Here is a 72,089-nt window from a genome sequence, read left to right as displayed (position 1 = left end):
TCAAAACACTCTGCACGATGAGGGAACTTGCCACGAGCAAGCACATTCACATTTTCTTTAGGAAATGTACCGTTCTAGTTTGTTTTATTCCTCTTATACCTCAGCAAATTTCAGAAAATTTCAACAATCAACAATGAAACATTTATAAAATCTAATTATGAAGAACACAAAAGTTTAACAATAAACAATCAGTGTCATAAATTTTGTCTCCTTTTGTCAGTGAGACTCAAACAAGGTTCTGTGACCGAAAAGACCCTCGACAAGGTAAATATTCAACATTTGGGAGAACGTTGCTTTTTAAATGGACATGCAATTTGTTTTGAGACAAAAAGTCTAATAATTCAGATTTCTCTCATTGGTAATCGCCTGTCTGTTCCTACAGGACTGTGACACTGTGGAGCTGAATTACGCTGCCTTACATTTTAAAGAGCGGAGAGACAAAAGAGGAAGAGTCAAGAAACAACAAGCTAATACAGATATTATCTATTCTGATGTCCGACATCTTTCTGTAACTTAGAGTTTAGTTATCAAAATCCATAGAATGTAAGGGATGACGTGACATAAGTGTACTTTTACCACAAACGTGGTTATTTTTCTATAACATCTGATGATAAAGTATTTAATGGCTTGTATAATACAGCAATTTGCAAATGTTTAAAGTTTTTGCTGTTGTAGCTTGGCATCCTTTCCTACTTTAACTATTAAAAGTCAAGATACTCACGAGAAACACACTGATGAAAAATGAATATATTTGCTAGGTAATAATAATAATAATAATAATAATAATAATAATAATAATAATAATAATAATAAGAGAGAGAGAGAGAGAGAGAGAGAGATAGCAAGAAATGGATATATATATACATAGATAGATAGATAGATAGATAGATAGATAGATAGATAGATAGATAGATAGATAGATAGATAGATAGATAGATAGATAGATAGATAGATAGATAGATAGTGTGAGAGAGAGAGAGAGAGAGAGAGAGAGAGGGAGGGAGGGAGGGAGGGAGGGAGGGAGAGATACATAGAAGAGAGAGAGAAAGAGAGAGATAGCGAGAAAGGGATAGAGAGAGAGAGACACAGACAGATAGAGAGACACAGACAGATAGAGAGACACAGAGAAATAGAAAGACAGACAGAGAGAGAAAGAGACAGACAGAGAGTGACAATGACAGAGTGAGACATTGAGAGAGAGAGAGAGAGAGAGAGAGAGAGAGAGAGAGAGAGAGAGAGAGAGAGAGAGAGAGAGAGAGAGAGAGAGAGAGAGAGAAGCACATGAGATGTGCAGTACATTCTTTTAATCTGATAATCACAGAGAAGTGGAACAGATATTATGTGACTGTGTGTGAGAGATTGCATGAATAAAGGGAAAATACAACTTTATACTATTTACATAATCTAATAATACGTCATTGTACCCATCATATTGTATGTGGTTGAGTTGAAGGTTTTTTCTTCCTATAATGTATTTTGAGATGTGAACTTTACATTGTTGAACCTGATGGTGGTCCAGTGGCAGGATCCTGGGCTCTAACCCAGCCACTGGTCTCAAACCTGTGAAAAATGGGAGGGTTGCATCAGTAAGGGCATCAGGAGGAAAACCTGCACCAAATCTGCCATGTGGACCAGATGCTCCTCTGTGGTGACCCTGAACAGGAAGCAGCCACTACAACAAGAGCAACTTTACACCATTAAACTATTCAAAATGATGGAAATTATACTGAAGCAGTGGGAGTTTATTATCAGTGAGAGTGACCTGAGGACACGGGGTCTGTCTTACGTCTTGAGGAAACAAAAGTTTAACTAAACAAAGTCTCTTAAAACCTCCTAACTCAGTTGTGTTCGCTTCATGAGGATTTCAGACACTCAGTGAGTAGACGCCGGCTCCATGTGGTGTTTGAGGACAACAACCTCCTCATCATTACACAATTATCAGACAGTATCTGACTGTAGAAAGGACATTATTCATAATAACACTGTCTGGTGTTTATAACAGTTTATAATCACACCCTCCAGTGTCACCCAAATGAGGATGAGGTTCACTTTTGTGTCTGGTTCCTCTCAAGGTTTCTTCCTCTTCCAACTAAGGGAGTTTTTCCTTGCTTTCCTCACGTTATGTACTATACATTTTACATTCTGTAAAGCTGTTTTGAGACAATGTTAAGTTAAATAAAACTGAATTGAATAAAAAAAAAAAATAAATTCCAAAGGTCTTCCTCCAACATTTACATGACAGTGGAATGAATTTTTTTTGACATAACAGGATTTATATTTTTATTTCTATCCCACTATTTATTATTTATTTTAATATGTACTTTATTTATGCTTGTATGTCATTTAAGTCATGTGACCTCACCTTTTTTCCCCCCTATTTCCTTTCTTTTTTTTCTGTGTTGGCCTTTTTTTTGTTGCTGTTATAATTCCAATAAAAATATAATTGAAAAAAAAGAGATGTGAAGGATATTATTTACTTTTCAAACATTGACCTGGAGTTCAGGGATCATGTTGGTAAGGAGCAAGTTTAAAAAAAAAACAAATGCAGCAGTAAAAACAGAACATTTTTTTATTCTAAAGAAATATGTTTAAAACACGATGCCTCGAAAGAGACGTAAATGAAAACGTTTAAAAACGTCGGTTTTAATCCTCAGTTGTTTGTTGTTCAGTTTTCCAGCCTAATGAAAACACCTTTACCTCCAACATAAGGACGTGAACCAAACAAGTAACAGTGAACACTGAATGTCCTGAGCCAACTGGGTGAAATGTGGATTTAATAAATACATAAATAAATAAATAAATAAATAAATAAATAAATAAATAAATAAATAAATAAATAAATAAATAAATAAATAACATAGAAAATGTTCTTTATTAATTTTCTTTATTACCGATTTGAGTGGAATGATGATAAGAACTTCTGCTTAAAGTTACATTTTGCTGTGAGGGTTAAATGGATCTGGACCTCTGCATGAAGATATACATTTTCCTCATAGACATAAAAATAGCTAGTGAAGGTAATAAGGAGAAAAAATCTAAAATATCATATTCCAAAAAAATAAAAAAAAAATCTATTTTAACGTTCCTTTAATTTTTCTTAATATTTTTTGTTTTTTTGTCCTTTTATAGTTACATCTCGTAGAACAGGCATAAGCGGTACTACAAGTAATTAACAGAAAAGCAAAAACTTAGCGTGCTTCCTTTTTTTGCCCCAGACATGTGGTTAACAAAACCGTTGTACAAAAATAGAATCATAGCAGAAAAGGAAATTTAACTCATGACTTGAAGCAGCCAATCAGATAAAAGCTTCTGGAACAGAAAACTCAGTGCTTTCATCATCAGGTCACTTTTCAGCAGCTCCACCTTGAGGGTGCTTCCCTGTCTAAAGATGATGCCTCTGTGGATTCTTGTCTTATCTCTTAACATAAGAAGTAAGTTTTAAAGAGTTTTTAAGAAAACAAATTATACATATTATTTAATTCTGATTTCATTTTATTGATTTTAATTAATTCTTCATTGCAGCCCAAGCTGTGGATTTTTCCAGACCATCGTTTCTCTCGGCCAAACCTGGAGAACATGTTACTCTAAACTTCTCATTTGGACATTTTAATCCTACTGAAAGTGTTTTCTGGTACAAACAAAAATTTGGAGAAATGCCTCAAGAAATAGGAAAAATATTATCGTATAAGGACATCGACATTTCGACTGAGTTTAAGACGTCAGGATTTGTATTGGAGGAAAAAGATAAGAACGTTTCTCTTATAATTCCACATATAAAAGACAAAGACGAAGGACTTTACTTCTGTGCAAAAAGTTACCTGGACAATACTTTTTTATCCAGTGGAACGTTCTTGGCTGTAAAAGGTAAATCTCCACTGTTTGTTCTGTTCAAACTGCCATATTTAATTAACTTATTAAAACTGCCATATTTAATTTACTAATTAATAAGTTAAGGTTTATGGTTTTTATTTACTTGCTGGTTTCTAGTCACTTTTTTGTAATAATGGTGAATAAACTATATTAAATCTAGAAATCAATTTTTTTCTTTAGGATTTATTTAACAATATTTAAACATTTGGAATCTGAACACAGAATTTCATGTTGTTGTTTTTTTTTCTTTCTTTTTTTCTTCATTTGCATATTCTGTTAATTCATGTCCAGTTTTAGTCATTTTGATCATTTCTACATAATATTCCACTTATATTTGAAAATAAATTAATAAAATTGACTACTGCACCTTTAAATCAATCTAAAACCAACGTAAACTAATAACTATAATATTGTCAGAAGAAGAAACAATTCTTATAAAATGTAAAATTACAAATTAAGTTTTATTTATTTTATGTCTATTCACTATTTAAATGAATTACAGGGGTTCAGTAGATGAACAAGGTTCAAACCGTCAGTGTAGACGGAGGCTCGGTTTTACTCAGCTACAGATTCTGAAGGAAAACAAACAAACAAACAACAACAACAACAACAACAACAACAACAACAACAACAACAACAACAACAATCCCCATAGTGATGTCCAGTCCTTGAGCATGTCCCATGTAGAATTCACTTATTTTTGTTTTAACATTTTTATACGAGCGTTTCCGCAGTTTTATTATTGCATCAGCAGAAGCTTAAAGGCATCAAATCAAATTTTTAATAGATAATCAGTGGAGCTAAATAGCTGAAACCACACTGAGAACAAATTTTGAACTGTTTTCAGTTTAAAAAGATAATCTTTAATGTGTTATGTAACACAAACTTGTGGGATGTGGTAGCTCAGTGCTTAAGGTGTTGGACGGTCATGAGTCTGAAGACCAGGTCCACCACGCTGCCACTGCTGGGCCCTTGAGTAAGGCCCTTAACCCTCAATTGCTCAGTTGTATAAATGGAAATAAAAATGTAAGTCACTCTGGATAAGGGCTTCTGCCGAATGCCATAAATGTGAATGAAAACATCTGAGATCTTACTGTCTTTATTACGCTAAACAGGTGACGGAGATGCAAAAGTCTCAGTGTTTCAGCGCGGCCTGTGGGACTCGGTCCGGTGTGAGAGCGGCTCTTCTACACACAGCTGTGTGTACAACTTCTCCAAGAACATCCTCAGCCTCAATGATACTGGAACTTATTACTGCGCTGTGGCACTGTGTGGGAAGATCATCTTCGGGAACGGGACACAAACACCGATAAAGAAAGATCCAGAAATGGGTTGGTAAAAAAATATCTGAAAGCTAAAAAAAATTAGCTAGGTTTTGTTAGACTTACAGCATTTAGCAGACTTTCTAATCCAGAGTGATTGATTTTTGTGCCATTTTTATATGGTAGAGCAATTAAGAGTTAAGGGCTTTGCTCATGGGCTCAGTAGCAGTAGCTTGGTGTACATGGGGTTTAAACTCACAAGCCTTTGAGCCGTAAGCCAACACCATTACCAATGAGCTACAGTACCACATCTCACACTCTCTTGTCTATTTCTTTGAAGTGATCTACCTCCCTGTAGTGGTGGTCCTGTGTGTGGTTGTGATCTTCGCTCAAGCTTTTATAATCTGTAAAATGAGATACTGGGAACAATTTAGAGGTGAGTCTCGGATCATACATATGTGTGGCTTTCATGATATATACTGTAATATATGATACCAACAATAAAACTTTTAGATTCAGCAAAAATAAAAGCAACTGTTGGCATTTTTTAAAATGTTTTTCCAAATCCAGAAATATTCACACCGAACAATGATGTACATCAGCCACATGAAAAACTTAGAAAGACGTAGAGATAGAGAGATAAATACAAATGATTTAAAAATACTGACTTTTTAAATGAACAAACAAACACAAAATACCCAAGTTAATATATTTCTTCTCTCTACAGTGAGATCTCAAAAATGTTCTGCAACAGAAAAAAACTCCAGTCAGGTAAATTGTTGTAAATTGATCCTAAATGCTATTTTAACAAAGCACTTTGGTTTTAAATAAAGTACCGTTTGTGTTCGTTGCCACAGGGTCACGATGCAGAGGAGTTGAATTACGCTGCTTTACATTTCAATAAGAAGAAGAAGAATACCAAGAGACTGAAAAGAAAGGGAAAAGATGCTGAAGATTTTTGTGCTTATTCTACAGTGAGATCTGCGACCTAGAAAAAAATCTGTTAAATTAATTATTTAATTTATTAATTCATTTTTTAATGTAATTTATTAATTGATATCTTATATCTTTAGCATTATATATATATATATATATATATATATATATATATATATATATATATATATATATATATATATATATATATATATTCCCAGGAATGATATCTGAGAGGTTAATTTTATAATTTTATGTCTATTTTTCTGTGTGAAGATCAAAGCCGTCAAACATTTTCTTCATGTAGTTATAATAGTGTTTAGTGACAAAATAATCTAAACATTTTCGATGTGTTAATTCTGTAATTGTGCACACGAGTAAAACTTACTCCAAGTGCATTTTTAGTTTTTCTATATTAAAGTGAACATTTCCTGCTCTCGTAGCTATCTGTTTATTTCACTGTCACTCTCATTCATTTTCTACCGCTTATCCGAACTTCTCGGGTCACAGGGAGCCTGTGCCTATCTTAGGCGTCATAGGGCATCGAGGCAGGATACACCCTGGACGGAGTGCCAACCCATCACAGGGCACACACACAAACATTCTCATTGACTCACACACTATGGACAATTTTCCAGAGATGCCCATCAACCTACCATGCATGTCTTTGGACCGGGGGAGGAAACCAGAGTCAGTAAGGGCATCAGGAGTAAAACCTACATCAAATCTGACATGTGGACCTCTGACATGTGGACCTCTGACATGTGGACCTCTGACATGTGGACCTCTGACATGTGGACCTCTGACATGTGGACCAGATGCTCCTCTGTGGTGACCCTGAACAGGAAGCAGCCACAACAACAAGAGCAACTTTACACCATTAAACTATTCAAAATGATGGAAATTATACTGAAGCAGTGGGAGTTTATTATCAGTGAGAGTGACCTGAGGACACGGGGTCTGTCTTACGTCTTGAGGAAACAAAAGTTTAACTAAACAAAGTCTCTTAAAACCTCCTAACTCAGTTGTGTTCGCTTCATGAGGATTTCAGACATTTAGCGAGTAGACGCCAGCTCAATGTGGTGTTTGAGGACAACAACCTCCTCATCAATTATCAGACTGTATCTGATTGTAGAAATTATATTATTCATAATAACACTGTCTGGTGTCTATAACAGTTTATAATCACACCCTCCAGTGTCACCCAAATGAGGATGAGGTTCACTTTTGTGTCTGGTTTCTCTCAAGGACAGCAAGTTTTCGAGCGATTTACACCGAACTCGGACAGGTTCGTTAGGACCTTACTCCGGACGAAGTTTTTATTTCGGAGTTCTGACAGAATTTTCGGTTTTCCCGTAGTCGATGATCGAACATCCCATAGACTTAAATAGGGAATTCCGAAAAGTCCTCTAAGCTCTCACATACACAATACATCCAACATTAAGAACTGCATGTACTGTTCTATGCAGTATAATAAGTAGAATCCCATAATGACTGCAGTATTGACATGAAATGTCCAAACCCTCAGTAGCCACTTTTTGCCAAAAGTATTGGCACCCCACCGGGTATTCTGGTGACGTCACTCGACACCACGTGATGTCACGTGTAGCCCAGCCCCCAAAGCAAGCGAAATTAAAAATTTGCACAACATGGACATGTGGCATATCAAAACACTCAGCACAATGAGGGGAACTGCTCCACGGGTATTCTGGTCACGTCACGTGACGACACGTGACGTCACGTGTCGTCACGTGAAAATAAAAAAATTGTACAACATGGACATGTGACATATCAAATCACTCAGCACAATGAAGGGAACTGCCCCACGAGTATTCTGGTAACGTCACGAGAAAATTTAAAATTTGCACAACATGGACATGTGACATATCAAAACACTCAGCACAATGAGGGAAACTGCGCCACGGGTATTTTGGTCATGTCACATACTCATGTCCGCTCACCTCCAAAAGTATTGGCACCCTAGCCGTCCAGTAGCTTTCACAATCTTTCTGTCCACCCGCCTCCAAAATGCACCGGCCTTTGCGAATACTTGCACCATCAAAGCCAACTTTAAAGTTTGTCATGACGAACTTTACAAATCTAGTAAAAACAGAATATTTCTTTATTTTAAAGAAAGATCTTTAAAACACAATGACTGGACAGAGACGTAAATGAAAACGTTTAAAAACGTAGGTTTTAATCCTCAGTTGTTTGTTGTTCAGTTTTCCAGCCTAATGAAAACACCTTTACCTCCAACATGAGGACGTGAACCAAACAGGTAACAGTAGTACTGAATGTCCTGAACCAACTGGGTGAAATGTGGATTTAAAAAAAACAAACAAACAAACAAACAAACAAACAAACAAACAAACAAATAAATAAATAAATAAATAAATAAATAAATAAATAAATAAATAACATAGAAAATGTTCTTTATTAATCTTCTTTATTACCGATTTGAGTGGAATGATGATAGGAACTTCTGCTTAAAGTTACATTTTGCTGTGAAGGTTAAATGGATCTGGACCTCTGCATGAAGATATACATTTTCCTCATAGACATAAAAATAGCTAGTGAAGGTAATGAGGAGAAAAAAATCTAAAATATCATATTCCAAAAATTAAAAATCTGTTTTAACGTTCCTTTAACTTTTCTTAGTAATTTTTTTTTGGCCTTTTATAGTTACATCTCATAGACCAGGCATAAGCGGTAGTACAAGTAATTAACAGAAAAGCAAAAACTTAGCGTGCTTCCTTTTTTTGCCCCAGACTTGTGGTTAACAAAACCGTTGTACAAAAATAGAATCATAGCAGAAAAGGAAATTTAACTCATGACTTGAAGCAGCCAATCAGATAAAAGCTTCTGGAACAGAAAACTCAGTGCTTTCATCATCAGGTCACTTTTCAGCAGCTCCACCTTGAGGGTGCTTCCCTGTCTAAAGATGATGCCTCTGTGGATTCTTGTCTTATCTCTTAACATAAGAAGTAAGTCTCAAAGAGTTTTTAAGAAAACAAATTATACCTATTATTTAATTCTTATTTCATTTTACTGATTTTAATTATTTCTTCATTGCAGCCCAAGCTGTGGATTTTTCCAGACCATCGTTTCTCTCGGCCAAACCTGGAGAACGTATTACTCTTAACTGCTCATTTGGACATTTTAATCCTAAAGAAAGTCTTTTCTGGTACAAACAAAAAATTGGAGAAATGCCTCAAGAAATAGGAAAAAGAATAACGTATAAGGACATCGACATTTCGACTGAGTTTAAGACGTCAGGATTTGTATTGGAGGTAAAAGATAAGAACTTTTCTCTGATAATTCCACATATAAAAGACAAAGACGAAGGACTTTACTTCTGTGCAAAAAGTTTCCTGGACGATATTTTTTTATCCAGTGGAACGTTCTTGGCTGTAAAAGGTAAATCTCCACTGTTTGTTCTGTTCAAACTGCCATATTTAATTGACTTAAATTAATAAGGTAAGGTTTTTTTATTTACTTGCTCTTTTTTTTTCTTTTGTAATAATGGTGAATAAACTGTATTATCTAGAAATCTAATTTTCTTAGGATTTATTTAACAAGATTTAAACATTTGAAATCCGAACACAGAATTTCATGTTTTTTTTGCTTCATTTGCATATTCTGTTATTTCATGTCCAGTTTTATTCATTTTGATCATTTCTACATAATATTCCACTTATATTTGAAAGTAAATTAATAAAATTGACTACTGCACCTTTAAATCACCGTAAACTAATAACTATAAAACTGTCAGAAGAAGAAACAATTCTTATAAAATGTAAAATTACAATTAAAATGTTATTTATTTTTATGTCTATTCTCACGATGTAAATGAATTACAGGGGTTCAGTAGATGAACAAGGTTCAAACTGTCAGTGTAGACGGAGGCTCGGTTTTACTCAGCTACAGATTCTGAAGGAAAACCAACAACAACAACAACAACAATCCCTATAGTGATGTCCAGTCCTTGAGCATGTCCCATGTAGAATTCACCTATTTTTGTTTTAACATTTTTATACGAGCATTACCGCAGTTTTATTATTGCATCAGCAGAAGCACAAAGGCATCAAATCAAATGTTTAATAGATAATCAGTGGAGCTAAATAGCTGAAACCACACTGAGAACAAATTTTGAACTGTTTTTAGTTTAAAAAGATAATCTTTAATGTGTTATGTAACACAAACTTGTGGGATGTGGTAGCTCAGTGCTTAAGGTGTTGGATGATCATGAGTCTGAAGACCAGGTCAAACATGCTGCCATTGCTGGGCTCTTGAGTAAGGCCCTTAACCCTCAATTGCTCAGTTGTATAAATGGAAATAAAAATGTAAGTCACTCTGGATAAGGGCTTCTGCCAAATGCCATGAATGTGAATGAAAACATCTGAGATCTTACTGTCTTTATTACGCTAAACAGGTGACGGAGATGCAAAAGTCTCAGTGTTTCAGCGCGGCCTGTGGGACTCGGTCCGGTGTGAGAGCGGCTCTTCTACACACACCTATGTGTACAACTTCTCCAAAAACCTCCTCAGCCTCAATGATACTGGAACTTACTACTGCGCTGTGGCACTGTGTGGGAAGATCATCTTCGAGAACCGTACAGAAATACAGATGGAGAAAGGTCCAGAATTGGGTTGGTAAAAAAATATCTGAAAGCTAAAAAAATATTATCTAGGTTTTGTTAGGCTTACAGCATTTAGCAGACTTTGTAATCCAGAGTGATGAATGTTTTATGTCATTTTTATATGGTAGAGCAATTAAGGGTTAAGGGCTTCGCTCAGGGGCTCAGTAGCAGTAGCTTGGTGTACATGGGGTTTAAACTCACAAGCCTTTGAGCTGTAAGCCAACACCATTACCAATGAGCTACAGTACCACATCTCACACTCTCTTGTCTATTTCTTTGAAGTGATCTACCTCCCTGTAGTGGTGGTCGTGTGTGTGGTTGTGATCTTCGCTCAAACTTTTTTAATCTGTAAAATGAGATACTGGGAACAATTTAGAGGTGAGTCTCGGATCATACATATGTGTGGCTTTCATGATATATACTGTAATATATGATAACAACAATAAAACTTTTAGATTCAGCAAAAATAAAAGCAACTGTGGGCATTTTTGAAAATGTTTTTCCAAAGACGTAGAGATAGAGCGATAAATACAAATGATTTAAAAATACTGACTTTTTAAATGAACAAACAAACACAAAATATCCATGTTATATATATATCCGTATTTCTTCTCTCTACAGTGAGATCTCAAAAATGTTCTGCAACAGAAAAAAACTCCAGTCAGGTAAATTGTTGTAAATTGATCCTAAATGCTCTTTTAACAAAGCACTTTGGTTTTAAATAAAGTACCGTTTGTGTTCATTGCCACAGGGTCACGATGCAGAGGAGTTGAATTACGCTGCTTTACATTTCAATAAGAAGAAGAAGAATACCAAGAGAATGAAAAGAAAGGGAAATGATGCTGAAGATTTTTGTGTTTATTCTACAGTGAGATCTGAGACCTAGAATAAATCTGTTAAAATAATTAATTAATTAATTAATAATTTTTTTATTTAATTTATTAATTCATATCTTATATCTTTATCATATATATATATATATATATATTCCCAAGAATGACTGATTGTGATATTAGATCTGAGAGGTTAATTTTATGTCTATCTTTCTGTGTGAAGATCAAAGCCATCAAACATTTTCTTCATGTAGTTATAATAGTGTTTAGTGACAAAATAATCTACACACTTGCGATGTGTTAATTCCATAATTGTGCATGATGAAACTTGCTCCAAAGCATTTTTAGTTTTTCTATATTAAAGTGAACATTTCCTGCTCTCATAACTATCTGTTTAATCACTCTCACTCTCATTCATTTTCTACCGCTTATCTGAACTTCTCGGTTCATGGGGAGCCTGTGCCTATCTCAGGCATCATCGGGCATCGAGGCAGGATACATCCTGGACGGAGTGCCAACCCATCACAGGGCACACACACACACACACTCTCATTCACTCACAAACTATGGACAATTTTCCAGAGAAGCCAATCAACCTACCATGCGTGTCTTTGGACCGGGGGAGGAAACCGGAGTACCCGGAGGAAACCCCCGAGGCACGGGGAGAACATGCAAACTCCACACACACAAGGCGGAGGTGGGAATCGAACCCCGAATCTGGAGGTGTGAGGCGAACGTGCTAACCACTAAGCCACCTATTAACAATAGACATCTTCTTAAAGCAACTTTACATAACATATGAAACATAATACAAAGATTTTATATTCTAAAAACGTTCATGATTAATATTAGACTTCTATTTAAATGTCTTTGTATTTATCACCAATGAACAAGTCTGAGGTGACTGAGATGACTATGGTGAGGAAAAACTCCATTAGATGGAAGAGGAAGAAACCTTGAGAGGAACCAGACTCAAAAGTGAACCTCATCCTCATTTTTGTGACACTGGAGGGTGTGATTATAAACTGTTATAAACAACAGAGAGTGTTATTATGAATAATGTCCTTTCTACAGTCTGATAATTGTGTAATGATGAGGAGGTTGTTGTCCTCAAACACCACATGGAGTTGGCATCCAAAATCCTCTGAAATTGAAATGTTCTTATGTTCTGTGAAGCTGCATTATGACAATGTCTATCGATAAAATTACCACACAGTTAAAATTGAATTGAACTGAATTGAGCGATCAGATTGAATTTTTTTTTTCTAGTTTTTGGTGGCCATGTATATATAGGCTGCAAAGCATTCTAGAACTGAAGTTCAGCAGCGGATCTGTTGCTGATATGACATCATCATACAACACCGGCTTTAATTTGTTTCTTATTTTATTGCTGATTAAAGATTTTGGTGAAAAATGTTTGTGTAACATCCATAAAAACAGGTCAGAAACTTACAGATCAACAAAATCAATTTCTCAGACAATTTGATCTGAAGTAACTTACTATAGAGGCTTAGCCATAATAATAATAATAATAATAATAATAATAATAATAATAATAATAATAATAATAATAATAATAATAATAATAATAATAATAATAATAATAATAATAATAATAATAATAATAATAATAATAATAATAATAATAATAATATAGTTATTATGTGACTGTGTGTGAGAGATTGCATGAATAAAGGGAAAATAAAACTTTATACTATTTACATAATCTAATAATACGTCATTGTACCCATCATATTGTATGTGGTTGAGTTGAAGGTTTTTTCTTCCTATAATGTATTTTGAGACGTGAACTTTACATTGTTGAACCTGATGGTGGTCCAGTGGCAGGATCCTGGGCTCTAACCCAGCCACTGGTCTCAAACCCGTGAAAAATGGGAGGGTTGCATCAGTAAGGGCATCAGGAGGAAAACCTGCACCAAATCTGCCATGTGGACCAGATGCTCCTCTGTGGTGACCCTGAACAGGAAGCAGCCACAACAACAAGAGCAACTTTACACCATTAAACTATTCAAAATGATGGAAATTATACTGAAGCAGTGGGAGTTTATTATCAGTGAGAGTGACCTGAGGACACGGGGTCTGTCTTACGTCTTGAGGAAACAAAAGTTTAACTAAACAAAGTCTCTTAAAACCTCCTAACTCAGTTGTGTTCGCTTCATGAGGATTTCAGACACTCAGTGAGTAGACGCCGGCTCCATGTGGTGTTTGAGGACAACAACCTCCTCATCATTACACAATTATCAGACTGTATCTGACTGTAGAAATGACATTATTCATAATAACACTGTCTGGTGTTTATAACAGTTTATAATCACACCCTCCAGTGTCACCCAAATGAGGATGACGTTCACTTTTGTGTCTGGTTCCTCTCAAGGACAGCAAGTTTTTGAGCGATTTCCGACGTAATTTCCCGTTTTCCCGTAGTCGAAGGTCGAACATCCCATAGACTTGAATAGGGAATTCTGAAAAGTCCACTAAGCTCTCACACACACAACACATCTAACATTAAGAATTGCATGTACTGTTCTATGCAGTATAATAAGTAGAATCCCATAATGACTGCAGTATTGACATGAAATGTCCAAACCCTCAGTAGCCACTTTTTGCCAAAAGTATTGGCACCTCACCGGGTATTCTGATGACGTCACTCGACACCACGTGATGTCACGTGTAGCCCCGCCCCCAAAACAAGCGAAATTAAAAATTTGCACAACATGGACATGTGACATATCAAAACACTCAGCACAATGAGGGGAACTGCCCCACGGGTATTATGGTCACGTCATGTGACGTCATGTGATGTCACATGATGTCACGTGCAAACACGTGCACGACATGGACAAGTGACATATCAAAACACTCAGCACAATGAGGGGAACTGCCCCACGGGTATTCTGGTCATGTCATGTGACGTCACGTGACGTCACGTGAAATTTAACAATTTGCACAACATGGAAATGTGACATATCAAAACACTCAGCAAAATGAGGGGAACTACGTCACGGGTATTCGGATCACGTCACATGCTCATGTCCGCTCACCTCCAAAAGTATTGGCACCCTAGCGGTCCAGTAGCTCTCACAATCTTTCTGTCCACCCGCCTCCAAAATGCACCGGCCTTTGCGAATACTTGCACCATCAAAGCCAACATTAAAGATTGTCATGACGAACTTTACAAATCTAGTTTACTTTTCAAACTTTGCCCTGGAGTTCAGGGATCATGTTGGTAAGGAGCAAGTTTAATGAAAAAATATGCAAGAGTAAAAACGGAACATTTCTTTATTCTAAATAAAGATCTTTAAAACACGATGCCTCGACAGAGACGTAAATGAAAATGTTTAAAAACGTAGGTTTTAATCCTCAGTTGTTTGTTGTTCAGTTTTCCAGCCTAATGAAAACACCTTTACCTCCAACATGAGGATGTGAACCAAACCGGTAACAGTAGTACTGAATGTCCTGAACCAACTGGGTGAAATGTGGATTAAAAATAAATAAATAAATAAATAAATAAATAAATAAATAAATAAATAAATAACATAGAAAATGTTCTTTACTACTCCTCTTTATTACCGATTTGAGTGGAATGATGATAAGAACTTCTGCTTAAAGTTACATTTTGCTGAGAGGGTTAAATGGATCTGGACCTCTGCATACTGTACGTTAGAAAGATATACATTTTCCTCATAGACATAAAAATAGCTAGTGAAGGTAATAAGGGGAAACAAAATTTAAAATATCATATTCCAAAAAAATCAGTTTTAACGTTCCTTTTGACTTTTCATTAATTTTTTTTGTCCTTTTATAGTTACATTTCATAGAACAGGCATAAGCGGTAGTACAAGTAATTAACAGAAAAGCAAAAACTTAGCGTGCTTCCTTTTTTGCCCCAGACTTGTGGTTAACAAAACCGTTGTACAAAAATAGAATCATAGCAGAAAAGGAAATTTAACTCATGACTTGAAGCAGCCAATCAGATAAAAGCTTCTGGAACAGAAAACTCAGTGCTTTCATCATCAGGTCACTTTTCAGCAGCTCCACCTTGAGGGTGCTTCCCTGTCTAAAGATGACGCCTCTGTGGATTCTTGTCTTATCTCTTAACATAAAAAGTAAGTTTCAAAGAGTTTTTAAGAAAACAAATTATACATATTATTTAATTCTTATTTCATTTTACTGATTTTAATTATTTCTTCATTGCAGCCCAAGCTGTGGATATTTCCAGACCATCGTTTCTCTCGGTCAAACCTGGAGAACGTGTTACTCTTAACTGCTCATTTGGACCCTTTCAATCTTCTGAAAGTGTTTTCTGGTACAAACAAAAATTTGGAGAAATGCCTCAAAAAGTAGGAAAAAGAATAGCGTATAAGGACATCGTCATTTTGACCGAGTTTAAGACGTCAGGATTTGCAATGGAGGAAAAGGATAAGAACTTTTCTCTGATAATTCCACATATAAAAGACAAAGACGAAGGACTTTACTACTGTGCAAAAGGTTTCCTGGACGATATTTTATTATCAAGCGGAACGTTCTTGGCTGTAAAAGGTAAATCTCCACTGTTTGTTAATGAACTTATATTAATAAAGTAAAGTTCACGATTTTTTATTTACTTGCTGGTTTCTAGTCCCTTTTTTTTGTAATAATGGTGAATAAACTATATTAAATCTAGAAATCTAGATTTTTTTGGATTTTATTTAACAATCATTAATCATTTGGAATCCGAACACAGATTTTCATTTTTTTTTGTTGTTGTTGTTTTTTTGCTTTCGTTTTTCTTCATTTGCATATTCTGATTATTCCTGTCCAGTTTTATTTATTTTGGTCATTTCTACATAATATTCCACTTATATTTGAAAGTAAATTAATAAAATTGACTACTGCACCTTTAAATCAATTTAAAATCAATGTAAACTAATAACTATAAAAATGTCAGAAGAAGAAACAATTCTTATAAAATGTAAAATTACGATTGAAGTTTTATTTATTTTTTATGTCTATTCTCATTGTGTAAATGAATTACAGGGGTTCAGTAGTTGAACAAGGTTCAAAGCGTCAGTGATGTCCAGTCCTTAAGCATGTCCCATGTAGAATTAAAAAGATAATCTTTAATGTGTTATGTAACACAAACTTGTGGGACATGGTAGCTTAAGGTGTTGGACGGTCATGAGTCAGAAGACCAGTTCCACCAACCTGCCACTGCTGGGCCCTCAATTGCTCAGTTGTATAAATAGAAATAAAAATGTAAGTCACTCTGGATAAGGGCTTCTGCCAAATGCCATAAATGTGAATGAAAACATCTGAGATCTTACTGTCTTTATTACACTAAACAGGGGACGGAGATGCAAAAGTCTCAGTGTTTCAGCGCGGCCTGTGGGACTCGGTCCAGTGTGAGAGCGGCTCTTCTACACACACCTGTGTGTACAACTTCTCCAAGAACATCCTCAGCCTCGATGATACTGGAACTTACTACTGCGCTGTGGCCCTGTGTGGGAAGATCATCTTCGGGAACGGGACAGAAATACCGACGGAGGAAGTTCCAGAATTGGGTTGGTAAAAAAATATTATCTAGGTTTTGTTAGACTTACAGCATTTAGCAGACTTTCTAATCCAGAGTAATGGATATTTTATGTCATTTTTATATGATAGAGCAATTAAGGGTTAAGGGCTTGGCTCAGGGGCTCAGTAGCAGTAGCTTGGTGTACATGGGGTTTAAACTCACCAGCCTTTGAGCCGTAAGCCAACACCATTACCACTGAGCTACAGTACCACATCTCACACTCTCTTGTCTATTTCTTTGAAGTGATCTACCTCCCTGTAGTGGTGGTCGTGTGTGTGGTTGTGATCTTCGCTCAAACTTTTATAATCTGTAAAATGAGATACTGGGAACAATTTAGAGGTGAGTCTCGGATGATACATATGTGTGGCTTTCATGATATATACTGTAATATATGATACCAACAATAAAACTTTTAGATTCAGCAAAAATAAAAGCAACTGTGCACATTTTTGAAAATGTTTTTCCAAAGACTTAGAGATAGAGCGATAAATACAAATGATTTAAAAATACTGACTTTTTAAATGAACAAACAAACACAAAATAATTATGTTAATATATCTCTTTACTCTACAGTGAGATCTCAAAAATGTTCTGCAACAGAAAAAAACTCCAGTCAGGTAAATTGTTGTAAATTGTTCCTAAATGCTCTTTTAACAAAGCACTTTGGTTTTAAATAAAGTAACGTTTGTGTTCGTTGCCACAGGGTCACGATGCAGAGGAGTTGAATTACGCTGCTTTACATTTCAATAAGAAGAAGAAGAATACCAAGAGAGTGAAAAGAAAGAGAAAAGATGCTGAAGATTTTTCTGTTTATTCTACAGTGAGATCTGCGACCTAGAATAAATCTGTTAAATTAATTATTTAATTTATTAATTCATTTTTTATTTAATTTATTAATCCCTATCTCATTCCCAGGAATGACTGATTGTGATATTAGATCTGAGAAGTGAATTTTATGTCTATCATTCATACTTTTTCTATGTATATATATAGTATATGATATATATCACTATATATAATGAACATTTCCTGCTCTGGTAGCTATCTGTTTAATTCAAGAGTTTTATTTGTATAGCGCTTTTAACAATAGACATTGTCTTAAAGCAACTTTACAGAACATACGAAACATAATACAAATATTTTATATTATAAAAACGTTCATGATTAATATTAGACTTCTATTTAAATGTGTTTGTATTTATTGCTAGTGAACAAGTCTGAGGTGACTGAGGTGACTGTTGTGAGGAAAAACTCCCTTATATGGAAGAGGAAGAAACCTTGAGAGGAACCAGACTCAAAAGTGAACCTCATCCTCATTTGGGTGACACTAGAGGGTGTGATTATAAACTGTTATAAACACCAGACTGTGTTATTATGAATAATGTCCTTTCCTCAGTCAGATACAGTCTGATAACAGTTCTGTTAAGCTGCTTTAAAACAATGTCTATTGTTAAAATTACTACACAGTTAAAATTGAATTGAATTGAGCGATCAGATTGAAATTTTTTTTCGAGTTTTGCCATGTTCATAGGCTGCAAAGCATTCTGGGAAATGGAGTTCAGCACCGGATCTGTTGCTGATATGACATCATCGTACAACACCGGCTTTAAATTGTTTCCTATTTTATTGCTGATTACAGATGTTGGTGAAAAATGTTTGTGTATCATACATAAAAACAGGACAGATACTTACAGATCAACAAAATCAATTTCTCAGAAAATTTGATCTGAAGTACTGTACATGTTTTTACTTTTTATTAGAGATCATGATTTTACATTCATTTACAATTATTCAACATACAACACTAAAGTCATTACTTTATTTTTTGACATAGTTAATGGTTAATGCAGGTTAAAATTTACATAATAAAACAATGTGACTCATAATAATAATAATAATAATAATAATAATAATAATAATAATAATAATAATAATAATAATAATAATAATAATAATAATGCTTAAAAAAGATTCTTTCACACTAGAGTACATCCTCTGATAAATCAGCTTTTCTATTCCCAGCTTTGGTTTTCCTCTTGGTGAATTGCAAAGCTGCGTAATACAGCGTTTCAGTGTCAGATTCCTGAAAATGTAAAAATATAATAAAAATAAATTTCATTTCATTTCATTGTAACTGTATGAATTTAATTAAAATCATTAAACTTAAGATTGATGATATACCCGATAAGTGACCAGTAATAAGAAGGGAAATTATACATGAATATACTGTACAATGTAGATAGACAATATCTTGAGAAAGTTCAGAATGAATCAGACATAATATAATAGTATAAAATAGATAGTGTTTTTTTTTGCACATGTACCTGCATCATTCCTGAAGAATCTTCTACAGAAGTCTTCACTATTAATATAGAAATATGCTTATTTAGTCATGTTAACAAAACTTCACTGATGTATTTATAATCTGATGACAAAAACACTTACTTTTTTCACCTTTTCTTCTCCTCAGTATGAAATAAGTGAGACAGAAAATCAGAAGTGCGCACAAACCCAAAGCCGATCCCAAACCGATCACTGTCCGATGTATATATAAATCAGCACAAATTATTAGGCAAATTATGCTTTATGAATAAAGGATCATTAATTAATGGTGAATTAGATGGCATCTCACCTGTGTTGTGTTGTGTGTTGGTGTTAGTCTTGTTTCCATGCAGTGTTGACTCACACTCCACTGAATTATCACACAGAGCTACTTTAGATGTTTCTGATAAAACACCGTCATGACCAGGAATGAAAAGTTTTACAAATCACTGACTAAATGTCTTGAACTCCTTATTATTTAAGAAATCTCCTATAAACACTGTAATACAATTTCTCTTTCTAAAAAGGTTCATCAATTTGTTGCTGAAAGATTTTACAATTTTTTTTCCAGGTTGATCATTAAATAAATTTTTAATGCAAATCCTACCTTTAACTTGTAAATAAGTCCCATCTCCGAACACCATGTATGGAGATCTGCGTGCACAGTAGTACATGGCTTCATCAGACTGCACGGTTTTTAAAATTGTCGTATTGAAACAATTGCCGTAGGTTTTTATTTGAAAACGAGGGTTTTGGGATTCTATCAAAAATGTTTTGTCACCACTTTTATATACCGTCAGCATATGCTGAGGTTTATTTCCCTTTGGTTGCTTAAACCAGATAATCATCCCAACCACATTTTCAGAAATGCAACACCGTAGAGTCGCCGAGTCTCCGATATTCACACTGAGCTCTTTATCAGGCTGAAAAATGGGTGGCTTTGTTGGAGATTGTCCAGTAACCCAGTGTTTACCAGGATGGACTGTGTCTAGAACAACAAAAATACATTAATTAGATTAAAATAAAATAAAAAAATTTGAAATATTAAAAAAGTCCCGTATACGTACAATAAAGAATATTTTAGAGTAATAGATAGTAATATTTTATATGGTATAAGTTTTTTATTCTTATGTATTTTTTTCTTATATAAAAATATATATTTTTTTTATTATTAAAATTTATAAAAGAAGATGGGAAGAATTTACTCGTATAACTTACACATGCTGCTGAAGAGAAAAATTAAGATCCAACAATCAGTCATTTTTTATTTCACAGAAATTACAGAGTTTTATAGCTCATTTATGAACAGAGTACAAATCCTCTTGAAGCACCACATGAATTTATACTTATTTCACCGGTGGGCTGTACTGAGCACACATTAGAATATGACGTGATACTGTATGTGAGCGTACTGTATTTGTGACCTACATCTACACCACAGTTTCACTGAGATATCATCACCAAGATGTTATGACAAAGTGGAGAATGTGGTTTAAGTGTATGCTCCTGTGCACGTACACTAACATCTACTTTTACTTTACATCCTTTAAAAGCTGGACAGGTTTGGGTTACTGATGTTGTGACTGTGACATTGACTCACCAGTGTCACTATTGCACTCTTCAATATTTTACCTGCTGTAAGATATCTGAAACAGTGTTTGTATGGATTCCTATTATAGAGTATTAGAAACTTAGAAATCTTAGTCTATAAACAGTTTGGAAAATAATTTCTATGTATGTTTTTATTGTTTCTTTCTTATTTGTAGAATATTGTTAGTTTATTGTGCACAAAAGTCTTAACGCTCCCTTGTTGCTCTAATTTCTACTCTACTCTGCTTTAATCTATTCTCTATTATACTCTACTTTACCACTAGATTTGCTAAACTTGTGCAAATTTGCGTAACATCTTTCGACCTCACACCTTCTAGCACCCCTACAGCTCCATTGTTCTCCTGCTTTTGTTGTGCGAAAACCCCCTTCACCTGTGAGGCCTGGCTCATTTGCATTTGTTCACTCAGAGTAGCTCAGATCCAAAGCAGGCCAAACCTCTGTGTGTGACATGGAAAATCTTCACGGCCTATCTATACAAAATAGTCTGTTTTATTTATAAAAAATTGTGTGCTAAGGTTGATCATTGCCATAGTACATCATATTTATATAACCCTTGTGCAGACCTGGGGTCTATTTGACTCATAACTTGGGTTTCCTTCCACATATTTGCCTGAAATTTACCAGGATTGTTCCAAATTATGAACTTTGCAAGTCAAATTAATTTTCTCTATTTTTTTTTTGAGCTATGTGTTCGTAAAATAAATACATTCCTCCTCAAGTCCTCCACATATTTCACACATTTGATATGCCTTTGCCTAGCAGAGGAGTGTGTATGAGACATGAGGAGTGTGTATGAGATATGACAAGTGTGTATGAGACATGAGGAGTGTGTATGGAACAGTAAGAGTGTGTATGAGACATGAGGAGTGTGTCTGAGACATGAGGAGTGTGCATGGAATAGTACGAGTGTGTATGAGACATGAGGAGTGTGTATGAGACATGAGGAGTGTGTTTGGAACGGTAAGAGTGTGTATGAGACATGAGGAGATGGCATCTGGTAGGCAAAACAGACATAACAAGTGTAAAATGTTCACAAATGCAAGCTGATCACACAAAATAGTGATCATTGTAGAATTTTTGATTTATAAGCATTCAAGTCAATTTGACATGGAAAAAAACAGGTTTTATTATTTGTTGACATTAAAAATGGTCAAAATGGTTTCAAAACAATCTCCTGGGTTTCAAAAAGACAATGCCAAGAGATAGATTCATTTCAATTATGCAACACCTTCTAACAGACAAAAGTGCTGTTCCCTACCATGGTTTGTTGTCCATTCACACAGTATATCGCAACCAAGCCAGACAAATTTGGGATCAAGTTCTGGATGGCCACGGATTTGGAGATCAAATATGTCTGCAATGCATCTCCTTACTTGGGAAAGTACCCCAGTCGCCCAGGGTCCAGCTTGCGCAGTGAAGCACGAGCGATTTGCTACTGCACTGGGCATTCCAATGCTTCTGTGGAGGCATGTTGGGTTCTTGTTCCGTCTCAAAATTCACTTTTGGTGTTACAATTCATTGATGGCCAATTAAAATGAAATGACATCATTTTATTCTGTATGTGTACAAACATGTCAAAAGCCAAGGACCATAACTTCACTCAGCTTATGACATTTGTCTACAAACATACATTCGAGACTGAAGTGTTAGCAAGTTTTAATTTTATTCATGTAGCAACTTTTCATTCTTTCCCAAGTAAGGGATGTCTCATACAAACTCCTCTTCATGTCTCATACACACTCTTACTGTTCCAAACACACTCCTCATGTCTCATACACACTCTTACTATATCATGCACACTCCTCATGTCTCATACACACTCTTACTGTTCCATACACACTCCTCTGCTAGGCAAAGGCATATCAAAAGTGTGAAATATTTACAAATGTGTGGCCTTATTTGTGTGTGTGTGTGTGTGTGTGTGTGTGTGTGTGTGTGTGTGTGTGTGTGTGTTTGTGTGTGTATGTGTTAGTGTACATTTTATGTGTGCATTTTTTTGTCTGTATGTATGTTCATTGCTTTGAAAAGGACAAAAGTGTGACCTATTGCCCCACTAAATGTGGCCGAGTCAAATTGACTCGGGAGGACTTGAGAAGGAATGTATTTATTTTACGAACACATAGCTCAACAAAAATAGAGAAAATTATGTGGAAGGAAACCCAGGTTATGACACATAAAACTTTCCAGATGAGTCAAATAGACCCCAGGTCTGCACAAGGGTTGTATAAATATGATATGTACTATGGCAATGACAAACCGTAGCACACAATTTTTTTATATAAATAAAACAGACTATTTTGTATAGATAGGCCATGAAGGTTTCCATGTCACACACAGAGGTTTGGCCTGCCTTGCATCTAAGCTACTCTAAGTGAACAAATTCAAATGAGCCAGGCCTCACAGGTGATGGGGGTGTTTGCACAACAAAAGCAGGGCTGAAGAACTGTGAAAATCTCAACAGGGGGGAATCACACCTTGGGACCAGCATCAGAAAATAAACTAGTCAGTAAACCTAGTGTTACTCTGCTTTATTCTACTTTACTCTAGTGTACTCTACTCTACTTTACTCTAGTGTACTCTACTCTACTTTACTCTAGTGTACTCTACTCTACTCTACTCTAGTGTACTCTACTCTACTCTATTGTACTCTACTCTACTCTAGTGTACTCTACTCTACTCTACTCTAGTGTATGCTACTCTACTCTACTCTATTGTACTCTACTCTACTCTAGTGTACTCTACTCTACTCTACTCTAGTGTATGCTACTCTACTCTACTCTAGTGTATGCTACTCTACTCTACTCTACTCTACTGTACTCTAGTGTATGCTACTCTACTCTACTGTATGCTACTTTACTCTAGTGTACTCTACTCTACTCTAGTGTACTCTACTCTACTCTAGTGTAGTGTACTCTACTCTACTCTAGTGTATGCTACTCTACTCTACTCTACTCTAGTGTACTCTACTCTACTCTACTCTAGTGTACTCTACTCTACTCTACTCTACTCTAGTGTATGCTACTCTACTCTACACTAGTGTTGTGTACTCTACTATACTCTACTATACTCTACTCTAGTGTATGCTACTCTACTCTACTCTACTCTACTCTACTCTAGTGTATGCTACTCTACTCTACTCTACTCTAGTGTATGCTACTCTACTCTACTCTAGTGTACTCTACTCTACTCTAGTGTACTCTACTCTACTCTACTCTAGTGTATGCTACTCTACTCTACTCTAGTGTACTCTACTCTACTCTAGTGTACTCTACTCTACTCTACTCTAGTGTATGCTACTCTACTCTACTCTAGTGTACTCTACTCTACTCTACTCTACTCTACTCTACTCTAGTGTACTCTACTCTACTCTACTCTAGTGTATGCTACTCTACTCTACTCTACTCTACTCTAGTGTACTCTACTCTACTCTAGTGTACTCTACTCTACTCTAGTGTGCTCTACTCTATTTTCTCTACTCTACTCTACTCTACTCTACTCTACCTTACTCTACTCTAGTGTACTCTACTCTACTCTACCCTAGTGTTCGCTACCCCGCTCTACTCTACTCTGCTCTGCTCTACTCTACTCTACTCTACTAATTTCCACCTATCAGTGTCCTCATCTATCCAGAGGTTCTACAAATGTGCATGTGAAAAATAAACGATTGAATCTTGAATCATAGATCTTGATATGAACATAAAATGTAAACTACTAGAGCACTGGACTATGTCATAACGTCCCTAGGTAATAAATACCTGGAATGGAGTTGCAGCAATTGTTAAACTAGGCAGCATTACCAAGTATTTACAGTGTCCAGTGGGTTTGGAGTAAAAGTCTTCCATTCAAATCATCTCACATCTGGATGAACTCACTCCAGAACTTGAAACAGTTTGGCTGGAAATAAAAGGAAGTGCTCAGTGTTTCTGTGAGATGGTTATTTTCATGTGAACCAATGCAGAGCTCAGGCCCCTGTTCAATTTGTACATGAAGATGCACATCCAACAGATCCTGGTCAAGTGGAATATTAAATAAACACCTGACAGACGCTTACTTGGAAGTACCTTAAAGCGTACATTAGCAGCAGCCACTTTGATGGACCTAAAGCAGTTGTACTGACTAGGAGGGTTTGCCCCGGGAAGCAGGTTGAGGCTGTATAACCAGATGATGGTGCTCTGTAGGCTAAATCTCCATGTCTTTTGCTTTAAGACTTAATACGATGTCTGAGCAGCCCAGTGTACAGCTTCTCCAGCACAGTCCTAACCACACCACAGAGTCTTCTGCCTGCTAGCATGTGATAAGAGACACTGCAGCATTTAAGCCAAAAGCAAGAGACACTGCAGCATTTAAGCCACAAGCAACATGTATGTGAAGCCCTCATTATCTTTTATTTTATGAACACATTTTAAATAATGTGCACTGTCTTTAAAATACTTTACTTAACACTCAATGACAATAAAACTACTTTTCTCTTTCTGAGTCCCACAGTGACATGGTGTGATTTTACGCGTTTCCTTTCACTAGAACCGGAAACACAAGCATAGAGGTGGGTTCATAAAACAAGCAGCGCCCCCTTGTTACTATAGCGATCACAGAGCTTGACTTAGGTTTGAATCCAACACACGTCCTTTTTATGCAATAAAACACATTTTCAGGATAATGTTTGTTACATATTTTATTCAATTGTTTTTACATTAATTTCATCTTAAACAGAATTCAGAGTCCTACAGATCATACGATTATATATATATAAAATTTAAAAATAATTAAATAATAAAAAAATAACAACAATTTATTTACTATGTATAATTACAAGCTTAATGTAAACATAATTATTATAATCAAACAAATTACTTTATTATTTTTTACAGTAATTTAACTGCTATATATAGACTTTGCTGATGAATTTGAAATTAGTATAAAATATTGGTTTAATAATCTTGTAGTAATTAGAACTTTTAATAAATATCTGAAATAAATTTCCATGTTGTCAAGATATTTAATTTGCTAAAACATGATCACTGTTTTTCTCGTGTGTTTCACTGTGTTATGAATCATCTACGTTATATCTTCTATCTTATATCTCACAGTTGTATTCACACTCGAGTACACACACTCATCTGATGATCCAGTTTTTCTCTTTTCAGCTTTGACTTTCTTCTTGGAGAATTTAAGAGATGCGTAATTCTGTGTTTCAGCTTCAGTTTTCTGAAAAAAAAAGAGAACATAATAAAAATCCACAATACACTAAATTACACAGTCAGTGATGTGAAGATAAAAGTTAGGGACTGATGTGTAAATCTGATCAAACTGACTGTATGCATTATATCTAGAACATCAGGAGGAAAAATATCTGAATGTAGAGACATTTTACAAGTAGAAAAATTAGAAATGAGACTCATTATAAATAAAGCAGACACAGTGATATCTACAGAAAGAACAGAATTATCTGTAGAGTATATAATAGTGAAAAGATCAGTATTTATTTGTACACATACCTGCATTGTTCCTGGAGAATCTTCCATAGAAGCATTTACTATGAATACAGAAACACACAAAATTAGTGATTAAAATAAAAACAACTTTATTTATTATCTGATGACAAAAACACTTACTTTTATCACCTTTTCTTCTCCTCAGTATGAAATAAGTGAGACAGAAAATCAGAAGTGCGCACAAACCCAAAGCCGATCCCAAACCGATCACTGTCCGATGTAGAGATCTGATCATTTCTGATTCTGTTATTTCACCACATTATATTTAGATTAGTACAAAACACTGACATCTCACCTGTATTGTGTTGTTTGTTGGTGTAACTGTTGTTTTCATGCGGTGTTGGTTCACACACCACTGAATGATCACACAGAGCTACTTTAGATGTTTCTGATGCAAAAGTAACATGATCACCTATAAACATTGATCAGGATTCACTTAGTAAAAGTCTGTAAATCAGTGTTATTGAAGAAAACACAGTTAACATTACACTACTTCACTATTATTTATCTTCCAGGTTGAACATGTTAACAGTCATCAGGAAAATATCACTACATTAAACCAGGAGCTTAAACATTCAGAATCAACTCAGAATCCTACCTTTAATTTGTAAATAAGTTCCATCTCCAAACACAGTGATGGATGTTCTCACTGCACAGTAGTACATGGCTTCATCAGACCGAGTGATGTTTAAAATTATAATATTGAAACAGTTTGAAGATCTTTCTATTCGAAAATGAGACTTTTGGAATCCAGTGTGAAAAGTTTCTCTATCGCTTTTATACACTGTGACTACAATCTGAGGTTTTTTATTCTTTGGTTGTTTAAACCAGTCCATTATTCCAACTACATTCTGAGAATCATAACAGCACTGTAGAGTCGCCGAGTCTCCGATATTCACACTGAGCTTTTTATCAGGCTGATAAACTGGTGGCATTGTTAGAGATTGTGCAATAACCCAGTGTCTACCAGGATGGACTGTATCTAGAACAAAATAAATACATTATATTAATTCAAACGATAAATTTCATTCAAAAATCAATATTAAACACATGACTAAAGTCATTTTCTTTTATTGTAATAAGCTTCTATTCATCTAATCAACTAGATGGAGATAATTTGCTCCATATTACTTACACATGGTGCTGAAGATCAAAAGTAAAATCCAAAAACTGCTCATTGTTCATTTCTTATCAATTCTACTGTGTTTGTGTCTCATTTATTAACAGAATGTGAATGCACTTGAAGCACGGTTTGATTTTATACTCATACTACAGGCGGTCTGTACTGAGCATGCTCAGAATATGACATGTGATTGGTTGTATTTAAAAGAAAGGGCACTTAACACAATCATGTGGTATTCTGAACTGCCTACATCTACACCACATTTTTCCATGTTTGTGTTGTGTTTTCGTACAGAGGTATATGTTATAGTTGTTATGACAGAATGGAAAATGTGGTTTACTTGCACACTCACGTGTGTCTACACTAACATCTCACTGTTGTGTGTTTAATCTACTCACTTAATTCACCTTGTATGTAGAAAAGTCCAAATTACTGTTACACAAAGACTAGGCCCTAAACACCCCAGAGTCACCATCCTGCATGTAGGAGTGTCAGTGGGCTCTTCTGTATGGACACGAAGAACAAATATAACCTATAAATCTGAATAAAAAGAAAAAATCTTCTTTTTGTGTCAGGATCCAGCCCGGACTTTTGACCTTGTGAGTTTGTTCATGTTCTGTGTCACGTGTCTGTGTATGTGTTAATTGTCTTGTGTATTTAACCATGCCGCATTGCCTATGGCGGTGCAGAATCCTTGTCTTTATCCTTGTCTTTTGTTGCGTCTATGTAGTATGTGGTTTATGTTTTTTAGTAATTAAACCTGTTTATTTCAGCTATCCTGCAATTTGGTCTGTTTTTATCCCTGCACCGCTGACAGAAGGATTCCACCTGACTCAGACCCAGCAGGATATCTTCAGCCTGGACCGGCTTATTGCGGGAGCAATTTTCTTTTTCCAGACTGTTCTCTCGGCCCTGTTTGTCCCAGTTTATTTTTTGGGGGTGACATCAGTCAGCATTTGTTCCGGTGAGGGATGCCGCTCTGCTTCCGGTTTCCTGCGGAGGACGCCGCCTCACTTTCTGCCGGTGGACGATGCCACTAGCCCAGTTTTTGATTTGTTTTTTTTTGGTGTCCTGCTGCATCTCCCTACATCTGTTCCGGTGGGGGATGTCGCTACACTTCCTGGTTTCCCATGGAGGACGCCGCCTCACTTCCTGTCCGCGGGGGGATGGGGGGGGGGGTTGCCCCATGCATATTTTTGTTTATTTGTTGCTCCATGGTGGAGGATTTTTCCAGCCCTCCCTCCCATTCTGGTTTACGAGACGTGGGTTTGGCCGCGGTGTGTTGGCGGTTGTGGACGGTCCTTCTGCTTGGATGTAGACATCGCTCGGCCCTTCTGCTCCATGGTGGACATTGTTCTGCCCTTCTGCTTGGCGGTTGACGTCGCACGGCCCTCTCTGGCTGTGCCACCATGTGCCTTGCTCCCCCCCCACCTGCCTCGCCGTGTGCCTTGCTCCCCAACCTGCCTCGCCGTGTGCCTTGCTCCCACTACCTGCCTTGCCGTGTTCCTTGCTCCCCCCACCTGCCTTGCCATGTGCCTTGCTCCCCTCCTCCTGGATCTCGTCGGGATCGTGGTCCTTTCAGATATGGTTTGATACGGGATTGGCACATTGGGATCCGCATCTGGAGGGGGGTTGGGGTGTGTAAGAAAGATTCCTCCTCGCACTTGTCCGCGTCCCTTTACCTCTGCAAAACAATAGGAGCTCCGGAGCACTGAGAGAACAAACCACACGAGTGAAATCAAATCTGGTTTATTCCAAACAGCTGCTCAAAGAACTGAGCGACAGAACAGAATATATACACAATGCAATACAGTAAGCTATGGTGTATGAGATAAGGCGGGGGCTAAGTTTTGTCAACATAGATAGGGTGTTTGCTGCTTCCTCACAACTCTTATCCAGGCATTGAAGGTCAGAAAGCGTGTACATGAGCAAAGAGAAACTGAGTGTCCTGCGAGTAATCTCACAAGCAGGTCAGCCTATCTTGTCTTCTTCATACTGTCAAGATAGAGCGCTAAAAGAACAGGATAGACTCAAATCAAGAACATTAAATCAGAAGAGGTGAAGATGACATATAACACAGAAATAAATTTTTACATGACAGAGATTTCCTCATTTTATATTCCTTAAGATTAAGGTTACGTTATCAGCAAGCCTTTCCATCCTATGTTCCCGATATTATGCTTATGTTTGCAGAAAAACAGTTTGGAGAAAAACTCAATGATGTCAGCCTTTTGCAGAGAGATGTGTGTCGCCACCTGGAGCTCACCGACAGCCCCCTCTTTGTAGGTCAGCCGATCCTTTTATTTGGATGCTGGGAAGAGGGAACCCCTGAAAATGTCGTCAGCTGTTGCCTCAGATTTCTGAAACACAAACACTGTTTAGACAGACTTTTTACTTATGATTCTTCTTTCCAACCCATGCCTGGTTTTAGACAGGAGGCGTGGATCCGCCGTGGAAAAAAATCAGTTAACACAGCAGTGCGAGTCACAGCGACTATTTCTGCAGGTCCACTATACGGCGTCTCACCCAAAAGCGTGCCTTATTTTCCCAAATTTCTGACAAAGACACGATCTCCCAGCTTAAAAGGGTGAGTATTGCCAATTGGAATTAGGGGTTGTTTTGAATCTATCCGTGCCCAATACTCGTTGAGCTTCTGAATTAACCCTGCAGAGTACTCGCTGAGGTGTACATCAAGGTCCCCCGTTCGCAATGCCTGTTTGCCTTTTCTCCAAGGTTGGGGAAATGGTCTCCCCATTACGAGCTCATAGGGAGACAGGTGATCCAAAGCCACTTGTGCGGTCATTCTCATATCTGCTAGCACAAGGGTTAATGCATGACCCAATTTTTGGAACCGGACGTGTTCATTGCTTTACGAATTTTGTCTTTTATTGTGCGATTGGCTCGCTCCACCATACCTGATGATTGTGGATGATAAGGAATGTGGAAATGCCAATTGATCTTTAACTCTTTACATAGAAGCTGAGTGACTTTAGATGTAAATGGAGTTCCCTTGTCAGAATCAAGTCCTACAGGGATACCATATCTAGGAATTATTTCAGTAGTTAGCTTCTGTACCACAACTCTAGCATTTTCCTTACTACATGGGAAGGCTTCTACCCATCTGGAGAACTTATCACAATTTTCGCACAATGTACTGTATAATATACAGTTTGTACACTGGTCAAAGGTATATTGTGTATATATTCTATAGTGTTTTGGATTGTCTATTTGCACTAGGTTGCCCTGTTTGCACTAGGTTACACACGGTGCACTTTATGTGGCTAGTAAATCTTACTTTAAGTCCTTAGATCTGGGTTGTTCTGTGTAGCTCCATATTCCTAGAGAAATGTCACATTTCATTATGTACTGCAGCAGCTATATATGCTTTATATGACAATAAAAGCTTCTTGTCTTGTCTTGACTTGACTTGACCCGATGCTGCTGCTCTGTAGGCTAAATCTCCATTCCATTTGATTGAAGGTTTGTGATGTAGGTGGCGCTGCAGTTAGATGTCTGAGCAGCCCACTGTACAGCTTCTCCAGCACAGTCCTAACCACACCACAGAGTCTTCTGCCTGCTAGCATGTGATAAGGGACACTGCAGCATTTAAACCACAACCAACAGACTCACTAACAACTTCTTTATTAGTCATGAAAAAGTCATAGACCTTCAGGGCTCAGAGGGGTTAATAAAACAAGCCCCGCCCTCTGTCACTATAAAGATCACATAGCTTTACATAGAATGAATCCGACACACTTCATTTTTTGTAACATACACTTTCTATGAAAATTTTTTTATTTAATCGCTTGTACATTTATATTTTTTATTCTTCAGCAAATTTGAAGTCATACAGATCATACAATAAAATAAAAACAAAGCACAACACTGTCGTCATATAAAAGAGTTTTACAAAGTCTTTTAGGTTATTAACAAGAAACAGAAAATACTTTAATATTTAAAATGTGTATTATTACAAGCTTAATGTAAACAGAATTAATATAATACAATATAATCAAATCTATTAATGTATTATAATATATTCTACTGCTCAATTCTCAGCAATTCTACTGCTTTATATAGACTTTACTGACTTATACTGTGTTTTAAATTAGCTTAAAAATATTTAATAATATTGTTGTAATTAGACTTTTAAAATGAAAAACTGAAATAAATTTCCATGTAGTCAAGATATTTAATTTGCTAAAACATGATCACTGTTTTTCTCGTGTGTTTCACTGTGTTATGAATCATCTACGTTATATCTTATATCTAATATCTTACAGTTGTTTTCACACTCAAGTACACACACTCATCTGATGATCCAGTTTTTCTTTCTTCAGCTTTGACTTTCTTCTTGGAGAATTTTAGAGCTGAGTAATTCAGTGTTTCAGCTTCAATTTCCTGATAAATATAAAAAACATAAGAAATCAAGCTCACAGTAATAAAAATACAATACGAGTAACTGCAAAATACACAATAAACTACAATAAATTACACAGTCAGTTGTGTGAAGATAAAAGTTAGGGATTTTTGTGTAAATCTGATCAAACTGACTGTATAAATTATATCTAGAACATCAGGAGGAAAAATATCTGAATGTAGAGACATTTTACAAGTATGAAAATTATAAATGAGACTCATTATAAATAAAGCAGACACAGTGATATCTACAGAAAGAACAGAATGATCTGTAGAGTTTATAATAGTGAAAAGATCAGTATTTATTTGTACACATACCTGCTTTGTTCCTTGAGAATCTTCAATAGAAGCATTTACTATGAATTCAGAAACACACAAAATGAGTGATTTTATTATAAATAAAAAACTTTATTTATTATCTGATGACAAAAACACTTACTTTTATCGCCTTTTCTTCTCCTCAGTATGAAATAAGTGAGACAGAAAATCAGAAGTGCGCACAAACCCAAAGCCAATCCCAAACCAATCACTGTCCGATGTAGAGATCTGATCATTTCTGATTCTGTTATTTCACCACATTATATTTAGATTAGTACAAAACACTGACATCTCACCTGTGTTGTGTTCTGTGTTGGTGTTAGTGTTGTTTCCATGCAGTGTTGGTTCACACACCACTGAATGATCACACAGAGCTGCTTTAGATGTTTCTGATGCAATAGTAACATGATCACCTATAAACATTGATCAGGATTCACTTCAAATATCACTACATTAAACCAGGAGCTTAAACATTCAGAATCAACTCAGAATCCTACCTTTAATTTGTAAATAAGTTCCATCTCCAAATACAATGTTGGGTCTCGTCACTGCACAGTAGTACATGGCTTCATCAGACTGAGTGATGTTTGAAATTATAATATTGAAGCAGTTTGAAAATTTTTCTATTTGAAAATGAGACTTTAGGAATCCAGTGTGAAACGTTTCACTATTGCCTTTATACACTGTGACTACAATCTGAGGTTTTTTTTATTTGGTTGTTTAAACAAGTCTATTATTCCAATCACATTCTGAGAATCATAACAACACTGTAGAGTCGCCGAGCCTCCGATATTCACACTGAGCTCTTTATCAGGCTGATAAACTGGTGGCTTTGTTGGAGATTGTGCAGTAACCCAGTGTCTACCAGGATGGACTGTATCTAGAACAACAGAAATACATTAATTAAGGTATAAATTTAAATCAAAAATCAATATTAAACACATGACTAATGGAAAAATATTGAAATTCCACATACAACTTAATTTTCTTTTATTGTAATAAACATGTGTTCAAAATACATCAAAATGTATATCAAAATAATTTGCTCATATTACTTACACATGGTGCTGAAGATGAAAAGTAAAATCCAGAAACTGCTCATTGTTCATTTCTTATCAATTCTACAGTGTTTGTCTCTCATTTATTAACAGAATGTGAATGCACTTGAAGCACAGTTTGATTTTATATTCATACTACAGGCGGTCTGTACTGAGCATGCTCAGAATATGACACGTGATTGGTTGTATTTAAAAAAGGACACTTAACACAATCATGTGGTATTCTGATCTGCCTACATCTATACCACATTGTTCCATGTTTGTGTTGTGTTGTTGTACAGAGATGTATGTTATAGTTGTTATGATAGAATGGAAAATGTGGTTTACTCGTACACACACGTGTGTCTACACTAACATCTCACTGTTGTGTGTTTAATCTACTCACTTAATTCAACTTGTATGTAGAAAAGTCCAAATTACATAAATGTAAATGCTGTGAAACTGTCACACAAAGACTAGGCCCTATACACCCCAGAGTCACCATCCTGCATGTAGGAGTGTCAGTGGGCTCTTCTGTATGGATACGAAGAACAAATATAACCTATAAATCTGAATAAAAAGAAAAAATCTGCTTTTCAGCAGATTCGGGATCCAGCCTGGACTTTTGACCTTGTGCGTTTGTTCATGTTCTGTGCCACGTGTCTGCCCCGCCCTCGTCTCTTCCTCCCCGCATCTGCACACCTGCTCCTCATGTGTTAATTGTCTTGTGTATTTAACCGTGCCGCGTTTCCTATGGCAGCGCATTTGGGTCTGTTTTTATCCCTGCAGCGCTGACAGAAGGATTCTCCGTGGCCCAGCAGGATAGCTTCAGCCTGGACTGGCTTATTGCGGGAGTATTTTTCTTTTTCCGGACTGTTCTCTCGGCCCTGATTGTCCCTGGACTTTAGTTTATTTTTTTGGGGTGACATCGGTCCGCATTTGTTCCGGTGAGGGATGCCTCCCTGCTTCCAGTTTCCAGCGGAGAACGCCGCCTCACTTCCTGCCGGCAGACGATGTCACCAGCTTGTTTTTTGCTTTTTCTTATTTTTTTTTGGTGTCTTGCTGCATCTCCCAGCATCTGTTCTTGTGAGGGATGTTGCTTCACTTCCTGGTTTCCCATGGAGGATGCCGCCTCGCTTCCTGTCCGCTGGAGGTGTTGCAGGCTCGTATGTTTTTGCTCCATGGATATTTTTGTTTATTTTTTGCTCCATGGCAGACAATTTTTCCGGCCTTCCCTCACATTACGGATTTTGAGACGTGGGTCTGGCCGCAGTGTGTAGGGCGTTGTGCTCGGTCCTTCTGCTTGGATGTAGACGTTGCTCTGCCCTTCTGCTCTGGGGTAGATGTCGTTCTGCCCTTCTGATTGGCGGTGGACGTCGCTGGACCCTCTCTGGCTATGCCGCCATGTGCTTTGCTCCCCCCCACCTGCTTCGCCGTGTGCCTTGCTGCCCCCACCTTCCTTGCCATGCCCCCCCCCCCCCCTCCCTACTGGATCTCATCTGGAAACTGATTTGTTTCTAGCTAATTGTATTGCACTGTGGTTTGACAATGAATCTGAAACAGTGGCTAATATAATGTATACACAAAATAGTTCCAACCAATGTACAAACTGTATATTATACAGTACATTGTGCAAAACTACAGTGTCTGTGTGTGTATGTGTCTGTGTGTGTTTGTTTAGTTTAGTTCATGTTGAGGAGTTTGATGGCTTCCAGGAAGAAACCTTTGGTACCTTTTACCAGATGAAAGCACGGTGAAGTGTGTGTGTGTGTGTTTGAGTGTGTGTGTGGGGTCATTCACAATGCTGCCAGCTTGCAGAGTGTGGTGTAAATGTCCATGATAGAGGAATTGTGATACTCTGATGATCTTCTCAGCTGTACTCACTATCCACTGCATAGTCTTCCGATCCAAGACGGTGCAGTTCGCAAAACAGTTGCTCAGGATGCTCTCCATGTTCCCTCTGTAGAACATGTTCAGGATGGGGGACAGAGATGGGCTTTTGTCAGCCTTCCTACGATGTAGAGATACTGCTAGGCTTTTTTTTTTGTTGTTGATGGAGTTGTTGTTGAGTGACCAGGAGAAGGTCTCTGTTAGATGAACACCAAAAATGTTTGTGCCCTTTATGATCTCCATGGAGAATCCATCGATGTTCAGTCTAGAAAGGTCCCTCTGTGCTCGCAAACTGCAAGTTGTCCAGTAAAGGTGGGAGCTGGGTCTTGATGTGTCTCATGACGAGCTACTCAAAGCACTAGGCATCAGCAACACACGAACCTTTGCTGTGATCCGTGGATTGATGGTCTAGGAGGCAGTCATGTAATAAATGCACTTGCCAAAGTAACTGGATACTGATGCCGTGAACCCCTTCGAGTTGATGGAATCGCCAGTGGTTGCAGCTTCCCTAAAGTGAAAGTAACGTGACATACGGCTAAGTATGGTGACCCATGCTCAGAATTTGTTCTCTGCATTTAACCCATCCAAAGTGCACACACACAGCAGTGAACACACACACCGTGAACACACACCTGGAGCAGTGGGCAGCCACATGTTCCAGTTGGTGCACTCAAAACAGACCTGAGGATCCGAGGTGGCTCCTGCTAGCCAGGTTCTCACCTGCTTCAGAACATTGGACTGAGTGACCAAAGGTTTGGCTAATGCAGCTCAACTATGAATATTGAACCTGTGGAGCCTGAGACCAACAGATTTGGTGGAACCAGTGTAGTTAAGGTGCATGTTTGAGTTGGTCAGCTGTGGTTTTATTTTTGGCTACAATACAGGTTAATACATGGACATCCCTTTCAGACAGCTTCCTGTTGTGTAAACAGTTACTCCTGTTGGATGTGGTTGGTGCTTCGTGCTGGTTTGTAGACATTATCCTGGCTTCAGTAGCTCACTATACACCACAAGGACGAGACACTTGTACCATATTGTCCTCTTTTAATCTCTGATATGTCTCCCATTCACACTCTGCTCTTACTTATGCAAAGTGAAATCAATGACGTTTGGCCAAGATGGTCAGCATAGATAGGTGCAACAACCTCCAACAATACAGTATATTGGCCACTGTTTCAGATTCATTGTCCAACCCCAGTGCAAAACAATTAGCTAGAAATACATAGTTAACATGTTACCATAGTTACCATGTCTAAACTGATCTAATTCAGCACAACAAAAAGCAGATTTTTTCTTTTTGTTTTTAAGATTTAGATTTATATTTGTACTTCGTGTCCATAGAAAAAAGCCCACTGACACTCTTACATGCAGGATGGTGACTCTGGGGTGTATAGGGCCTAGTCTTTGTGTAACAGTTTCACAGCATTTACATTTATGTAATTTAGACTTTTCTACATACAAGCTGAAGTAAGTCAGTACATTAAACACACAACAGTGAGACGTTAGTGTAGACACACGTGAGTGTACAAGTAAACCACATTTTCCATTCTGTCATAACAACTATAACATATACCTCTGTACAACAACACAACACAAACATGGAAAAATGTGGTATAGATGTAGGCAGATCAGAATACCACATGATCGTGTTACATCCCTTTTCTTTTAAATACAACCAATCACATGTCATATTCTGAGCGTGCTCAGTACAGACCGCCTGTATGAATATAATATCAAACCGTGCTTCAAGTGCATTCACATTCTGTTAATAAATGAGACACAAACACAGTAGAATTGATAAGAAATGAACAATGAGCAGTTTCTGGATTTTACTTTTCATCTTCAGCACCATGTGTAAGTAATATGAGTAAATTATCTCCATCTAGTTTGATGTATTTTGAAAAATAGTCTTACAAGCTAATTACTCTAAACATAATGTATGAAGTTGTATGTGAACAAATTCAAAAATTATCCCTATAATATGGTGTTTATTAATGATTTCATGACCTGAACAATGTATTTCTGATTCTCTAGATATAGTCCATCCTGGTAGACACTGGGTTACTGCACAATCTCCAACAAAGGCATCAGTTTATCAGCCTGATAAAGAGCTCAGTGTGAATATCGGAGACTCGGCGACTCTACAGTGTTGTTATGATTCTCCGAATTTGATTGGAATAATAGACTTGTTTAAACAACCAAACAACAAAAAACCTCAGATTGTAGTCACAGTGTATAAAAGCGGTAGTGAAATTTTTCACACTGGATTCCAAAAGTCTCGTTTTAAAATAGAAAGACCTTCAAACTGCTTCAGTATTATAATTTTAAGCGTCACTCAGTCTGATGAAGCCATGTACTACTGTGCACTCACATTCCCTTCCACTGTGTTTGGAGATGGAACTTATTTACAAATTAAAGGTAGGATTCTGAGTTGATTCTGAATGTTTAAGCTCCTGGTTTAATGTAGTGATATTTTCCTGATGACTGTTAACATGTTCAACCTGGAAGATAAATAATAGTAGTGAAATGTTAACTGTGTTTTCTTCAACAACACTGAGTTACAGACTTTTACTAAGTGAATCCTGATCAATGTTTATAGGTGATCATGTTACTATTGCATCAGAAACATCTAAAGCAGCTCTGTGTGATCATTCAGTGGTGTGTGAACCAACACTGCATGGAAACAACACTAACACCAACACACAACACAACACAGGTGAGATGTCAGTGTTTTGTACAAATCTAAATATAATGTGGTGAAATAACAGAATCAGAAATGATCAGATCTCTACATCGGACAGTGATCGGTTTGGGATCGGCTTTGGGTTTGTGCGCACTTCTGATTTTCTGTCTCACTTATTTCATACTGAGGAGAAGAAAAGGTGATAAAAGTAAGTGTTTTTGTCATCAGATAATAATTAGAGGTTTTTTTTATTTACAATAAAAACACTAATTGGTGTGTTCTGTATTCATAGTAAATGCTTCTATTGAAGATTCTCCAGTAACAAAGCAGGTATGTGTACAAATAAATACTGATCTTTTCACTATTATATACTCTACAGATAATTCTGTTCTTTCTGTAGATATCACTGTGTCTGATTTATTTATAATTTATTTATTTGTAAAATGTCTCTACATTCAGTTATTTTTCCTCCTGATGTTCTAGATATAATTTATATAGTCAGTTTGATCAGATTTACACAAAAATCCCTGACTTTTATCTTCACACCACAGACTGTGTAGTTTATTGTGTATTTTGCAGTTACTTTTATTCTATTTTTATTGCTGTGAGCTCGGTTTCTTATGTTTTTTATATTTATCAGGAAACTGAAGCTGAAACACTGAATTACGCAGCTCTAAAATTCTCCAAGAAGAAAGTCAAAGCTGCAGAAAGAAAAACTGGATCATCAGATGAGTGTGTGTACTCGAGTGTGAATACAACTGTAAGATATAAGATAGAAGATATAACGTAGATGATTCATAACCCAGTGAAACACACGAGAAAAACAGTGATCATGTTTTAGTAAATTAAATATCCTGACTACATTTTAAACATTTAATTATTACAAGATTATTAAATATTTTAAGCTAATTTCAAACTTGACAGCAAAGTCTATGTATAGCAGCATAATTGCTGTATATAATAATGAATTAATTTATTTGATAGTTTAATTTCTGTTTACATTAAGCTTGTAATAATACATATTAAATAAATTTGCACATATTAAATATTAAAGTATTTTTCTGTTTCCTGTTAATAACCTAAAAGACAGAGAACTTTGTAAAACTTTTTTATATGATGACAGTCTTGTGCTTTGTGTTGATTTTATTGTATGATCTGTATGACTCACAGTGCTTGAACTTTGCTGAAGACAAAATAAATGTACAAACAATTAAATAAAAGCTTGTTGTACAATGTCTTACAAAACAGGAAGTGTGTCGGATTCAACGCTATGTAAAGCTATGTGATCTTTATAGTAACAGGGGGCGGGGCTTGTTTTATTAACCCATCTGAGCCCTGAAGTTCTATGACTTTTTCATGACTAATAAAGAAGCTGTTAGTGAGTCTGTTGGTTGTGGCTTAAATGCTGCAGTGTCTCTTATCACATGGTAGCAGGCAGAAGACTCTGTGGTGTGGTTAGGACTGTGCTGGAGAAGCTGTACACTGGGCTGCTCAGACATCTTGTCTCCATTTTAACTGCAGCGCCACCTACAGTACAGACCAAAAGTTTGGACACACCTTCTCATTCAAAGAGTTTTCTTTATTTTCATGACTATGAAAATTGTAGATTCACACTGAAGGCATCAAAACTATGAATGAACACGTGTAGAATTATATACATACATAACAAAAAAGTGTGAAACAACTGAAAATATGTCATATTCTAGGTTCTTCAAAGTTTTGCTTTGATTACTTCTTTGCACACTCTTGGCATTCTCTTGATGAGCTTCAAGAGGTCATCACCTGAAATGGTCTTCCAACAGTCTTGAAGGAGTTCCCAGAGATGCTTAGCACTTGTTGGCCCGTTTGCCTTCACTCTGCGGTTCAGCTCACCCCAAACCATCTCGACTGGGTTCAGGTCCGGTGACTGTGGAGGCCAGGTCATCTGGCGCAGCACCCCATCGCTCTCCTTCATGGTCAACTAGCCCTTACACAGCCTGGAGGTGTGTTTGGGGTCATCGTCCTGTTGAAAAGGTGGTGTGTCCAAACTTTTGGAAGGTGTGTCCAAACTTTTGGTCTGTACTGTACATCACAAACCTTCAATCAAAAGGAATGGAGATTTAGCCTACAGAGCAGCAGCATCAGGTGAAGTCAAGTCAAGACAAGACAAGAAGCTTTAATTGTCATATAAAGCATATATAGCTGACACAGTACATAATGAAATGTGACGTTTCTCTAGGAATATGGAGCTACACAGAACAACCCAGATCTAAGGACTTAAAGTAAGATTTACTAGCCACATAAAGTGCACTGTTTGTAACCTAGTGCAAACAGACAATAGAAAACACTACAGGATATATACACAAAATAGTTCAAATTGTATATTATACAGTACATTGTGCAATAATATGGTGTGTGTTTGTGCGTGTTTGTGTGTGTGTGTGTTTGTGTGTGTGTGTGTGTGTGTGTGTGTGTGTGTGTGTGTGTGTGTGTGTGTGTGTGTGTGTGTGTGTGTGTGTGTATTCCATACATTTCAGTTTATGTTGAGGAGTTTGATGGCTTCCAGGAAGAAACCTTCATGTACCTTTCATGGTACATCTGGATTCTGTAGCTCATTATACACAACAAGGACGAGACACTTTCCTCTATTAAACTCTGATACGTCTCTCATTCACACTCTACTCTTACTTATGGAAAGTGAAATCAGTGACATTTGGCCAAGATGGTGAGTGTTTTATATTGTCTGTTTCACTGTTTGCACTGTTTACACACATTGCACTTCATGTGGCTAGTCCTTAGATCTGGGTTGTTCTGTGTAGTTCCATTGTCCTAACATCACATTTCATTATGTACTGCATCAGCTATATATGTTTGAATTCACAATACAAGCTTCTTGTCTTGTCTTGACTTGACTTGACCCGATGCTGCTGCTCTGTAGGCTAAATCCCAGTGTACAGCTTCTCCAGCACAGTCCTAACCACACCACAGAGTCTTCTGCATGCTAGCATGTGATAAGAAACACTGCAGCATTTAAGCCACAACCAACAGACTCACTAACAGCTTCTTTATTAGTCATGAAAAAGTCATAGACCTTCAGGGCTCAGATGGGTTAATAAAACAAGCCCCGCCCTCTGTCACTATAAAGATCACATAGCTTTACATAGAATGAATCCGACACACTTCATTTTTTGTAACACATTTTCTATCAACATTTTTTTTTATTTAATTGCTTGTACATTTATATTTTTTATTCTTCAGCAAAGTTGAAGTCATACAGATCATACAATAAAATCAACACAAAGCACAACACTGTCGTCATATAAAAGAGTTTTACAAATGTGTATTATTATAAGCTTAATGTAAACAGAATTAATATAATATAATATAATATAATATAATTTATTAATGTATTATAATATACAGCAATTCTACTGCTTTATATAGACTTTACGGACTTATACTGAGTTTTAAATTAGCATAAAAATATTTAATAATCTTGCAGTAATTAGACTTTTAAAATGAAAATCTGAAATAAATTTCCATGTAGTCAAGATATTTAATTTACTAAAACATGATCACTGTTTTTCTCGTGTGTTTCACTGTGTTATGAATCATCTATGTTATATCTACTATCTTATATCTTACAGTTGTTTTCACACTCGAGTACACACACTCATCTGATGATCCAGTTTTTATTTCTGCAGCTTTGACTTTCTTCTTGGAGAATTTCAAAGCTGCGTAATTCAGTGTTTCAGCTTCAGTTTCCTGATAAATATAAAAAACATAAGAAATCGAGCTCACAGTAATAAAAATATAATACGAGTAACTGCAAAATACACAATAAACTACAATAAACTACACAGTCTGTGGTGTGAAGATAAAAGTTTGGGATTTCTGTGTAAATCTGAACAAACTGACTGTATAAATTATATTTGGAACATCAGGAGGAAAAATATCTGAATGTAGAGACATTTTACAAGTAGAAAAATTAGAAATGAGACTCATTATAAATAAAGCAGACACAGTGATATCTACAGAAAGAACAGAATGATCTGTAAAGTATATAATAGTGAAAAGATCAGTATTTATTTGTACACATACCTGCTTTGTTCCTGGAGAATCTTCAATAGAAGCATTTACTATGAATACAGAAACACACAAAATTGGTGATTTTATTATAAATAAAAATAGCTCTATTTATTATCTGATGACAAAAACACTTACTTTTATCACCTTTTCTTCTCCTCAGTATGAAATAAGTGAGACAGAAAATCAGAAGTGCGCACAAACCCAAAGCCGATCCCAAACCGATCACTGTCCAATGTAGAGATCTGATCATTTCTGATTCTGTTATTTCACCACATTATATTTAGATTAGTACAAAACACTGACATCTCACCTGTGTTGTGTTGTGTGTTGGTGTTAGTGTTGTTTCCATGCAGTGTTGGTTCACACACCACTGAATTATTACACAGAGCTGCTTTAGATGTTTCTGATGCAATAGTAACATGATCACATATAAACATTGATCAGGATTCACTTAGTAAAAGTCTGTAACTCAGTGTTGTTGAAGAAAACACAGTTAACATTTCACTCCTTCACTATTATTTATCTTCCAGGTTGAACATGTTAACAGTCATCAGGAAAATATCACTACATTAAACCAGGAGCTTAAACTTTCAGAATCAACTCAGAATCCTACCTTTAATTTGTAAATAAGTTCCATCTCCAAACACAATGTTGGGTCTCCTCACTGCACAGTAGTACATGGCTTCATCAGACTGAGTGACACTTAAAATTATAATATTGAAGCAGTTTGAAGATCTTTCTATTTTAAAACAAGACTTTTTGAATCCAGTGTGAAAAGTTTCCATATTGCTTTTATACACTGTGACTACAATCTGAGGTTTTTTATTCTTTGGTTGTTTAAACAATTCTATTAGACCAATCACATTCTGAGAATCATAACAACACTGTAGAGTCGTGGAGTCTCCGATATTCACACTGAGCTCTTTATCAAGCTGGTTAACTGGTGGCTTTGTGACAGATTGTGCAGTAACCCAGTGTCTACCAGGATGGACTGTATCTAGAACAACAAATAAATTAATTATAATTAATAATTATTTAAAAAAACAATATGATTAAACGAAAAATATTGAAATCCTTTTCACATACAACTTCGTTTTCTTTTATTGTAATAAACTTTTTTTTCTATACACATCAAACTAGATGGAGATAATTTGCTCATATTACTTACACATGGTGCTGAAGATGAAAAGTAAAATCCAGAAACTGCTCATTGTTCATTTCTTATCAATTCTACAGTTTGTGTCTCATTTATTAACAGAATGTGAATGCACTTGAAGCACGGTTTGATTTTATATTCATACTACAGGCTGAGCATGCTGTACTGAGCATGCTCAGAATATGACATGTGATTGGTTGCATTTAAAAGAAAAGGGATGTAACACAATCATGTGGTATTCTGACCTGCCTCCATCTACACCGCCTTTTTTAATATTTCTGTTGTGTTGTTGTTCAGAGATATTAGAATATTGATATGATCAAATGGAAAATGTGGTTTACTCGTACACTCACGTGTGTCTACAATAACGTCTCACTGTTGTGTGTTTTTACTGCTCACTAATCTCATTATGTATAAATGAATGTTTATAAAATAAACGTGTATAAACACTTTTACACAGATTTGACCCTGAACACATAACAGTCAGCATCCTGGAACCAGGAAGTGTGTTGAGTTCTGATTGGACACGAAGCACAAATATAACCTCCACATTGTTAGACATTTTTATTTTATTCTACTCTATTGTAATTTTACTTAATTGTAATTCTACTCTAATTTCTATTGTATTTCATACATTTTAGCACGTATCTTGGTGACCAATTGTCTCTGAGCAGCTGATTATGAAATATATATCAGAAATATATACATTTCTGAGGTAAACATTATCAAAGATAAATGTGTGAATGGAACTTTGAATACATAAAAAAATTACTATGATAAAGTCAAAACAAAATAAAAGAACAAAAAATATAGTTAAACGATTTTATTTATTTATTTATTTATTTATTTATTTATCTATCTCTCTATCTATTTATTTGTTTGGTTGTTTGTTTATATCTTTATTTGTTTATTTTATTTCTTGGGACGTAGTGGCTCAGTGGTTGGACTACTGATCAGAATGTTGTGAGTTTAAACCCCAAGTCCACCAAGTTGCCCCTCGTGGGCCCCTGAGCAAGGCCCTTAACCCTCAATATTTGTTAATATTTATTTTTATATTCAATAAAAAAGTTATTACTTCAGAGGTTTGACATTTTATTTTTTCACTTTTATTAATTTCACATTTTACATATATTCAAAATATATAAAAAAATGATCACTTTTTTTTTGCAAATACATCTGGATACACAGATTTGCATGTCGCATTTAATTGATTATTTATAATCATTTGGAAGATAAACAACAACAACAACAACAATAATAATAATCAGTTATTTAATATATTACAGTTTCATATACATCACTTCAGAGTACACCAAATTGTCTGACAAGCAAAATTGACTTCTCTTCAATGCTGCATAAGTCAAAGTGTTGAAATGAGATTTCTTAAAAATAAAAAAAAATAAAATAAGATTCATTTATACAATATGTCTTAAATTGTACAGAGCAACAGATCATATTAAAGTGAGATTATATTAAATATAAATTATAAGCAGAAGTACATGAATGTAGAAGCAAATACAGTAAAAGGATGTAGATTCATGACTATAATCTAAAACTTACCTTCCTCCTTTCTGGAGAATTCACTATAAAGAAGAAAAAACTGTTAGTCATTTTTACACAACTGAACTGATTATTATCTGATGACAAAAACACTTACTTTTATCACCTTTTCTTCTCCTCAGTATGAAATAAGTGAGACAGAAAATCAGAAGTGCGCACACACCCAAAGCCGATCCCAAGCCGATCACTGTCCGATGTAGAGGTCTGATCATTAATCAATACCGTTATCAGCACAAGTATTTATTATGATTTATAAAGCTATAAGAAATGTTACCTGTGTCGTGTCGTGTGTCGGTGTTAGTGTTGTTTCCATGCAGTGTTGGTTCACACACCACTGAATTATCACACAGCGCTGCTTTAGATGTTTCAGCGTTAACACGCTCACCTAGAAATGTTTATCACGACACGTCATTAAAAATGAAACCTGAATATCGTTGAAGAATGTTGAGAATGTTGGTGAAGAATAAAACGTTACAACATTTAATCAGTCCCATCATTCGTTTCAGTAGAAATCCTACCTTTCATTTGTACACGAGTTCCATCAGTAGACACGAGCGCACAGTAATATGTGGCTTCATCACACAGGATGGTGTTTAAAATGGTCAAATTGAAGCAGTGTCCAAACCTTTTAATTTGAAAACGAGAATTTTGGAATTCTTTGAAAAACTTTTCTCTGGCAGTGTTAAATAATCTGACTATAACCTGAGGCTGTTTTGTGTTTTGTTGCTTAAACCAGATAATGTCTCCGTTTTCTGTTCCTAAAACACAACACTGTAGAGTAGCCGAGGCTCCGATATTCACACTGAGCTTTTCTTCAGCCTGATAAACATCTGGATTTTGGGGGGGGGGGGGGGATTCTTTAGTAACACAACGTTTATCAGACTCGACTGGATCTAAAATAAATAATGCAATAAATAGGTAAAGAAAACAACAAATAAAATTAACATAATATTTTAGACATTTTAAAAGATTAGTGTTAGATTAACTAGCAGCAGTAATTAATTTTAGACTTATAATTCATCCTAACGAGCTAATAAACAGAACGAAATAAAAAAAAATATACTCACACATTGTCCAAAAGAGCAATCTGAACAAAACTGAAATCCAGAATCGAATCTTTTTCTGATTCCTTTATATCTCATTTATCAGCAGATTATGAATCTGACACATGGAAGGATTTCATTTATACTCCAGCTTGTCTGTAATAAACACGCCCCAAAATATACCATGTGATTTGGTCTATTTATAATAAATGGAAATAAAGCAAACCACACAGAGTTTTTACACAACCACAGCTCACCTGCTTCAGCTAAAGTGGTTCCCTTTCGAGGGAACTCGACGCTGCGTCAGTGCTGACGCTATGGGAATGCTTCTTTGAGGAAGTTGTGTCTGAAGCTCTGTGTGTACACACGCCATTTAATGGCTCGGAAAGGACACGTGACGGAGTAATTACTCGGCAGCAAGTCCATATAAGGGCATCTACGTCACGCTGCTCCAGCTCTCTTTGTTGAAGGAAGCGCGAACGGATGCCTGGGGCGTGGCCAGCAACGCAGCGTCTCGTTCCCGTCTCAGGGAACCGGGTTACATACGTAACCTGGTGTAGATTGTGTGTCTTCTTACATCTAACAGAAAACATGAGAAGTTTAGTTCAAGTCCATGATCATTTCTGAGAGTTGAAAGCTTTATTTACACACACACACACACACACACACACACACACACACACACACACACACACACACACACACACACACAAAAACACATACACACAAACACACACACTCACACTCACACACACACACACACACACACACACTCACTCACACATACACACAAACAAACACATACACACACAAACACACACAAACAAACACACAAACACGTATACACACAAACAAACACACACACACAAACACAAAAACACACACACACATAAACACACACATACACACATAGTCACACAAACATACACACACAAACAAACACATACACACACAATCACACACACAAACACACACACACAAAATCACACACACAAACACACACATACAAACAAACACAAACACGTATACACACACAAACAAACACACACATATACACATACACACAATCACACACACACACACACACACACAAACACACAGAAACACAAACACACACACACACACAGACATACACACAAACACACAGACAAACACACACAAACACACACACAAACACACACACACAAACACATTGGTCATAGCTATTTTGTGTATATATTCTGTAGTGTTTTGTATTGTCTGTTTGCACTGTTTGCACTAGGTTACACACGATGCACTTTATGTGGCTAGTAAATCTTACTTTAAGTCCTTAAATCTGGGTTGTTCTGTGTAGCTCCATATTCCTAGAGAAACATCACATTTCATTATGTACTGCGTCAGCTATATATGCTTTATATGACAATAAAAGCGTCTTGTCTTGACTTGACTTTACTTGACTTGACCCGATGCTGCTGCTCTGTAGGCTAAATCTCCATTCCTTTTGATTGAAGGTTTGTGATGTAGGTGGCGCTGCAGTGAAACTGGAGACAAGATGTCTGAGCAGCCCAGTGTACAGCTTCTCCAGCACAGTCCTAACCACACCACAGAGTCTTCTGCCTGCTAGCATGTGATAAGAGACACTGCAGCATTTAAACCACAACCAGCAGACTCACTAACAGCTTCTTTATTAGTCATGAAAAAGTCATAGACCTTCAGGGCTCAGATGGGTTAATAAAACAAGCCCCGCCCCCTGTTACTATAAAGATCACATAGCTTTACATTGCGTTGAATACGTCACACTTCCTGTTTTGTTACATACATTTTATATCAACACTTTTTTATTTAATTGCTTGTACATTTATATTTTTTTATTCTTCAGAGTCATACAGATCATACAATAAAATCAACACAAAGCACAACACTGTCATCATATGAAAGAGTTTTACAAAGAGTAGAAAGAGTTTAGTTCTCTGTCTTTTAGGTTATTTACAGGAAACAGAAAAAAAGACTAATATTTAATATGTGCAAATTTATTTAATATGGATTATTACAATATAATTAAAATTAATATAGAATTAGAATTAATATAATCAAATGAATTAATTTATTATTGTATACAGCAATTTTGCTGCTATATATAGACTTTACTGACTCATACTGAGTTTTAAATATTTAAAATATTTAATAATCTTGTTGTAATTAGATGTTTAGAATGAATAACTGAAATAAATTTCCATGTAGTCAAGATATTTAATTTACTAAAACATGATCACTGTTTTTCTCGTGTGTTTCACTGTGTTAGGAAATCATCTACGTTATATCTTATATCTAGTATCTTACAGTTGTTTTCACACTCGAGTACACACACTCATCTGATGATCCAGTTTTTCTTTTTTCAGCTTTGACTTTCTTCTTGGAGAATTTCAAAGCTGCGTAATTCAGTGTTTCAGCTTCAGTTTCCTGATGAAAATAAAAAAAATAATAAACCAAGCTCACAGTAATAAAAATACAATACGAGTAACTGCAAAATACACAATAAACTACAATAAACTACACAGTCTGTGGTGTGAAGATAAAAGTTTGGGATTTCTGTGTAAATCTGAACAAACTGACTGTATAAATTATATCTGGAACATCAGGAGGAAAAATATCTGAATGTAGAGAAATTTTACAAGTAGAAAAATTAGAAATGAGACTCATTATAAATAAAGCAGACACAGTGATATCTACAGAAAGAACAGAATGATCTGTAGAGTATATAATAGTGAAAAGATCAGTATTTATTTGTACACATACCTGCTTTGTTCCTGGAGAATCTTCAATAGAAGCATTTACTATGAATTCAGAAACACACCAATTAGTGATTTTAATAAAAATAAAAAACTCTAATTATTATCTGATGACAAAAACACTTACTTTTATCACCTTTTCTTCTCCTTAGTATGAAATAAGTGAGAGAGAAAATCAGAAGTGCGCACAAACCCAAAGCCGATCCCAAACCGATCACTGTCCGATGTAGAGATCTGATCATTTCTGATTCTGTTATTTCACCACATTATATTTAGATTAGCGCAAAACACTGACATCTTACCTGTGTAGTGTTGTGTGTTGGTGTTAGTGTTGTTTCCATGCAGTGTTGGTTCACACACCACTGAATGATCACACAGAGCTGCTTTAGATGTTTCTGATGCAATAGTAACATGATCACCTATAAACATTGATCAGGATTCACTTAGTAAAAGTCTGTAACTCAGTGTTGTTGAAGAAAACACAGTTAACATTTCACTACTTCACTATTATTTATCTTCCAGGTTGAACATGTTAACAGTCATCAGGAAAATATCACTACATTAAACCAGGAGCATAAACATTCAGAATCAACTCAGAATCCTACCTTTAATTTGTAAATAAGTTCCATCTCCAAACACAGTGGAAGGGAATGTGAGTGCACAGTAGTACATGGCTTCATCAGACAGAGTGACGCTTAAAATTATAATACTGAAGCAGTTTGAAGATCTTTCTATTTTAAAATGAGACTTTTGGAATCCAGTGTGAAAAGTTTCTCTATTGCTTTTATACACTGTGACTATATTCTGAGGTTTTTTTTTGGTTGTTTGTTTAAACAATTCTATTATTCCAACTACATTCGGAGAATCAAAACAACACCGTAGAGTCACAGAGTCTCCGATATTCACACTGAGCTCTTTATCAGGCTGATAAACTGGTGCCTTTGTGACAGATTGTGCAGTAACCCAGTGTCTACCAGGATGGACTGTATCTAGAAAATCAGAAGTACATTGTTCAGGTCATGAAATCATTAATAAACACCATATTATAGCGATAATATTGGAATTTGTCCACATACAACTTCATACATGATGTTTAGAGTAATTAGCTTGTAAGAATATTTTTCAAAATACATCAAACTAGATGGAGATAATTTACTCATATTACTTACACATGGTGCTGAAGATGAAAAGTAAAATCCAGAAACTGCTCATTTTTAATTTCTTATCAATTCTACTGTGTTTGTGTCTCATTTACTAATAGAATGTGAATGCACTTGAAGCACGGTTTGATTTTATATTCATACTGCAGGCGGTCTGTTCTGAGCATTCTCAGAATATGACGTGATTGGTTGTATTTAAAAGAAATAGGCATGTAACACAATCATGTGGTATTCTGACCTGCCTACATCTACACGACATTTTTTCATGTTTGTGTTTTGTTGTTGTTCAGAGATATCACTATATTGATGTTATGATCAAATGGAAAATGTGGTTTACTCATACACACGTGTGTCTACACTAACATCTCTCTGTGTGTTTTAACTGCTCACTGAATTCAACTTGTGTGTTCAAATGTCAAAATTACATAAATGTAAATGCTGTGAAACTGGTACACAAAGACTAGGCCCTAAACACCCCAGAGTCACCATCCTGGATGTAGGAGTGTCAGTGGGCTCTTCTGTATGGACACAAAGTACAAATATATCCTTAAAATCTGACCAAATTAATAAATAAATCTGCTCTTTGTTGTGCTGAATTAGATCGGCTTAGACTTTTAAACTACTGACTGTGTGAAATGATGTGTTTCTTCTTTATTGTCTTGTACTTGGGTTGGACAATAAAGCGGAAACACTAGTTGATATATTGTAGTGTTGAAGGATTTTATGCTTCTACATGCTGCCATTATGTCCAATCTTCACTGATTGCACTTTCTTCAACTATAAGCAGAGTATAAATGGGAGACGTATCAAATTGTTAGCACATGTGTCATCCTTTCGGCGGCCAGTTGTCACTGATTTCTCTTTCCATAGGTAAGAACAGTGTGTGAAGCATGAAACGGTTTGATTAATATACTAACAGAGCCTACGCTATTACGAAACAAACTGTTAAAGCGCTTCACAACAACATCGAATTAGGATCACAATGAAGCATCTGAGTGTACTGTACATACATATTGAAATTTCATAAATGTATAGTTCTTGTATTTGTTCTGTCTGGAGGCCAACTGAAATGCAATGCCCAATGCTTTGAACAGTGTTTGACTGTGTGTGTGTGTGCGTGTGTGTGTGTGTGTGTGTGTGTGTGTGTGTGTGTGTGTAGCATCATTTCCGTAGATCATATTCTGCCCTCTGTCAGGCAAAGGCATATCAAAATTGTGAAATATTTACAAATGTGTGGACTTTTTTTTCTGGAGGCCTAATGAAATGCAATGCCCAATTTGTGTGTGTGTGTGTGTGTGAGTGTGTGTTTTGGGTGCATGTGTTAGTGGACATTTTATGTGTGCATTTTTGTGTCTGTATGTATGTTCATTGCTCTGAAAAGGGCAAAAGAGTGACCTATCGCCCCACTAAATCTGGCCGGGTCAAATTGACTCAGGAGGACTTGAGAAGGAAAGTATTTATTTTACAAACACATAGTTCAACGAACATAGACAAAATTAATTTTACTTGCAAATTTCATAATTTGGAACAATTCTGGTAAATTTCAGGCAAATATGTGGAAGGAAACCCAGGTTATGACACATTAAACTTTCCAGATGAGTCTAATAGACCCCAGGTCTGCACAAGGGTTATATAAATATGATATGTACTATGGCAATGACAAACCTTAGCACACAATTTAATACAAATAAAACAGACTATTTTGTATAGATCAGCCGTGAAGGTTTCCATGTCACACACAGAGGTTTGGCCAGCCTTGCATCTGAGCTACTCTGAGTGAACAAATGCAAATGAGCCAGGCCTCACAGGTGATGGGGGACTTTGCACAACAAAAGCAGTGCTGAAGAACTGTGAAAATATCAACAGGGGGGAATCACACCTCAGGACCCGCACCAGAAAATAAAAAAGTCAGTAAATCTAGTGTTAAGGCAACACGTCTGGACTAAATACTAAACACAATTAGACACATTAGGAACAGGTGTGCAGAGGTGGGGAGGAAAAGACAAGGGCGGGGCAGACATTGAACACAGAACATCAACAAAAGCACTTGGCCAAAGTCCGGGCTGTATCCTGACAGTACCCCCCTCAAAATACGGCTCCTGACGTGAGAGGTCCACAGCTGAGCGCAAGGGCCAAGCGACGTCCACAACCAAACAGAAGGCCCGAGCGACATCTACAGCCGAGCAGAAGGGTCGAGCGACGTCCACGGCCGAGCACAAGGGCAGAGCACAACCCTGATGCATAACCCTGCAACTGGATCCTGGCATTTCTGACTGGGAAGTCATCAAGAATTACGAATCAGCATACAGAGGAGGTGCAACATCTAACTGCCTGGTGTAAATCCAACAACCGGTCTCTGAATGTGGACAAAACAAAAAAAATGTTTGATGACTTCAGGAAACAGTCATCAACTGAACAGTCTCCGTGGCGATCAAGGGCACAAAAATCCTTGGTGTTCATCTGGTGGAGAACTTCACCTCGTGACTTAACACCAACTGCATCACCAAGAAAACCCAGCAGTGTCTTTACTTCCTAGGAAGGATGATAAAAGCCAATCTCCCTCCCCCCATCCTGACCATGTTCTACAGAGGGAGCATGGAGAGCATCCTGAGCAAATGTCTGGTTTGGGAACTGCACCATCTCGGATTGCCAGACTCTGCAGTGTATTGTGAGGACAGGTGAGAAGATCATCGGAGTCTCTCTTCGCTCTATCACAGACATCTACACCATATGCTGCTTCCGCAAAGCTGGCAGCATTGTGAATGACCCCACACACCCTACACCCCCCCTCACACACACTCTTCACCCCAAACACCACTCACATACACACTTAACCTTCATGCCTTCTTTTGAAATGTACGAGAGTATTCAGGCCCTCACAACCAGACTGTGCAACAGTTTCTCCATGCAAGCCATCAAACTCCTCAACAACCAGAACTGAACTGAACAGAACATGCACAAACACACTGAATTTTTACACAATGTACTGTATAATATACAGTATTTACACTGGTTAGAACTATTTTGTGTATATGTCTTGTAGTGTATTGTCTGTTTGCACACAATGTTTCATATTCCTAGAGAAATGTCACATTTCATTATGTACTGCGTAGGGTTGTACCGATACCACTTGTTCTCTTCTTATCCGATTCCAATACCAGCGTTTGCCAGTATCGGCTGTCACAGGCGGTTGTGCAACATATTTCCCATAAAATTTATTACATATATTTTCATTAATGCAATTTAATATTTAAGTGCAGTTTTCATATAAGTTCAAGCAATAATCTATGATGTTTGCTGTTCATTAATCAACCACCACGGGATTGGCCGTCGTTAGCAAATAAAAAGTGGGCGTGTCCTGTCCCACACACACATAATTGTTCCGATGCCCATAGAGTTCAGGAAGCAGCAGCGTGGTCAATGCTGTAGGTTAAATGCGGAATGGAGTTTAATTTATTTGGGCATTCCTCAAGCAGAATGGATTCGACTGGCAGCGCTCTGAAATGTAATAAAAAAAAGACATTATGCACTGAATAGAGACGGTAAAAGTGGGTGGGTCCAATATTATTGGTCTGAAAAAGTGGGTGGGTCATATAATGGTTCCGACGCCCATGACCACGGGTATCGGATTAGGATCGGTCATGCAGCTTCTCCACCACAGTCCAATTGAAGGTTTGTGATGTAGGTGGCGCTGCAGTGAAACTGGAGACAGGATGTCTGAGCAGCCCAGTGTACAGCTTCTCCAGCACAGTCCTAACCACACCACAGAGACTTCTGCCTGCTAGCATGTAATAAGAGACACTGCAGCATTTAAGCCACAACCAACAGACTCACTAACAGCTTCTTTATTAGTCATGAAAAAGTCATAGACCTTCAGGGCTCAGATGGGTTAATAAAACAAGCCCCGCCCCCTGTTACTATAAAAATCACATAGCTTTACATAGCGTTGAATCCGACACTCTTCCTGTTTTGTAACATACATTTTATATCAACACTTTTTTATTCAGTTGCTTATACATTTATTTTGTCTTCAGCAAAGTTCAGAGACATACTGATCATACAATAAAATCAACACAAAGCACAACACTGTCATCATATAAAAGAGTTTTACAAAGTTCTTGTCTTTTAGGTTATTAACAGGAAACAGAAAAAAAGACTAATATTTAATATGTGCAAATTTATTTAATATGTATAATTACAAGCTTAATGTATACAGAATTAATATAATCAAATGAATTTATTTCTTATAATATGCAGCTAATCTGCTGCTATATATAGACTTTACTGTCAAATTTTAAATTAGCATAAAATTTTTAATAATCTTGTAGTAATTATACTTTTAAAATGAAAAACTGAAATAAATTTCCATGTTGTCAAGATATTTAATTTGCTAAAACATGATCACTGTTTTTCTCGTGTGTTTCACTGTGTTATGAAGCATCTACGTTATATCTTCTATCTAATATCTTACAGTTGTTTTCACACTCGAGTACACACACTCATCTGATGATCCAGTTTTTCTTTCTGCAGCTTTGACTTTCTTCTTGGAGAATTTCAAAGCTGCGTAATTCAGTGTTTCAGCTTCAGTTTCCTGATAAATATAAAAAACATAATAAAAAATCCACAATACACTAAATTACACAGTCAGTGGTGTGAAGATAAAAGTTAGGGACTGTTGTGTAAATCTGATCAAACTGACTGTATAAATTATATCTAGAATATCAGGAGGAAAAATATCTGAATGTTGAGACATTTTACAGGTAGAAAAATTAGAAATGAGACTCATTATAAATAAAGCAGACACAGTGATATCTACAGAAAGAACAGAATGATCTGTAGAGTATATAATAGTGAAAAGATCAGTATTTATATGTACACATACCTGCATTGTTCCTGGAGAATCTTCAATAGAAGCATTTACTATGAATTCAGGAATACACCAATTAGTGATTTTAATAAAAAAAAAAAAAAAAAACTCTAATTATTATCTGATGACAAAAACACTTACTTTTATCACCTTTTCTTCTCCTCAGTATGAAATAAGTGAGACAGAAAATCAGAAGTGCGCACAAACCCAAAGCCGATCCCAAACCGATCACTGTCCGATGTAGAGATCTGATCATTTCTGATTCTGTTATTTCACCACATTATATTTAGATTAGTACAAAACACTGACATCTCACCTGTGTTGTGTTGTGTGTTGGTGTTAGTGTTGTTTCCATGCAGTGTTGGTTCACACACCACTGAATGATCACACAGAGCTGCTTTAGATGTTTCTGATGCAATAGTAACATGATCACCTATAAACATTGATCAGGATTCACTTAGTAAAAGTCTGTAACTCAGTGTTGTTGAAGAAAACACAGTTAACATTTCACTCCTTCACTATTATTTATCTTCCAGGTTGAACATGTTAACAGTCATCAGTAAAATATCACTACATTAAACCAGGAGCTTAAACATTCAGAATCAACTCAGAATCCTACCTTTAATTTGTAAATAAGTTCCATCTCCAAACACAATGGAAGGGAATTTGAGTGCACAGTAGTACATGGCTTCATCAGACTGAGTGGTGTTTAAAATTATAATACTGAAGCAGTTTGAAGGTCTTTCTATTCTAAAACGAGACTGTAGGAATCCATTGTGAAAAATGTCTTTATCGCTTTTATACACTGTGACTACAATCTGAGGTTTTTTTTTGGTTGGTTGTTTAAACAAGTCCATTATTCCAATCCAATTCTGAGAATCATAACAACACCGTAGAGTCGCCGAGTCTCCGATATTCACACTGAGCTCTTCATCAGGCTGATAAACTGGAAGCTTTGTGACAGATTGTGCAGTAACCCAGTGTCTACCAGGATGGACTGTATCTAGAAAATCTGAAATACATTGTTCAGGTCATGAAGTCATTAATAAACACCATATTATAGGGATAATATTGGAATTCGTTCACATATAACTTCATACGGTACATGATGTCTCGAGTAATTAGCTTGTAAGACTATTTTTAAAATACATCAAACTACATGGAGACAATTTGCTCATATTACTTACACATGGAGCTGAAGATGTAAAGTAAAATCCAGAAACTGCTCATTGTTCATTTCTTATCAATTCTACTCTGTTTGTGTCTCATTTATTAACAGAATGTGAATGCACTTGAAGCACGGTTTGATTTTATATTCATACTGCAGGCGGTCTGTACTGAGCATGCTCAGAATATGACATGTGATTGGTTGTATTTAAAAGAAATAGGCATGTAACACAATCATGTGGTATTCTGATCTGCCTACATCTACACCACATTTTTCCATATTTGTGTTTTGTTGTTGTTCAGAGATATCACTATATTGATGTTATGATCAAATGGAAAATGTGGTTTACTCGTACACACGTGTGTCTACACTAATGTCTCTCTGTTGTGTGTTTTAACTGCTCACTGAATTCAGCTTGTATGTTCAAATGTCAAAATTACGTAAATGTAAATGCTGTGAAACTGTTGCACAAAGACTAGGTCCTAAACACCCCAGACTCACCATCCTGGATGTAGGAGTGTCAGTGGGCTCTTCTGTATGGACACAAAGTACAAATATATCCTTAAAATCTGACCAAATTAATAAATAAATCTGCTCTTTGTTGTGCTGAATTAGATCGGCTTAGACTTGCAAACTACTGACTGTGTGAATTGATGTGTTTCTTCTTTATTGTCTTATACTTGGGTTTGACAATAAAGCGGAAACACTAGTTGATATATTGTAGTGTTGAAGGGTTTGCATCATGTCCAATCTTCACTGATTGCACTTTCTTCAACTATGAGCAGAGTATAAATGGGAGACGTATCAAATTGTTAGCACATGTGTCATCCTTTCGGTGGCCAGTTGTCACTGATTTCTCTTTCCATAGGTAAGAACAGTGTGTGAAACATGAAACGGTTTGATTAATACACTAAGAGACCCTACGCTATTACGAAACAAACTGTTAAAGCGCTTCACAACAACATCGGATTAGGATCACAATGAAGCGTGTGAAGAATGTGTGTGTGTGTGTGTGTGTGTGTGTGTGTGTGTGTGTGTGTGTGTGTGTGTGTGTGTGTGTAGCATCATTTCCGTAGATCATATTCTGCCCTCTGCTAGGCAAAGGCATATCAAAATTGTGAAATATTTCCAATTGCGTGGCCTTTTTTTTTTTCTGGAGGCCTAATGAAATGCAATGCCCAATTTGTGTGTGTGTGTGTGTGTGTGTGTGTGTGTGTGTGTGTGTGTGTGTGTGTGTGTGTGTGTGTGTGTGTGTGTGCGTGTGTGTTTTGGGTGCGTGTGTTAGTAGACATTTTATGTGCAACACCTTCTAACAGTTGCAATTATGCAACACCTTCTAACAGACAAATTTGCTGCGGGCTCCGACATCTGTACACGCTTCAACAAGCACTGTGCTGAGAGTTTTACTCCAGGAGAACATATGACCATAGATGAACAGCTGTTCCCTACCATGGTTTGTTGTCCATTCACACAGTATATCACAACCAAGCCAGACAAATTTGGGATCAAGTTCTGGATGGCCACGGATTTGGAGACCAAATATGTCTGCAATGCATCTCCTTACTTGGGAAAGTACCCCAGTAGCCCAGGGTCCAGCTTGCGCAGTGAAGCACGAGCGATTAGCTACTGCACTGGGCATTCCAATGTCCTCCTCTACCCACACAGTGCCATCTTTTGCTGTCTAGCTTAGACATAGCTTCCCAGTACCACGGTGCATCTTCTGTGGAGGCATGTTGGGTTCTTGTTCCGTCTCAAAATTCACTATAATTCATTGATGGCCAATGAAAATGAAATGACATCATTTTATTCTGTATGTGTATGAACATGTCAAAAGCCATGGACCATAACTTCACTCAGCTTACGACATTTGTCTACAAACATACATTGGAGACTGAAGTGTTTTAATTTTATTCATGTATTAGCAACTTTTCATTCTTTCCCAAGTAAGGGATGTCTCATACACACTCCTCTTCATGTCTCATACACACTCTTACTGTTCCAAACACACTCCTCATGTCTCATACACACTCTTACTGTTCAATACACAATCCTCATGTCTCATACACACTCCTCATGTCTCATACACACTCTTCATGTCTCATACACACTCCTCATGTCTCATACACAATCTCACTGTTCCAAAAACACTCCTCATGTCTCATACACACTCTTACTGTTCCATACACACTCCTCATGTCTCATACACACTCTTACTATTCCATGCACACTCCTCATGTCTCATACACACTCTTCATGTCTCATACACACTCCTCATGTCTCATACACACTCTTACTGTTCCATACACACTCCTCATGTCTCATAGACACTCCTCTGCTAGGCAAAGGCATATCAAAAGTGTGAAATATTTACAAATGTGTGGCCTTTTTTTTTCTGGAGGCCTAATGAAAAGCAATGCCCAATTTGTGTGTGTGTGTGTGTGTGTGTGTGTGTGTGTGTGTGTGTGTGTGTGTGTGTGTGTGTGTGTGTGTGTGTGTGCATGTGTGTGTGGTGTGTGAGTGTGTGTTTTGGGTGTTCATTGCTCTGAAATGGGCAAAAGTGTGACCTATTGCCCCACTAAATCTGGCCGAGTCAAATTGACTCGGGAGGACTTGAGAAGGAAAGTATTTATTTTACAAACACATAGTTCAATGAACATAGACAAAATTAATTTTACTTGCAAAGTTCATAATTTGGAACAATCCTGGTAAATTTCAGGCAAATATGTGGAAGGAAAGCCAAGTTATGACACATTAAACTTTCCAAATGAGTCAAATAGACCCCAGGTCTGCAGAAGGGATATATAAATATGATATGTACTATGCCAATGACAAACCTTAACACACACTTTTTTATATAAATAAAACAGACTATTTTGTATAGATAGGCCGTGAAGGTTTCCATGTCACACACAGAGGTTTGACTTGCCTTGGATCTGAGCTACTCTGAGTGAACAAATGCAAATGAGCCAGGCCTCACAGGTGATGGGGGTGTTTGCACAACAAAAGCAGGGCTGAAGAACTGTGAAAATCTCAACAGGGGGGAATCACACCTCAGGACCCGCACCAGAAAATAAAAAAGTCAGTAAATCTAGTGTTAACAGTGCAATAGCAAATCTGTTCATAAAATATGGCAATCTACTCAACATAATTGAAGAAGTATCAAAGGAGAAATTGTTAGGCATGTCTCGTCCTTGTGGTGTACAGTGAGCTTAAGAATCTAGTATAATGTTTGCAAACCACCACAAAGCACAAACTACTTCCACCTGAAGCAACTGTCGATGCAAAAAGAACCTGTCTTTATACTATCACGTATTGTACTCAAAAACATGAAACCACAGAGGGGATAAAACAGACTCAAATGCAGGATAGCATAAAATAAACTGGGTTTATTAAATCAAAAAATGAAACAAGGACACAGACTAGGACACACGACAACATAACGACAACAACAGAGGATTCCGCACTGCTTAAGGCAATGTGGCTGGACTAAATACTAATCACAATTAGACACATGAGGAACAGGTGTGCAGAGTTAGGGAGGAAGAGACAAGGGCGGGGCAGACGTTGAACACAGAACATCAAAAAAAGCATTTGGACAAAGTCCGGGCTGGATCCTGAAAGTACCCCCCCTCAAAACACAGCTACCGACGTGCCAATTCCGTATCTGATGGGACCACAATTCCAGGAAGATCCTGGAGGGGTGAGCGAGGCACAAGACAAGGTAAATGGGGGATGCAAGGCACACATTGGCGCAGCCAGAGAGGGCCGAGAGAGGTCTACAGCTGAGCAGAAGGGCCGAGCGACGTCCACAGCCAAACAGAAGGCCCGAGCAACGTCTACAGCCGAGCAGAAGAGCCGAGCGACGTCCATGCCGAGCACAAGGGCAGAGCACAACCCCGATGCATAACCCTGCAACTGTATCCTGGACTTCCTGACTGGGAAGTCATCAAGAATTATGAGTCAGCATACAGAGAGGAGGTGCAACATCTAACTGCCTGCTGTAAAGCCAACAACCCGTCTCTGAATGTGGACAAAACAAAAAAAAAGATTGATGACATCAGGAAACAGTCATCAACTGAACAGTCTCTGTGGTGATCAAGAGCACAAAAATCCTTGGTGTTCATCTGGTGGAGAACTTCACCTGGTGACTTAACACCAACTGCATCACCAAGAAAACCCAGCAGTGTCTTTACTTCCTAGGAAGGATGATAAAAGCCAATCTCCCTCCCCCCATCCTGACCATGTTCTACAGAGGGAGCATGGAGAGCATCCTGAGCAAATGTCTGGTTTGGGAACTGCACCATCTCGGATTGCCAGACTCTGCAGTGGATTGTGAGGACAGCTGAGAAGATCATTGGAGTCTCTCTTCCCTCTATCATGGACATCTACACCATACGCTGCTTCCGCAAAGCTGGCAGCATTGTGAATGACCCCACACACCCCTCACACACACTCTGTCACCCCAAACACCATTCACACACACACACTTAACTTTCATGCCTTCTTTTAAAATGTACCAGAGTATTCGGGCTCTCACAACCAGACTGTGCAACAGTTTCTCCATGCAAGCCATCAAACTCCTCAACAACCAGAAGTGAACTGAACAGAGCATGCACATGCACACACTGAATTTTTACACAATATACTGTATAATATACAGTATTTACACTGGTTAGAACTATTTTGTGTATAGGTCATGTACTGTATTGTCTGTTTGCACACAATGTTTCATATTCCTAGAGAAATGTCACATTTCATTATGTACTGCGTAGGGTTGTACAGATACCAGTTGTTCTCTTCCGATCCGATTTGAATACCAGCGTTTGCCAGTGTCGGCCGATACCGATCCGATATCTGTGTTCTTTTCTACCTTTAAAACTAAAGAATGTATACAACTCGCTTAGTTGTTAAGATTTATTTGTTTCTGGCAAAGAAATACAAAAATGCCCATTTGTCGGAACTCAGAGCCGGTCTCCAAGTCGACACATCGCAGGGTGATCTCCACACTTAGACTTTTTGGTTACTAAAGACTGTTTTAGTTAAACTTAACTGTTAACTCTATAATTACTACAAAAATACTGAGAAAACTCCTCAGACCTGGATGAGAATGACTTCTTTATTGTGGTCAATCAGCCAACAAATTATAAGAAAAATTGCCAAATTAAAAGTAACAAAGTTGCCAAATTATAAGTAGCAAATGAAAACCCCCAAAAAGAGCATGTCATGCAAAATCAAGAACTCTCACGACGTCCTTGCAAAAATAAAAACACCCACCTTGACCCGCGGACACGCGCGCACCCGCGCCCCCATGCACCCACGCGCACACACACCCTGGCAAGCCTAGGAGCCCAGGTGCCATATCAACTTATTTTCCGGCATTACCTCCTATGTTTTCTAAATACACTGACCCAATTTCCCCTTATTTCCCATTACCTTTCACCCATATGCCATTTATGGATTTTCCTCCCCTTATTTTTCATGACCTCAGACTAAACACCTGGGCCTTCTTCAGTCTGCACAACAAGTTTAGGAGCACCACATGCCCATTTATGGATTTTCCTCGCCTTATTTTTCATTACCTAGGTCTGTGAACCAATGTTTTTTTACATTCTACATAACAAGTTATCGCTATGAGCTAAGGTCTGAGAACCATGGTCTTCTTCATTTTCCATAACAATTTATGAGCTAAGGTCTGGGAACCATGGTCTTTTCCATTCTACATAACAAGTTTGCAGTTGTTATTACAAATGTGCTCAGACTGACTAGGCCTGACAGCCCCGAATCTGGTTACAATAAACATCTTTGGCCTACAACATCGCCTACATATGTCTTATGACAGCAATTGTAATATTTTGCAAAGCCTAATACTTTATTTTGGTTATAGTATTGTAAGGAATAATAATTTAATTATTTCTACTAAGATTTTTTACAACACATTACTGGATGAAAAATGAAAACAAAAGAAACCTTAAAAAAGTATTAATGCAGTAGCAAACAGTACTTTTAACAGTTAGTTAAATTAGTTAATTGAAAAAAGTTAGTTAATTTAATTATTACATTCAATTATTTTCTAAAGAAAAGGCAATATTTTAAAGTTAATCTTATATTAGAACTCTTGAAACACAATGCAAAATGTATTAAACAGTAAACCTTGCACCCAAATGAGCAACATGTTTAAGCACTGAGGTAAATGGAAAGGGCGCCTGCTAAACTTGCCTGTCTGTCACAGGCGGTTGTGCAACATATTTCCCATAAAATTTATTACATATATTTTCATTAATGCAATTTAATATATCAGTGCAGTTTTCTTATAAGTTTAAGCAATAATCTATGATGTTTGCTATTCATTAATCAACCACAATGGGCATGGCCGTCGGAAGCAATTCCGACGCCCATAGAGTTCAGGAAGCAGCAGCTTGGTCATTGCTGTAGGTAAAACGCGGAATGGAGTTTAATTTATTTGGGCATTCCTCAAGCAGAATGGTTTCGACCGGTGGCCCTCTGAAATGTAATAAAAAAAGACGTTATGCACTGAATAAAGACGGTAAAAGTGGGTGGGTCCAATATTATTGGTCTGAAAAAGTGGGTGGGTCATATAACGCCCATGACCACGGGTATCGGATTATGATCGGTCATGCAGCTTCTCCACCACAGTCCAATTGAAGATTTGTGATGTAGGTGGCGCTGCAACGAAACTGGAGACAAGATGTCTGAGCAGCCCAGTGTACAGTGTCAAAGACCTTCAGGGCTCAGATGGGTTAATAAAACAAGCCCCGCCCCCTGTTACTATAAAAATCAATTTACATAGCGTTGAATCCGACATACTTCCTGTTTTGTTACATACATTTTATATCAACACTTTTTTATTTAATTGCTTGTACATTTATTTTATCTTCAGCAAAGTTCAGAGGCATACAGATCATACAATAAAATCAACACAAAGTGCAACACTATTGTCATATAAAAGTTTTACAAAGTTCTCTGTCTTTTAGGTTATTTACAGGAAACAAAAAATATTTTAATATTTAATGTATGCAAATTTATTTAATATGTATAAATACAAGATTAATGTAAACAGAATTAATATAATCAAATTTATTAAATTATTATCATATATATAGCAATTTTGCTGCTATATATAGACTTTACTGATTTGCATGTTGCATTTGATTGATTATTTATAATTGTTTGGAGTAATATTATAATAGAGTAAGGTTACATTAGGTGCTTAAAGAATACAGCTGTTTAGGAGGTCATCACTGCAGTCTGTAGCATGATGAGATAGGCCTACATAAAAGAATTAGCAATTTTAAGTGTTAACTTACTAACAGCTGTGTACATGCACTGGAATAACAGGTCACACTCAGCCCAGAATCACTGGAATACACTGGAATACACAGGTTACACTCAGCCCAGAATCTGGTGTCGATGTTGACCAACACTTAAGTGTTGGACAACAGGAAATGGGGAACCAGTCCAATATCAGTGGACAGTCAGCACAAGAAAGAAGGTCCAAGTCAAATGGGCAGTCAGTGCAGCAGGAAATGGCTAGGTGTGAGATGTGTGTGTGTGTGTTTTATGTAGGCCTATCTCATCACGCTACAGACTGCAGTGATGACCTCCTAAACAGCTGTATTCTTTAAGCACCTAATGTAACCTTACTCTGAGAGCTAATCTTACTTACTATAGTTAACCTACATCTGTAATATTACTCCTCTCTGTTATTAGTGATAACTAACCCTTAAACATGTCCGAATTTGGAAGGAAAAACTAACTTACTTGAAACAATGAGTGAGCGCTTGGCTGCTGATCCGCCATTTCGGCGCCAGTGGTTTAGAAGAGGGCGGGGCGCATGCGCACTTCGTGGAATCGATTCATCTTCCCTCGGATAGTAATGCCTGTGAACGTGATGACGTATTTTTGACAGTTGTTTCGCAGACCGTTTTCGTGTGTGAAAAAGAGGTGTTGTGAAAACAAGCTTTGTGCGTGTAAACTGTCATAGTCGTACATTTTGGAGTTGTATTTGAACAAACACACAAAATCTCGTATCTGTAAACTGTCGTGGCCGTATATTTTGGGATCCAACTCAGCAAAATTAAAATTTACACACGAATGCTTTGAATTACGTATGATTATTATTGACAGTGATTTTATTCCATATCTGTCTGTCTGTCTGTCTAGGAGGGGGGAAACGGGGGTTGGGCAGAAATTAGAAAATAACGTACAGTATCTCGAGCTGAATTGAAGATCGCACCAATTGTTATGTGGTGTGGGGCCAGGGTGGGCCAAGCCTCTGATTAGGTGGCCAGGCCCACTCTGGCCCCCCCGTGGAGCCGGGCCTGCCCTGAACACATAACAGTCAGCGTCCTGGAATGTGGAACTGTGTGAGTTCTGATTGGACATGAAGCCCAAATATAACCTCAACATTGTTAGACATTTTATTGTATTCTACTTTATTGAAATTTCATGTGACTAATTTTCTCTAATTATAAAATATCAAGTTTTTTTTACTTTCTGAGGTAAACATCATCAAAGATAAACATGTGATTGGATTTTTTTAATACATCAAAAAACAAAGTCAAAACAAAATAAAAGTGCAAAACCAAAAAGTATAAAAAGATGAATCAATTAATTAATTGATTGATTGATTGATTGGTTGATTAATTGATTTATTTATTAATTAATTTCTTTGATTGTTTGCATGTTTGTTTTATTTCTTGGGATGTGGTGGCTCAGTGGTTGGACTACTGATCAGAAGGTTGTGAGTTTAAACTCCAGGTCCTCCAGGCCCTTAACTCTCAATATTCTTTAATCTTTATTTTTATATTCTATAAAAGTCATCACTTCAGATGCTTGACATTTTTTCAAATTTATTAATTTCACATTTTACATATATTCAAAATATAAAAAACATCACTTTTTTGCAAATACATACATAAATACATTGATCATTTTTAATTGTTTGAAAGATATAACAACAACAACAACAACGATATTATTATTATTATTATTATTATTATTATTATTATTATTATTATTATTATTATTATTATTATTATTATTATTGTTAATTATAATCATGTTGAGATTCTTCTCATTCTTCTTCTTCTTCTTCTCCTAACTGATAATAATAATAATAATAATAATAATAATAATAATAATAATAATAATAATAATAATAATAATGTTATTATTATCATCAGTTATTTAATATATTACAGTTTCATATACATCACTTCGGAGAACACCAAATTGTCTGACAAGGAAAATTCACTTCTCTTCAATGCTGCATAAGTCAAAGGGTCGAAATGAGAATTCTAAAAAAAAAAAACAAAAAAAAAAAAACAACAAGATTCATTTATAAAATAAGTCTTAAATTGTACAGAGCAAGAGATCATATTAAAGTGAGATTATATTAAATATAAATAAATAGCAGTACATGAATGTAGAAGAAGCAAATACAGTAAAAGGATGTAGATTCATGACTATAATCTAAAACTTACCTTCCTACTTTCTGAAGAATTCACTATTAAGAAGACAAAAAACTGTTAGTCATTTTTACAGAACTGAAGATTATTATCTGATGACAAAAGCACTTACTTTTATCACCTTTTCTTCTCCTCAGTATGAAATAAGTGAGACAGAAAATCAGAAGTGCGCACAAACCCAAAGCCGATCCCAAACCGATCACTGTCCGATGTAGAGGTCTGATCACTACTGATTCTGTTATTTCACCACATTATATTTAGATTAGTACAAAACACTGACATCTCACCTGTGTTGTGTTGTGTGTTGGTGTTAGTGTTGTTTCCATGCAGTGTTGGTTCACACACCACTGAATTATCACACAGAGCTGCTTTAGATGTTTCTGATGCAAAAGTAACATGATCACCTATAAACATTGATCAGGATTCAATTAGTAAAAGTCTGTAACTCAGTGTTGTTGAAGAAAACACAGTTAACATTTCACTCCTTCACTATTATTTATCTTCCAGGTTGAACATGTTAACAGTCATCAGGAAAATATCACTACATTAAAGCAGGAGCTTAAACATTCAGAATCAACTCAGAATCCTACCTTTAATTTGTAAATAAGTTCCATCTCCAAACACAAGCTTGTATATCGTCACTGCACAGTAGTACATGGCTTCATCAGACTGAGTGACGCTTAAAATTGTGATATTGCAGCAGTTTAAAGATCTTTCTATTCGAAAATGAGACTCTTGGAATCCAGTGTGAAAAGTTTCTCCAGCACTTTTATACACTGTAACTACAATCTGAGGTTTTTCTCTCTTTGGTTGCTTAAACCATGTAATTACTTCATCTGCATTTACAGAAATACAACACTGTAGAGTCGCAAAGTCTCCGATATTCACACTGAGCTCTTTATCAGGCTGATAAACTGGTGGCTTTGTTGGAGATTGTGCAGTAACCCAGTGTCTACCAGGATGGAGTGTATCTAGAACAACAAACACTCTGATTAGTTAATGAATGTAATTCAGATATTATTTTATATATATAATAATATCAGAATTATTATTATATATATATATAATAATAATAATAATTATATATATATATATATATATATATATATATATATATATATATATATATATCTATATATATATATATATATATATATAAACAATGATTGTAATAATTTACTCATATTACTTACACATGGTGCTGAAGATCAAAAGTAAAATCCAGAAACTGCTCATTGTTCATTTCTTATCAATTCTACAGTGTTTGTGTCTCATTTATTAGCAGAATGTGAATGCACTTGAAGCACGGTTTGATTTTATATTCATACTACAGGAAGTCTGTACTGAGCTTGTCCAGAATATGACATGTGATTGGTTGTATTTAAAACAAAAGGGATGTAACACAATCATGTGGTATTCTGACCTGCCTACATCTACACAACATTTTTAATATGTGTGTTGTGTTGTTGTTCAGAGATATTATAATATTGATGATATGATCAAATGGAAAATGTGGTTTACTCATTCACTCACGTGTTTCTACACTAATGTCTCTCTGTTGTGTGTTTTTACTGCTCACTAATCTCATTACGTATAAATGAATGTTTATAAAGTAAACGTGTATAAACACTTTTACACAGATTTGACCCTGAACACATAACATTCAGTGTCCTTGAACCAGGAAGTGTGTTGAGTTCTGATTGGATATGAAGCAAAATATAACCTCATGATTGTTAGACATTTTTGTTTTATTAAACTCTATTGTAATTTTACGTAATTGTAATTCTGATTATTGATTAATAAATATATATCAGAAATATATATTTTTGTACTTTCTGAGGTAAACATTATCAAATATAAATGTGTGAATGGAACTTTTAATACATCAAAATATTTAGTCAAAACAAAATAAAAGTGAAAAACCAAAAAGTATATTCATAGTTTATATATTATTATATTTATTTAGTTAGTTAGTTATTTGCTTATTTGTTTTATTTCTAGAGATGTAGTGGCTCAGAGGTTGAGCTACTGATCAGAAGGTTGTGAGTTTAAACTCCAGGTCCACCAAGTTGCCCCTCGTGGGCCCCTGAGCAAGGCCCTTAACTCTCAATATTCCTTAATCTTTATTTTTATATTCTATAAAAGTCATCACTTCAGATGTTTGAGATTTTTTTTCAAATTTATTAATTTCACATTTTTCATATATTCAAAATATAAAAAACTTCACTTTTCTGGAAATACATACATAAATACATTGATAATTTATAATCATTTGAAAGATACAACAACAACAACAACAACAACAATAATAATAATTATTATTGTAATCATGTTGAGATTATTCTCCTTCCACCTCTCCTTCTTCTTCTTCTTCTTCTTCTTCTTCTTCTTCTTCTTCTCCTAACTGATAATACTACTACTACTACTACTACTACTACTACTAATAATAATAATAATAATAATAATTATTATTATTATTATTATTATTATTATTATTATTATTATTATTATTATTATTATTAGTAAAAGTAGTAGTAGTAGTAGTAGTAGTAGTAGTAGTAGTAGTATCAGTTATTTAATATATTACAGTTTCATATACATCACTTCGGAGTACACCAAATTGTCTGACAAGTAAAATTCACTTCTCTGCAATGCTGCATAAGTCAAAGGGTCAAAATGTGATTTCTAAAAAAAAAATAATAATAAATTCATTTATAAAAAATGTCTTAAATTGTACAGAGCAACAGATCATATTAAAGTGAGATTATATTAAATATAAATTATAAGTAGCAGTACATGAATGTAGAAGCAAATACAGTAAAAGGATGTAGATTCATGACTATAATCTAAAACTTACCTTCTTTTCTGAAGAATTCACTATTAAGAAGAAAAAAGAAAACTGTTAGTCATTTTTACAGAACTGAACTGATTATTATCTGATGACAAAAACACTTACTTTTATCACCTTTTCTTCTCCTCAGTAAGAAATAAGTGAGACAGAAAATCAGAAGTGCGCACAAACCCAAAGCCGATCCCAAACCGATCACTGTCCGATGTAGAGATCTGATCATTAATCAATACCGTTATCAGCACAGTATTTATTATGATTTATAAAGCTATAAGAAATGTCACCTGTGTCGTGTCGTGTGTCGGTGTTAGTGTTGTCTCCATGCGGTGTTGGTTCACACACCACTGAATGATCACACAGAGCTGCTTTAGATGTTTCAGCATTAACACGCTCACCTAGAAACGTTTATCACGACACGTCACTAAAAACTAAACCTGAATATCTTTGAAGGATGTTGAGAATGTTGATGAAGAATAAAACGTTACAACATTTAATCAGTCCCATCATTCGTTTCAGTAGAAATCCTACCTTTCATTTGTACATGAGTTCCATCAGTAGACACGAGCGCACAGTAATATGTGGCTTCATCACACAGGGTGGTGTTTAAAATGGTCAAATTGAAGCAGTGTCCAAACCTTTTAATTTGAAAACGAGAATTTTGGAATTCTTTGTAAAACTTTTCTCAGGCAGTGTTAAATAATCTGACTATAACCTGAGGCTGTTTTGTGTTTTGTTGCTTAAACCAGATAATGTCTCCGTTTTCTGTTCCTAAAACACAACACTGTAGAGTAGCCGAGGCTCCGATATTCACACTGAGCTTTTCTTCAGCCTGATAAACATCTGGATTCGGGGGGGATTCTGTAGTAACACAACGTTTATCAGACTCGACTGTATCTAAAATAAATAATGCAATAATTAGGTAAAGAAAACAACAAATAAAATTAACATAACATTTTAGACATTTTCCAAAGATTAGTGTTAACTAGCAGCAGTAATTAGTTTTAGACTTATAATTCATCCTAATGAGCTAATAAACAGAACAAAATAAAAAAAAAATACTCACACATTGTTCTAAAGAGCAGAACTGAAATCCAGAATCGAGTCATTTTATGTTTCCTTTATATCTCATTTCTCAGCAGATTATGAATCTGACACATGGAAGGATGTAATTTATACTCCAGCTGGTCTGTAATAAACACGCCCCAAAATATACCATGTGATTTGGTCTATTTATAATAAATGGAAATAAAGCAAACCACACAGAGTTTTTACACAACCACAGCTCACCTGCTTCAGCTAAAGTGGTTTGTGTGTCTTCTTACATCTAACAGAAAACATGAGAAGTTTAGTTCAAGTCCATCATCATTTTTGAGAGTTGAAAGTTTTATTTATTTATTTAAAAAAAATAAAATAAATCTTGAATAGTCAAATGTACTAATTCACTAAAAAATTACCTTTGTGGTTACACACACACACACACACACACACACACACACACACACACACACACACACACACACAAACACACACACATACAAACAAACAAACACACACATATACACATACACACACACACACAAACAAACAAACACATACACATACACAAAAACACATACACAAACATACACACAAACAAACACACACACATATACACATACACAACAACACATACACACACACACACACACACACACACACACACACACACACACACACACACACACAAACAAACACATACACAGACACACACAAACAAACATACACACACACAAACACAAAATCACACACACATACACACACAAAGATACAAACAAACAAAACACGTATACACACACAACATACACACACATACACACAATCACACACACACACACACACACAAACACACATAAAAACTGACACACAAACACACACACACACAGACACACACAAACACACAGACAAACACACACACACAAACACACGCACAAAAACACACACACAAAAACACACACAAGTAAATACACACAAACACACGCACAGATACAAACACACACAAACACAGATACACACAGCCAAACACACACACCCACATACACACACTCAAAAACAAACACAAACAAACAAAACAAACAGAAACACACAAACACACACACATATACACATACACAAAAATACATACACACACATACACATACAAACACACACAAACACACACAAAAACAAGTATACACACACAAACACACACACATACACACACACAAACACAAAAACACACACACACTCACGCACACACACAAACACACACACACACATACACACACTCACACACAAACACACACGCACAAAACACGCACACACACAAATAAACACACACACATACACACAAACAAACACACACACACACACACAGACACACACACAAACACACACATACATACACAAACACACACACATACACAAACACACACAATCACACACACACAAACACACATACAAACTGAAACACAAACACACGCACACAAACACACATAGAAACACACACACACACACACAAAAACACACACACAAGCAAATACACACAAACACACGCACAGATACAAACACACACAAACACAGATACACACACACAAACTCACACACACATACACACACTCAAAAACAAACACAAACAAACAAAACAAACAGAAACACATAAACACACACACACACATACACACAAACAAACAAACACATACACATACACAAAAACACATACACACATACACACAAACAAACACACACACATATACACATACACACACAAACACATACACACACAAAAACATACACACACATACACAAACACACACATACACAAACACACACATACACAAACACATATACACATACACAAACACACACACAAAAACACACACAAACACAAAAACACACTCACGTACACACACAAACACACACACTCACACACACACACACATACACACACACAAACACTCACACAAACACGCACACACACTCACACACGCACAAAACACACACAAAACACGCACACACACAAACAAACACACACACATACACACTCACACACGCACAAAACACACACAATCACACATACAAACACACACGCACAAACACACACACAACCACGTATACACACACAAACAAACACACACACACACACATACACACAAAAACAAACACAAAAAGACACACACACTCACGCACACACACAAACACACACACTCACACACACACACACACACATAAACACACAGACACACACACACAAACACACACATACACATACACACAATCAAACACACATATACACACAAACACACATACACACAAAAACACACATAAACACACACACAAACACATACACACACACAAACACACACATACACACACAATCACACTCACAAACACACACACAAACACACACATACACACACAATCACACACGCATACACACACACACAAACACACACACAAACATGTATACACACAAACAAACACACAAACACGTATACACACAAACAAACACACACATACACACACACAATCACACATACAAACTGAAACACAAATACACACAAAAACACACACACAAGCAAATACACACATAAACACACGCACAGATACACACACAAACACACACACACACACAAATACACACACAAACATACACACACAAACACACACACACACACACAATCGCACACACATACACACACACAAAGTTACAAACACACACACAAACACGTATACTCACACAACAAACACACACATACACATACACACAATCACACACACACACACATACAAACTGAAACACAAACACACACACAGACACACACACACACACACACACAAAAACACACACACAAGCAAGTACACACAAACACACGCACAGATACAAACACACACAAACACAGATACACACACACAAACACACACACACACATACACACACA

The 72,089-nt window shown here is 36.4% G+C and overlaps 7 protein-coding genes, 2 long non-coding RNA genes and 1 pseudogene across 10 annotated transcripts in view; 5 read left to right on the top strand and 5 right to left on the bottom strand.

Annotated features, from left to right (window-relative positions):
• LOC113646043 overlaps positions 1–726 on the top strand; it is a 2,962-nt gene extending 2,236 nt beyond the window's left edge. Inside the window, exons 5-6 of one of the 2 annotated variants that reach the window (XR_007138249.1) lie at positions 221–264; positions 383–477. Coding sequence is in view for 1 of the 2 variants with exons in the window: in XM_027152048.2 (XP_027007849.2) it covers positions 221–264; positions 383–517 (179 nt within the window). In the remaining variant the exon portion in view is untranslated. Of the gene's footprint in view, positions 1–220; positions 265–382 lie in introns of both variants that reach the window. The other variant, XM_027152048.2, reaches the window with a different exon arrangement.
• A 2,555-nt stretch (positions 727–3,281) lies between these two features.
• Positions 3,282–6,140, top strand: LOC113646002. The gene is made up of 6 exons (XM_047802138.1): positions 3,282–3,431; positions 3,523–3,864; positions 4,986–5,201; positions 5,473–5,568; positions 5,860–5,903; positions 5,990–6,140. The coding sequence occupies exons 1-6, from the start codon at positions 3,389–3,391 to the stop codon at positions 6,122–6,124; spliced, it is 876 nt and encodes a 291-aa protein (XP_047658094.1). The 5' UTR covers positions 3,282–3,388; the 3' UTR covers positions 6,125–6,140.
• Positions 6,141–8,825: 2,685 nt separating this feature from the next.
• Positions 8,826–12,041, top strand: LOC125139152. The gene is made up of 6 exons (XM_047802137.1): positions 8,826–9,052; positions 9,144–9,485; positions 10,501–10,716; positions 10,990–11,085; positions 11,329–11,372; positions 11,459–12,041. The coding sequence occupies exons 1-6, from the start codon at positions 9,010–9,012 to the stop codon at positions 11,591–11,593; spliced, it is 876 nt and encodes a 291-aa protein (XP_047658093.1). The 5' UTR covers positions 8,826–9,009; the 3' UTR covers positions 11,594–12,041.
• Positions 12,042–15,578: 3,537 nt separating this feature from the next.
• On the top strand, positions 15,579–18,243 carry LOC113646057. Its single transcript, XM_047802139.1, has 6 exons — positions 15,579–15,667; positions 15,759–16,100; positions 16,886–17,101; positions 17,356–17,451; positions 17,686–17,729; positions 17,816–18,243. The coding sequence occupies exons 1-6, from the start codon at positions 15,625–15,627 to the stop codon at positions 17,948–17,950; spliced, it is 876 nt and encodes a 291-aa protein (XP_047658095.1). The 5' UTR covers positions 15,579–15,624; the 3' UTR covers positions 17,951–18,243.
• Positions 18,244–18,494: 251 nt separating this feature from the next.
• LOC125139157 lies at positions 18,495–20,733 on the bottom strand. Its single transcript, XM_047802164.1, has 6 exons — positions 20,653–20,733; positions 20,042–20,422; positions 19,745–19,837; positions 19,558–19,647; positions 19,437–19,474; positions 18,495–19,195 (listed from the first exon to the last, which is right to left on the bottom strand). The coding sequence occupies exons 1-6, from the start codon at positions 20,693–20,695 to the stop codon at positions 19,094–19,096; spliced, it is 747 nt and encodes a 248-aa protein (XP_047658120.1). The 5' UTR covers positions 20,696–20,733; the 3' UTR covers positions 18,495–19,093.
• Positions 20,734–25,917: 5,184 nt separating this feature from the next.
• LOC113646059 lies at positions 25,918–66,560 on the bottom strand. Its single transcript, XM_047802156.1, has 6 exons — positions 66,479–66,560; positions 65,876–66,256; positions 65,573–65,689; positions 65,398–65,487; positions 54,645–54,682; positions 25,918–26,250 (listed from the first exon to the last, which is right to left on the bottom strand). Exons 1-6 carry the CDS (start codon positions 66,519–66,521, stop codon positions 26,101–26,103), a joined length of 819 nt encoding a protein of 272 aa, XP_047658112.1. The 5' UTR covers positions 66,522–66,560; the 3' UTR covers positions 25,918–26,100.
• LOC125139158 lies at positions 31,591–33,593 on the bottom strand (annotated as a pseudogene).
• LOC113646060 lies at positions 38,159–38,745 on the top strand. Its single transcript, XR_007138261.1, has 3 exons — positions 38,159–38,215; positions 38,300–38,337; positions 38,648–38,745. It is a non-coding gene; the product is annotated as an uncharacterized LOC113646060 (long non-coding RNA).
• LOC113646065 lies at positions 41,465–43,286 on the bottom strand. The gene is made up of 6 exons (XM_047802160.1): positions 43,244–43,286; positions 42,689–43,072; positions 42,386–42,502; positions 42,211–42,300; positions 42,088–42,125; positions 41,465–41,751 (listed from the first exon to the last, which is right to left on the bottom strand). Exons 1-6 carry the CDS (start codon positions 43,284–43,286, stop codon positions 41,602–41,604), a joined length of 822 nt encoding a protein of 273 aa, XP_047658116.1. The 3' UTR covers positions 41,465–41,601.
• A 1,275-nt stretch (positions 66,561–67,835) lies between the features above and the next one.
• LOC125139162 lies at positions 67,836–68,587 on the bottom strand. The gene is made up of 3 exons (XR_007138258.1): positions 68,242–68,587; positions 68,143–68,162; positions 67,836–67,970 (listed from the first exon to the last, which is right to left on the bottom strand). It is a non-coding gene; the product is annotated as an uncharacterized LOC125139162 (long non-coding RNA).
• Positions 68,588–72,089: the final 3,502 nt, after the last annotated feature.

Source organism: Tachysurus fulvidraco, chromosome 17 (genome assembly GCF_022655615.1).
Source record: "Tachysurus fulvidraco isolate hzauxx_2018 chromosome 17, HZAU_PFXX_2.0, whole genome shotgun sequence".
NCBI lineage: Eukaryota > Metazoa > Chordata > Actinopteri > Siluriformes > Bagridae > Tachysurus > Tachysurus fulvidraco.
The sequence above is the reverse complement of the archived record's forward strand: the minus strand, read 5'-3'. Positions and strand labels throughout refer to the sequence as shown.

Bases quoted from the DNA above. Each gene is read 5' to 3' on its own strand.
- LOC113646002 (XM_047802138.1), top strand. From the start codon at position 3,389: ATGATGCCTCTGTGGATTCTTGTCTTATCTCTTAACATAAGAA. The intron at 3,865-4,985 runs GTAAATCTCCAC...TACGCTAAACAG, and splicing joins AACGTTCTTGGCTGTAAAAG to GTGACGGAGATGCAAAAGTC. The intron at 5,569-5,859 runs GTGAGTCTCGGA...TTCTCTCTACAG, and splicing joins ATACTGGGAACAATTTAGAG to TGAGATCTCAAAAATGTTCT.
- LOC125139152 (XM_047802137.1), top strand. From the start codon at position 9,010: ATGATGCCTCTGTGGATTCTTGTCTTATCTCTTAACATAAGAA. The intron at 9,053-9,143 runs GTAAGTCTCAAA...TCTTCATTGCAG, and splicing joins CTTATCTCTTAACATAAGAA to CCCAAGCTGTGGATTTTTCC. The intron at 11,086-11,328 runs GTGAGTCTCGGA...TTCTCTCTACAG, and splicing joins ATACTGGGAACAATTTAGAG to TGAGATCTCAAAAATGTTCT.
- LOC113646057 (XM_047802139.1), top strand. From the start codon at position 15,625: ATGACGCCTCTGTGGATTCTTGTCTTATCTCTTAACATAAAAA. The intron at 15,668-15,758 runs GTAAGTTTCAAA...TCTTCATTGCAG, and splicing joins CTTATCTCTTAACATAAAAA to CCCAAGCTGTGGATATTTCC. The intron at 17,102-17,355 runs GTTGGTAAAAAA...ATTTCTTTGAAG, and splicing joins GGAGGAAGTTCCAGAATTGG to TGATCTACCTCCCTGTAGTG.
- LOC125139157 (XM_047802164.1), bottom strand. From the start codon at position 20,695: ATGACTGATTGTTGGATCTTAATTTTTCTCTTCAGCAGCATGT. The intron at 20,423-20,652 runs GTAAGTTATACG...TTGTTGTTCTAG, and splicing joins TTTTCTCTTCAGCAGCATGT to ACACAGTCCATCCTGGTAAA. The intron at 19,838-20,041 runs GTAGGATTTGCA...GTGTTTTATCAG, and splicing joins GACTTATTTACAAGTTAAAG to AAACATCTAAAGTAGCTCTG.
- LOC113646065 (XM_047802160.1), bottom strand. From the start codon at position 43,286: ATGAGCAGTTTCTGGATTTTACTTTTCATCTTCAGCACCATGT. The intron at 42,503-42,688 runs GTAGGATTCTGA...CAATGTTTATAT, and splicing joins AACTTATTTACAAATTAAAG to GTGATCATGTTACTATTGCA. The intron at 41,752-42,087 runs GTATGTGTACAA...TATATTTATCAG, and splicing joins ATTCTCCAGGAACAAAGCAG to GAAACTGAAGCTGAAACACT.
- LOC113646059 (XM_047802156.1), bottom strand. From the start codon at position 66,521: ATGAGCAGTTTCTGGATTTTACTTTTGATCTTCAGCACCATGT. The intron at 65,488-65,572 runs GTGAGATGTCAG...TACATCGGACAG, and splicing joins CAACACACAACACAACACAG to TGATCGGTTTGGGATCGGCT. The intron at 26,251-54,644 runs GTATGTGTACAT...TTTTTTTTTCAG, and splicing joins ATTCTCCAGGAACAATGCAG to AAAACTGAAGCTGAAACACA.